Consider the following 72,089-nt stretch of genomic DNA (forward strand, 5'->3'; position numbering starts at 1 on the left):
AAAAGGCTATTTCGTCTAAGTTAAACTATGCCCTTAATATATGTTCGTGAAATTCTATAATTAAATTGTTAAATAAATAATATGTACCCACATCAAAATTTCCATATTTATATTTTATATTAAAATATTTTTAACTAAACATTTTTATAGGCATGTCTATTTAGTTTTCTAGAATTTTAATTTAATTGTCAGTAATTATTAGATGGATGGTGGAGGTTTAACCTCCATGGAATAAGGTGAGAGTAGTATACATATATCAAGGGTTAAAGATTTATCTCCAAGTATTTTTTTTTTGGTTTGTTAGGTAATGTGAGTCTCAAGATGACTGCCATGCTTAAGTTGTGGCTTGAGTAGCTGTGCTGTGGCTTGAGTAGCCCTGACCGAGGGGCATCTAAGCTATCGCACTCATCTTGGGCCACACTAGCCCTTAGCATGCCTGGATTTTTGCCCACGAGTGTCAAACTTGTGACCTTTTCACCACATAGTGCCTAAAAAGAACACCCTGTCACCATTGTACAAGATTTATCTCCATGTTAATTATGTTCTTTTAATTAATTTATCTTATTAATTAATTAAAAAATGTCATATCAACATATGTAAGATTGAGTGTGTGGTATTGGTAACCCATATTATTGTAACAAAAACTATTTATAAATTAAGAATGTCCATGATAAAGCCATATGAATTTCCGTGGTTAAAAGTGCAATTTAATTCATATATATATTTTTTTCATAATTAATAGTAATAATTTAAAATAAAATTATAATTTTATAATTTAGTTATTTTTTATAACGTTGGATTTTCACACTAACTTCATTGGAAATCGATTATGGACTAACCGCCACTCTGGGACCACTTTAAAAAGGTAATGATAAACCTCAACATGGTATCAGAGCCTTGGTCCACCTTCGATTCTCCAATTTGCCTTTGAGGGAGGTGTTGGATTTTCACACTCACTTCATTGGGATTCGATTCTCCAATTCGCGTTTAAGGCAGGTGTTGGATTTTCACACTCACTTCATTGGGAATCGATCACATAAACTAACCACCACTCTAAGATCCACCCCAAAACCACTTAAAAAAAATAATGATAATAATTTGTAAATTTACTAAGCCTCTCAATTTTAATGTAATAAAAAACCTCAACATTTTTAACCTAAAATATTTCTTAGACAAATATTTTAATGTTTATGATGCTTATCATTTATTTAATTTATACAACTAAACTAATTAAATACACCTTTTAAAATTAACCACATCCACAAACATATTTTGGATATTTGGGGTAGGTTAAATCACCCATCTTCCCTCCCATTGTAATTTGACAATCCAACAAGTCAGTTTTTCTACAATAGATTTTCCCAACACATGGACATTAGACTAAAGAGAGAAAACTCCTTGAGGCAATGGTTAAGCGACACTTAAAACTGCTTCATGGAACTCACACTACACGTGGCGCGACTAAACCCCTTCTTTGAACTTGAAATGAGTTTTTAGCACCAAAGCTGGCCTCTTACCAACACGCTTTCAAGTTAATTTTACACGTCGGAGTGACGTGTCATTTTCCTTATCCATTTTAAAGGCGGCATACATTCCTGCTCTCGACTAGCGAGCAAACTCTTCACGAGGCACTATAAATCGTCAACCCTCTCTTTACTGGCCACAGCGTTTGTCTGCAGTCGGCCATACATACTCTGTTACTAAAACTGATCTACAGACCTCGGTATACATTAAAAACCTCGATCGAACGCTAATTTTCTATTCTGTCGGGGATTAAAACCCTGATCGAAGGCTAATTTTCTGTTCTGTCCGGGAAATTAATTCATTAGGTTTGGCTTCAATGCAGAAAATTTGGTGGTTAATTGAATTTAGGGTTAATTTGAAGTGGATTTTTAATAACAATGATATTATTATGATGATGATCACAGATGCTAGCAACAATGAAAACTGCAAGGCTTCTGCTTCTGTTACTCTTCTTCTGCTTATGCTTATTACATGTAGCCGTTTCCGAGGTAATTCTCTTGTGGACCCTACAAATTTCTCAGGGCCAAACTATTTCTATGGATGGAGAATATGATGATCTCTGAAAATCTAATTTAATCCTTTTCTATTTAAGGCGATTTTCATGTTTGGTGCTGGTGGACGGAATTTGAACACATTTACTTAGTAGTCTCGATTTTGGAGCGTGCTATAAATTTTGAACACTATAGAGTTTATTATGTAATGGATTTTAAAATTTGTTTTCTGCATTGTTTCAATTTGGCTATGGTGGCGTTTTGTTTGTTTCTCCGATCGAGCAGGATGAGATTATAGCGGATAGGACTTGCCGCGCCGAGCCGGGGTTGGAGTCCGACTTTGGCATTCAGAAGGAATGGGAAGGGGAATTCTTTCCAGGAATTTCGAAGATAAAGTATGAGGTATGGCCTTTCTGTTTTCTCAATTAAAATAGTTCTCTCTCACTTTTTTCTAGCTTTCAGCATTATCTAGGAGTTGCTGGATCACTCCACTTTGTATTTACGCTGAATGTGTCTTTTAGTGAGATTGAACTACTTTTGTGGTTATCTTTTAAAGTGACATTCACTTTCTGTACATTCTTATCTTAATATCAAAATCTTGTCTAACTGCCAATTGGGCATAATCTCAAAATTTTGACTAACTCCCCAAAATCTTGTTTAATAGCCAACATCTTGTCTAACAGCCAATGGGGCATTTGGCATCAGTTTATTGGCGAGGATGATGGATGGAGGGTTAAGCTGTATACCAGGCTTTCATTGTCACTATGCTCTGCCTCATTGTCATTATGCTCTGCCCCATTTGTAGGGTATGAGCTTTAAAGGCATTAGGGATGAAGTTGGATGTAAGTCCTGGGCGATTTTGGTGTATTGGTCCCTTCACAGTAATCGTTAATTAAGATCGGGAGCCATCCATCCCCTTCCTCTCCCCTCTCTGTCTTGTGCCTCGGCGGGTATCGATTGCAACGTTGTATGCTTGACATGGTTTTAATCTCTTTGACCCTGTGGTTTTTGTGTCTGCTACATTTTGCATTTCTATTGATTAAATAGCAATTAGTAGCTCTCCCTCTTCTCTTATTAGAGTAGCGATAGGAGTTGATTTCACTCTACTGTTTGTTTACGTGTGGGAAGTATTTTTCTGTCCCATTTACCAACTTTGTGGTCACTTGTTGGACGTTAGTAAAATTATTTTATCTTAGTCCATATACTGTTTTCTTTTTCTGGTAATAGGCTGGTGCATAGCTGTTACCATTCACACTGTTTCTTGTTCTGTTCCCTTTCTGGTTTCTCGTTTCTAGTAACATACCTGGCACATTGTGGTTACTGTAAACTTAACTAAGAGACCTCCTTCTCGTTCCATTCACATTTCTATGCCAAGCTCAGCTTGACACTGCATTACCAATCAATTTTATATGCATAATACACTGGGAAGGGGTGTGTTTATGTTTCTTATTTGTAATGTCCTAGGGTATTTTTTTCTTGCCCTATGGATTATGTTTATCTAGGTTTTTTCCAATGATTTAACAACAGGACACATTTATTTATTCATGGTGGGCATCCATCAATTTAATGCACAATATAATGATCTTGAACAGTAGTATATTTCTTCAACCAAACTTCAATAAGCTATAGCATTTGTCTATACCACTGACAGTGACATAATTCTTCAGAAAAGTTACAGAAGATAGGGTTAACTGCCCACAATGGTTAATGTATCCAATCCAATCAATCTACCATTGTTTGCAATATCAGAACTTAGCAAATCAATGTTCAAATGTGACTATGCTATATTGTCCAATCTAGTTGTCTCTTACTACGGTGCTATCTACTGTACTGTTACTGTATCGTGTCCCAATTTGTCCTGGAAATACCAGGAGACCTGAACTGTAATAGCTGGCCTCAGGAAGGCCTCCTGGATTAGTGGCTGAAGCTGCAGTAGGGTCCGGTCACTCTGTTCAGGGTGAGTTGCTGTCTTAAAAGGGCGTACCAGACAGGAAACTTGGCCCTGTGGTCTCCAAACCTTGCTGCCCAGACGAATGTTGCTGCCAGAATCTCGCTGCTTGCTGAGGGATGCTTGTTGACCAGTCAATTAACCTTAGAGAGCTGCTTCCAGGATAGATCCGAGTTGTTCAAGATAAAAATGCTGTGCGAGAAGTTAGAACAATGTAAATCTTTAATTCTTAAACTGAACCAGACTGCTCCAATGACCTGTGCCGCCAGAACAAGGAAAAGAGTGTTTAGGTAGGATGGGATCAGCTCCACTGAAACTAGACAAAAGAGATTATATAGGGTGGGGTCACCTCCACCGAAGCTAATTAGAAAAAGGGGTCTTAAAACCAATGTGGAAAAGTCGAAGTTGGGATTAAATCGGCAAAGGTCCAAATATTGGAAAACTCGTTAAAGTAGGGAGTTTTTTGAAAAAGTCGGCAAAATTAAAAAAATACAAAAATATTCTCTATATATTAATTTTTTTTAGTATCTAAAGTATCATCAAATAAATGCATTTCCACATAAACATGTAAACAAAGCTAATATATAACAGTGTTGAAAATATCGGTATTGGCAAAATATCAACGAGGGTCCAGAAAACATCTTATCGACAATATCTGCTAAAATATCGGCAAGCATAAAAAATACATAATATATTCATTTTATTTTATTTTTTCAGATTTTTAAATATATAAAGCAATAACAACATGAAATAAACACATTGACACATAAATATGAAGAAAGCATTGATGTATATGACGTAAAATAAAAATGATTCATCAAAGGCAATACTGAATCTTACTGATCCCTGTTAATTGTCCAATCAAGGACTCAAATGTGGAGAACTAATACAAAATAACACCACATATATAAAAGTATCTCGTCATCATGAGTTATATGTAGCAAAACAAATAACACTAGCAGCCATCTATCTGAAACAGTGCCCTCTCTCCCTTTTACGGGAAAACATGATGGGTTGTTTGCCAGGCCTGCCCCTAGGAGTAGAAGGCCCTGCCCTTGCATCTAATGTCAAATAATGAGTGCTGGGTATGTAGCCATGCTCTCCTATATCTATAGCTAATGGTGTTGATGCTGATGCTCCCAAAGTCTCCTCCTTGTGCTCCTCCTCCCTTGAGTCCTCCTTTTGCTGCCCCTGTAATAATGGATTCGCTGGCTCTAACCATGAAGGTGACTCCTCCAAGATGGGCACCTTAGATTCCACTCTCCACTGAGACAATACATCAATATTGTTTAAGAAAATGATATCTGGATCCATTGGTGCTTTTATTTGCTTCACTTGAAGCCGGATATTGTAATGCACATACACTAAATCATTGAGGCGTGAGAATTCCAACTTGTAAGATTGTCAAAACAACTAATGAGTTTTGAGTATTGAGTCTTGACGCTTGAGGGTCATAAATTAAAAATAAAAAATTACAATAAATGTAATTCCTCAACTGAAGACTGAAGCTCAAAGTTATACTTTTGTGCTTTTTTGAGTGTATTTTCTTTGTGCTCACTCCTTGAAGAGCTACCTGTTTGACTCAGGATTCTTATGGCCAATTTCTGAAAATTTGGTGCCCTTGCACCATAGCTTTGCCACCAAATATATACAACAAAATAAAGAAATAAAAAAAGTCAAAAACTTAAAAACATAATTAAACTTTCAAATAAAAGTTACATAATTGAATTTTAAAAATCTAGAATTATAAACAAGTAAATTCTAAATTGAAAATTCTAACGAGTGATGACTTGTCACTTACGTGGCATGAAGAGGGTCCTTCGCCAATAGCATCATCGAAGACAAATAGGCCAACACAATCCCAAAAAAATTGTATCTCGCGATTGATTTTTCTACGAAGCTCAGGATCAGGTACCATCCTTTGAATACAGGAATGGAGCCCTTCCATCACCTTGCCATCAAAATCAAAAGTGCATTTCTATGAAAATGCGGGGTTGAGGAAGAGTGTTGCTGCATGAATGGGTTGATGAAGCATCCCTGTCCACCAACTATCAATCACATCCCACAACATCATATGTCTATCAAGCCCAACAGAACCTTTATCTGCATAATAAGAACAAATGACCTCCTTGGCCCTATCCATGGCCTCATACAAATATGCCATTGCAGGCTTGTCCCCATTTACCAATTTCAGAACTTTTACTATAGTTTCACTAACTGAGCACACTTCTTCTACTCCCTGCCAAAATGTGTCAGTGTACACCATTTTTGCAATGGCTTTCCTGTTTTGTCTCCTACTATATCTACAATCACGCCACTCTTAAAAAACAAACATTTGCTTCAACTCACACCAACATCAAAGCGAAGATTGAAGAGTAATAAAGTTGGTGGCAAAACGTGTGATTGGAGGACACCGCAACTCCTTGTTTCTAGTGTATCTTCTCACGAGGCTATAAACTTGGGGACGCTCCTAGCCATATCAATGACCTCCTTGATGAAGGAGAGTTCCCCATATCCTCAAGCAACAAATCGATACAATGTGCTACACACGAAGTCCAGAACAATGTGCGGTGCCTCTCCATAAGCATCCTGCCGGTAGGCCCATAATTAGCTACATTATTTGTTATGACTTGCACCACATTCTGCACACCAATCTCCTAGATGAACCCATCTAACAACTCACATATCATTGTTGCATCTTTTATATGTGCTGATGCATCCATTGATTTAATAAACATGGTATCTTTAGGACAATGTACCAAGAAATTTGGAAGGGTCCTACCCTTCCTATCTGTCCAACCATCAAACATCACTGTGCATGCAAACACTTCCCATGTCTGTTTCAACTCCGCCAATCTAGAGTTGATGTCCTGCTTTTCTGCTTGAAGTATTGGCCCTTGCAACTCCTCATATGTAGCACTTTTGTACCTTGGGCTCACAACAACAATAACATCACACATTGGTTGCCAAAATGGATTGGTTTTGGTGATGCTGAGAGGTAAGTCGCTCCATAAAAGACACCTCCACATAACTCTATCTGCTTCTTGCTTCTCCCTTTTTTTAACAATTGATTTTATGGAAGGTTGTGCTCCATGCCTTGTTCGTGGAACAAAAATTGATGACCTCCCACTTCCAGTAACATTAGCACTAGCGATAGCAGGTGACGCTGTGGAGCCCCTCCCATTACCCTTAGCCTCAAAATCAGAAGAAGATATCCTGAAAGATCTACCTGCACATTCAACCTTGTTTCTTTCTGCTTCTTCCTTCTTTCTGTCTTTTTCATCAATTGCTTTAAGAGATTTTTGTATAAGCTCGGCACTAGAAACTGTACAAAGCCCAACATCAAGTCTAGGGAGTCTGGCCAGATGGTATTTCAATTGTGTAACCCCTCTGTCATCCCTGTCCCACACAATTTGCATGATAGATATGCTTGATTTGTCCCACCATCAGGGTCCCCATACTCCTAATATGGGTCCAAGGCTTTTGGCATATTTTTAGTGAACTAATTCAAGCCTAGGGCACCAACAAAACAAAAAATTGGAATTAATGATTAAACACCCATACACAAAAAAAATCTGAGTAATAACCACCTCATTTTAAAAAATAAGTTTTTTACTACATTATTTGCAATGTGAATTCAATGAAAAATGGCCATAAGAGGGTGCATAAGAAAGTTAAAAAAAGAAATGAAGCTTGCTCTCCAAATATGGAGAAAACCCTTGCATTGGCTCATGGGCATGAAAATCATAGCAAATGGAAAAAATAAGCAAAATGTTGGTAAGCAAAGACACAAGCAAACATAACCCTAAATCTATGAAAAAAATCATTAACATAGGGGTTTTTAAGAACATACCTGTTAATGGAAGAAATGAAGTTCGTCTCATTGTTCTTCAATCTTTGATCCACAAAAAATTCTTAGTGGGTGGTGATAATGGTTGTTTGATCCCCAATCCCTCCTTGACAACCACCCAAAGCTCTTCCTCTTCCTTCTCCAAGACTCAGAAACCGAAATGAGCAATTTCCCTTTTCTAGCCGCAGCTCAGCTTGCACGACGATTTTTCCTATCGTCGCGCGATATTTTGTCGAGATATTGATGATTTCTCAGAAATATTGTGATATTTTTTGGCGATCTTTCGGCTCGCCGAAAATACCGCGATATTTCCGAAGATCGCTGATATCTCGACGATATTATCAACACTGATATATAATATGTATATGAAGTCTAGTGCTACATCACATATCAAAATAGTGAATCAACTCCTGAATCTTGAGTCCTATCTTAGTCTCAACTCTCAAGAGTCAAAATATCAACAAAAAATATAATAAATGTATATCATGAGTCATCTACATGTCATAAAGTAATTAGCCACTAAGATCCTCTGCCCCTTTTTACGGGAATAGGGAATGGCTTTGCCTTTTCTGCTAGAGGAAGAAGGTCCAGCTCCTGGGGATACAAATGGACTCAATTGTCCTCTAGAAGCCAATAAAAGAGGTGGCCCATGTCCTATGCTGCTACTGCCCATCCTAGATGGTGTCACCTCCTCCTCTTGCTCTGCCTCCTGCCCTGAGGCTGCTCCTCCTCCTCTACCTCTGGCTCTCCCTCCCCGACAACTACTATCTCCTCTGTCGCTAGTGCCCCTGGATCCACATCTAACCAATCAGGGATTGAGTCCATGGTCGGTCTCTCAGTCTCGACCCTCCATGCAGCAGTGGTATCAATATTGTCTAATGAGATGGCTTCCATATCAAGAGTTTTTTGAAGTTGTCTCACCCATAATCGAAGATTGTAGTAGATGTAGACCATGTCATTGAGGTGTTGGGACTCCAATCTGTATTAGGGTCACAGATTGTAAATTACTACTTAGAAAATTTAAATATTAAAAATAATCAAATGAATTCAAAAATTTAATTTGAATTTTTTTTAATTGTTGTGCTTTTTGGCCTTAAACTCCTCCAATCTAGAAGTGCAATCAGTGTTTTCATCTTGAAGAAGAGGCCCTCTCAATTCTGCAAACGTTAGGGGCATTGTACTTCGGGCCAACGATAACAACAACATCAAACATAGGTTGGTAGAATGGGTTTGTGTTAACTTTAGATAACAATGGTATGTTCTATGTATGCTTAAGAGCAATTTACTTCATTTTTTCTTATAAGCCCAATATCAATTTCCAGATTAGCAATCACATTAACAAGATAGTAAATGCAGATAGAACATATATAAAATGCAGAAGACAAGCCAAGACAAGAGGACATAATATTTGGCGGATGCCAGGAAAAAACCCCAATGTGGGGAAACCCTTTGGTCAATTCTTCTTATTATTCTTCAAAAGTTCAATAGAGAGAGAGAGTACAATATACAAAATTCACTTGCCCAATCACAGTCAATTTTATCCAGTCAAATTGCAGTCAACAGGATGCCCTAACCAGAAAGTCAATGCTGGTCAACTTAGCAGAAATCTTCCTCCAAATCAGCTCGGTCAAACCTAGTCAATTCGGCCTCCAAGGACAGTGCGAACAACCCAAAATAGTTCCGAAAATATCAGTGAAACTTGGTCAACGTAGAGTCAAACCTGTGGTCAACGCTAGTCAAACAACTCATAATGCCTCAATTTTTGTGCTCAGAAATGCGGCTTGTCCAAACAAAATTTCTCCAAGAAAAATCGCAATCAAACAAGGTCAAATGCTGCTTGGTCAACGCTGGTCTACCCTTCTGCAATTCGATCAACGCATAAAACAGAAAATCACAGACTTGTCCTTCGCACGTGTGGAGGAGAGAGGCTGCCCAGAAATTCGTACACCCAATCAGATGGGGAGAGAGAGATATGTGAGTGATGATGAGTGTCCAAATGAGGTAGATGCTCCTTCTATTTATATGCAACGTTGAGGGTGAAGAGACATGACTTTTGGGCTTCTGAGCCTACATTAGATTGCTGGCCGACCTTGACAATTTGTCCATAAAGAAATAAATTCATAATTCCATATGTACATGTCAGAATGAGATGATCTTTAGATCAATCCTACACCTCTCGGAAAGAGAAATCCAATAAAAACATCAGCTTCATCATATGAGCTGTCCAAGGTGAAGTTTGGCCCTAGTTGCCAAATTTAACAGTTTGTCTTGACAATCTTGAAAGGAACATCACTCCATAGAAGACACTTACTGACCAACTTGTCAACTTCTGCCTTTTCCTTTTTTTAAGTGCCGATTTGATGCCAGGTTGTGCACTAGGTGTGGTTCTAGGAACAAAAGAAGTTGAGAAAGCTAAGGGGTTGGGACATGTGGGTGTGGAAGGTGATGTTGAAGAACCACTCTCACGTCCCCCCACTCTTGAGGCCCCTACAAGTTAGGATTTTAGTGCTGCTCTGGTGTCTTTGCTCTCCTCTTTATCCATCAACGATTTAATGGCCTGCCGGATGATTTCTAGAGACGGATGATTTCTAGAGATGGATCTGGGCAAAGTTCTACATTTTGCCCCAAATGGAATTTTAATTTGTTGATATCCCCTGACATATGCTTGCCACACAACTTGCAAGTCAAATACATTCTATTGACCCCCCCAGATTTGGGTATAGAATTAGGTTCACCATATTCCCACATAGGGTCCAAAAGCCTTGGCATTTTGTTTGAAACTTTGAACTTGAATTTGAACCTGGGCACAATTTTTTTTTTGAAAAAAATTAAAAATTGCCCATCACATAAGAAGCAAACACAAATGTAATTGTTGATTTTAAATTTTAAATGCCTCTTCTCACTCACTTGAACACACTCAGATTCACTAAACAAGGGTTTGAATTTTTGTCATTTGATTCTTGAAAGTTGAAGTTTCACTTCAATCTAGATATTAAGCAATGTTTTGATTCAAAATTCTAAGCAAAAATAAGATAAAAACAAACTAATAAAATTACAGAAAGATTTAAGAAGCCATTTGTGTAACTAAGATTAAGAGAGAAATTAAAATACATACCTGGCCGCAACAAATCGACACTTTGAATCTCTCACGTTGAGCAGTGGACAAATCTCCAAATCCCCACCACAAAACTAGCAAATCTCCTCCTCTTGGGCAATCGCAAACAACTCCTCTCTCCACAGGGATGAATGGGAGCAAAAACAGCGAAAAATGATGGGTTTTTTCCACTTCTCCACCTCTTATCCGCGGCCTGGGATGTCTCGGCGACTTTTTGGGATTTAATCCCGATTTTTTCCGACTTTTTCCACACTACTTAAAACCCTCAGAGCCTCAGGCTCAAAGAGAAATAGAGACAAATTAATCAAATCCAATGATGATCAAATGATTCTAAGACAAATTAATCCAATCCAAGGATGATCAAATGATTCTAACTCTCTTGTATTTATAGATGTCTCCATGGGTTCCCAAATGTGAGGAGTTGTGGGTGCAACCCCCAATTTTGGCTTTTTTTTTTTGCCCCAGCCGCCCCAACTTTTGCACAATGTTGCCCCAACATTGGAAAAATTGGGTCTTTACCCCTTTATGAAGACTAACCTACAGGGCCGCATAGGCTATTTCGTCCTTCCATAGGCAATCAATTCATAGGGAACATTACATTATTCCTTGAAAGTTGAAACCCTCTAGCCCTGTTTCTTGTTTCTTTCCAATTCCTATATCTTGTTTCTGGGAACATATCTGGCACATCAGTCAAAGCAAGTCCACTTTTCACGGAATATTTCTTGAAGCACTCCTTGAAAACATCATCTTTTTCAACTGAAAGCAATAGCAATCAGATAAGCTCAAGATGATTTGATTTGATTAGGTCAATTATGTCCAGGTCATAGGAAACAACATAAGTGGCAAATTCACAATTGTCATGACTTGAGGGATCAGTTAGTGGGAGCAGGCTCTATTATCCTTATGACTGACACCCGAAGTGGCAGAGAAAAAAACAGAAGAAAAACTGTTTTTTTTTAAAGTAAAACTAAAAAATATAGAAGCAAGTAATGGTTACCAACACATAATCTGGATGGAGATTGCTGTGGAGTTGATATCCTGTAATTGGCAGGAGACCTTTCCTCCAGGAATGGTTAGATCTTACAGAACATGTAAGATTATTGGTCGAATTGAACTTCTGAGTACCTCAAGACAGTACCTGAACAAAACTTATTTGTTCCATTAGTTGGTGTCAGTGGTGAAATGTGTGTGTAACTTCTTTGTGGGCTTATCATAAATTTTGTATTTTGGGGTTTACAATGGCTAGCTATTTGATTCTAAGCATCTTTTGTCTTGAGGTTTTCCAGGGGCCATTGAGTAAGAACCCTCTGGCTTTCAAATGGTATAATGCAGAAGATGAGATTCTTGGAAAGAAAATGAAGGTATGAAGGTTTGTAGTTTTTTTTAATTGTTCGTTTCTTTTCTGCCACATATCTTGTGTATTTCAATTACATCATCAACTAGATGGATGTTAGCTAAGATACTGTAATGCAAATTTTCCATTGGTATGTTTACATAAACAGCTAAATTCATATTGATATGTTTACCAGAAACAATGATTTCACATTCTACATCTTTACAGGATTGGCTGAGATTTAGTGTTGCTTTCTGGCATACATTCCGTGGCAGTGGGGCTGATCCATTTGGGGCTCCAACCAAGAACTGGCCATGGGAAGATGGCACTAACTCATTAGCTATGGCTCTAAGAAGAAGTAAGATTCACTTTCTCTCTGTATTTACTGTTTAATGAAGCAAGCATAACTTTTCATGCAGTTATTATTGCAAGAAAAACCTCCATTAACCTGAACAGTTCAAATCACAGTAACATTATGTGAAATTTATCTAAAATTAGCTTTTCTATCCATCTCTTGGTTATGACTTTCCAATGTGATTGCTACTGCAGTGAAAGCGAATTTTGAGTTTCTAACTAAATTAGGAGTTGAGCTGTGGTGCTTTCATGACCGTGACATTGCTCCTGATGGGAAAACACTCATAGTAAGTCTGGCAATAAGGTTTTCATGCAGAAGACAATATTTAGTGTAATGAATACCTGAAGCAAGAAGCTGAGTTTTGAAGTGCACTACTATGTAACTTAATGAAAATTGCTTCCCTAGATTAGTAGCTCTCATGTTGAAGTAGATATAGGTATTTTATTTGAAATATATTCCGTTCCTTTCCAGGCAAACAAAGGCCATCTCATTCTGATCTATTTTTGTTCAAACATTTTCAAGAAATTTAATATTTAAAGTACTTAGTTGAGATCTTTTTAGTTAAGTATTCATAATTTCATGTTCTTTTAATTGGCATCTGGAAAATATCAATTAGAATGCTGTTTATGCTTTCATAAATTAAACAAAATAGCTAGGGCAAGCTATGCCTGGCATTGTCCAAAAAGTTATATGCTCAACGATATGCATAGAGTGCCCTACTTTTATGTTTTGAATCTCTATATAAATTGTATGTATGCGTGTGTGGCTGTCTGTTTCTACTTTTTAGGTGCCTGTTATTGTTATGTTGGAGCATAGAGAATAAGCGATCCTCATCTATATTGATGTATATGCTGAAAAAATTTCTTTTTATGTGATTAGGAGTCTAATGCCAATCTGGATGCAGTTGTGGCTCTTGCAAAGCAGCTTCAGGTAATGATTTTCCATTTGTTTTCTTCATAGTATTCTTATTTGTGAACTGTTTTTTAACGATGTACTATTTGGTGACCTCAAATGACTGGGCCTGACTGATCTGTGTTCAAAATTCAAGTAATGTCTCCAGAAAGTGTTAAGACTTTTTGAAAATGACCGAAGTCACTCCCAGCTATGGTTATTTACTAGTTGTCTTATCGAGGGTGATGTTTTGCTTTTTACCATTCACTCACTTTAATAGTATTTTGTATCAATTGCAGGAGGAAACTGGCATTCATACTTTGTGGGGAACTGCACAGTTGTTCATGCATCCTCGTTACATGCATGGAGCTGCTACGAGGTTCTAAGATTAAGATTCACACAACTGGTTATCATGATCATATAGATATTGTTCATACTATTGTATTTATTTAGTTGATATGGATGCATTTGAATCTTGATATCATGTTCAAGCTTGCTCATATAGCATTCATGGTTCTCGTTTTACTTACTTGTGGCTGATAATCTTTATTATCACTTTTTGTTTGATGATACAGTCCAGATGTACGTGTTTATGCATATGCTGCAGCTCAAGTAAAGAAAGCCATGGAGGTATGATCTGGGAAGTCAATTCTAGCCCTATGATAGTCTAGTTCTTTTATGAATTTTGTATATGAATTTGCAGCTCTGTAAGAGCTACACATGTATTATAAGTCATAGTTATAAAACTGTTATATTTTGTTGACAGCCATCTTGCTATATGATTCTAAGTGGTGAACATTTCAGGCTATAATTTTCAGTTTGAATCATGAGTCATGACAGTTACATTGTCTATCCTGGATGCAGTACTTATATCCTTGCCCATGGTTTCAGGTAACACATAAATTAGGAGGAGAAAACTTTGTCTTCTGGGGTGGAAGAGAAGGTTACCAAACTCTCTTGAATACTGATCTAAAGAAGGAGCTTGACCATATGGTATGTATGCATACAAACTTAAGTTGCTTAAAATTTGAAATAGGTATGGTATGGGAAGCACATATTCTGAAACTAAGTTGTAACTTTTAATAACAAACACAACCAGTAAAAAATAATGCAAAATACAGTAGACCAGTGGGTTATATAGAGTATTACATAATATCTGATTGTATCAATGGCCATTATTAAAATAACTAGTAGTCAAGTATGAAAGTCATGATAAATCATCTCATTATCAGACTTGTTTTTTTTTAATTGCTTCATGTATTGTTCTTGGAAATGCATAATTACATTACTATTCAAGGGTGGTTACAACATACAGACAACTGGGGTACCAGGAAAGTTCCGGTCTACAAAAAAGCTAAAAAACCCCCCAGGGTATTGAGCCCTATAGCTACCTGAGACATTGTCCTTATTGCAAAGAACTCAATTCTTGATATTGCTAGAAAGAGAGATTAGAGGGAGGAACTAAGGAATTGCATGAAAACTACAAGCTTCTCGAGGGTGAGGGAAACCTAATCCTTGGCCACACCTTCTTAGTGCATTATTATTATCAGATTATCGTTATACTCTAGATGCCTCATGATGATCATCTCATGAGAACCATTTATTTTTGTTTAATGCGATTTTGTATTAACTATTATCTTGTTAGAACTTATGATTAAGGACAAATATCATATTTCAGTATCTACTATCAACGATTGATGTACCACTTGACATCTTATTCATTTTATATTGTAGTTTTATTTTCATTTCTGTGTGTCAATGTGTTTGTTTGATGTTGATGTTGCTTTAAAAGAATAAAGATTTGAAAAAAATGATTATTTTTGTATTTTTTTCCAAGTTTCTTGATAATTTCCGATATTTTCCCTGATATTGCTGATAATTTGAATTTTGGACCCCCCGACGACAAATTGTTGATAACGATAAATGCAACATTGTTCTGTTGCTTAATGAAAGCAATAGCCATTGCCAACCTATATGTTTGAATAAAGCAAGAGCCTTTTAAGTGGTATGACACCTCCTCAACTATCATACACCTCCTCAACTATCATACCACTGGATATACAAACCCCCTCTTTTATCTAGGTGGGTACCAATCCTTCCAAATTGTGCTTCTCACTCCCTGTTGCCTCCAAACTAGGCCTTCCACATGCATTTGTAGTTTATGTAAACAACTCTTTGCATTTGTAGTTTAAATAAACAACTCTTTGGAATCATATGGCCCACATACACATGGATTGTTAAAATCATGTAAATGTATCCATCAAATTTAGAAAATCATTATTTATATTCTCTAAATCATGTAAATATATTCACCAAAATTAGAAAATCACTATTTATACTCCCTCCTATTATAAAAACTTTAGCATACAAAGGCTATTTGCAGACAAATGTCTTCGTGGTTTTCCCTAATGAATTCATTCACTTTGACTTACCTCTATGTTTAGAAAATTTAACATACAAAGGCCATTTGCAAACAAATGTTTTCGTGGTTTTCCCTAATGAATTCATTCACTTTGACTTACCTCTATGTTTAGAAACGCGAGTCGAAGTTACATATCTCTATTCACAACACATTGTCAAAGATATTTAGTTGTGAATTAGCAATTCATAGCGTTGTGGGTTTTGATCACTTGGGTGGGATGAGCAAGGGCTCTATGTTGATCGCTTGTGAACGCTAGGTTGATAAAATATTTTTCTAACGTATGGTTATTTGGTTTAGAATTTTGTAAAAACCATTGTTCCAGGAGGACGCGTCCCCTCGCATCCCTCGCACTCGGGACGGGGAGTTTCTTGGGGGTGCGTTTCCCCATGCACCCTTTTTGGGGAGTCTCGGGGAGATGCAAGGGGGTGCGTTTCCCCAGTGTGGGAGTCTAGATTCCCCAAAAAGGGCGCGTCTGGGCATCCCCCTTCAAAAAGGGTGCTTCTGGGCACCCCCTTTCAAAAAGGGTGCTTCTGGGCATCCCCCTTTAAATTTGTCTAATAAGACCCAAATTAAAAATTAAAAATAAAAAAATTAAAAATCAAAACAATTAAAAAAATTTAAAATTAAAACTAAATAGAACAAAAAAAAATTAAATAACTAAAAGTCTAAAAAAATTAAAAATCAAAACATTTAAAAAAATTTAAAATTAAAACTAAATAGAACAAAAAAATATTAAATAACTAAAAGTCTAAAACCTAGTTTGAATAAAATGAAAGTTAAAACTTAAATGGAACATCCATTTTCATTTCAACAGAACTTGCTCAAAATACACTGATTTTGAGCCCTGCCGCCCAGCCATCGAAAGGGACCGACAACATGATGGGATGTGGATCCTGAGGATAGTGCACAGATAGATGAGGAGGATGGACCAGATGTGCTGCGACATGGTTTGGTTTGAGTTTCGTTGGTTACTCAAGAGAGTGACTTTGACTCAGACACTGGCATTCCCATTGATGTGGTCCTGATGACTTCATGCAACATACGGATGTAGAGGACCAATCATTGAGATTGAGTCCTTGACGCTGATTTATCATTTTATTCTCAGTGCTCATTATCCATTTCTACTTTTCAGTTTTGTTGGAAATAATACTGAGAGGGGGGGTGAATCAGTATTATCAAGTCAAATATTCCCGTTTTCAAATCCAGATAATATACACTACTTCAGTTAATTAAACCCACGTATATACGCAACTATGTAGAAGGAAACCCGCGTATACAATGCAAACTTATAATTTACTTTATCTTTCAGATGTTGATTGTTAATTTGTGTATCAGAATCAAATAACCAGTAACCAGAAACAATAAAACAGAGCAGAAGACAATCACACACAAGAACACAAGATATAAGGTGGAAACCCAATGTGGGTGAAAACCACTTGCTGCAATTCGTCTCTATCTTTTTTTAAATAGAAACTTCTTTTTACAATGTACTGGTGCAGTCCTTTACCAGTACGCAGGCTACAACCTACAGAGAGCTACAATCCTCTCTCGTTCTCCAACTCCTCCTGGAAGGGAGCTACAACCCCCCTTGCTCTTGCACTAGCCAAGATACTAGTACGTAGGTGCTGGCTTACAGAAGGCTACAACCTTCTCTTTCTTCCAGGGACCACGTTTCATAAATTTTCAGATTGGATCCATGAACATCAATCAATCATCAAGAATTTCTGCATGAAACAATCTCCTTTTCACCAATTAGAACTGAATCAAGTAGATACTTCTCTGACAGCTGTACCCAAAACACAGTAACAGTAACCACACACCAAATTTTGAACCCAGAACACTGTAGCAATAAACAGAAGCAGCTAGATCACAACTCAAAAGATATACGCTACTTCAATAACCTGAAACCTGCGTGCATACGCTTCTGTGTTTGGAGAAACCTGCGTATACGCTGTTTTTATTCACTGAACCAGCGTGTATACGCGCCTTCACTTCACTGAACCTGCGTACAGATCTATAAAAGATAATTCACTCTTTCAAATATTTAGACACTAATTAACCCAGATTATCAGATTTATAGATCAAGCATGCGCCACATATAACAAATCAAAATCATGCAAAGATATTATCATTCAAGCCTAAAGATTATGACCCATCAATAGAACTTATCCTTCTCTTTGCGCTAAGGTTCCTCCTTCATTCAGATCCAGATCTGCACCATAACCCCAATCACCAATATTTCAGATCTAGCACTTATTAGATAGTCAATTAATTTAGATAATCCTTTGCGAAATGATCTCCTTCCTCTTTTATAGTCTTAGGCCTTTCACAATACCACGGCCCAAAACCATAATAAAACAATACCATGGACCCAATACTTGGGATCAACACTTCTGACGAGATACCATGGTCCAAAACCATAGGTTCAAATACCAAGGACTAACTACCACGGACCGAAAGTAAGTTCTCCAACATATACGCGCATTTCCTTGCGTGAAAGTGCGTGTATACGCATACGCTCCTTTGTAACGTCAAACTGCGTGTATACGCGCCTTCGTCTAGCTTAACCTGCGTATATATCTTTTTCCTTCATTTTGAGAGCCTGTACTGAGATCTGTCATCAAAGTGAGTTGCCATCAAGGACAACACCTGTGCCATAACTCTAAATCAGTGCCACAATGCCAACAATCTCCCCCTTTGGACTTGATGGCAACCCCAAGATCCTCAAAGTCAGTCTCCCCCTTTGTCATCAAGGGCAAAGGGTTGTGCTCCCCCTGAGTACATGCTGAAATTTCTGCCCTGCTGTGCTGACCATGCTCCCCCCGACTGTAGGCAAGATCTACAAAAAGATGTTCTTCAAGAAGAACCATGACTTATATATCATAAAAGACCTTCCTATCACCAAAAGACTCAATACATACATCCATCACCCAACCAAGTGGGGATACATCAGAAATTTACATATGACAACCAAGTACATTACATCTTCATCCCAGGCATAGTGGGGAAACCAAAATAGGCCGTTACATGACCTTGACACCATAAAAGAGATACATGACATAGAGACGAAATATCTAGAGCAAGACTTATGAAAGTCACCAATAAGTGATATCAGCAGCATCCGTCAATCACCATTCAGATCAGCAGCCAAGATTTCCTTCTGTTCTCCCTCTGCCTTTGTTCCACCTGAAACCAACAACAGTTGTGACCTTGAACCAAAAGCTCCTAAGATTATGCCAACAATGCATCATTAGAAGTTTATCTGCTCCCCCTGAACCTGTGCCGGATGGTCTTTGTCAGACCCATATTAGAATATCTTCAACCAGAGCCTGTCCCTACTGATATCCATCAAACCTCCATATACGCGACTGTCTCTGCACAAACCGGCGTATGTACGCGGATCCTCCTCAGGAAACTCGCGTACACTCATTTTTCTCTAAAACAGACAAGTTTTAGCAGCAAGATGATGCATCAACTACTCCCAGCTTCTGTCTGAGGTATTCAAAAGTTTCCCTGGGCAGCGGTTGGGTGAGAATATCAGCAACTTGTTCCTTAGAAGGAACATACTCCAATTTGACCTTTTGTTCCAACACTTGTTCCTGGAGAAAGTGATACTTGATCGGTATGTGTTTAGTCTTTGAATGCATGACTGGGTTTTTTGAAATGCTGATTGCACTTGTATTATCACATAAGATGGAGATAGGTGGAGTACAAGTGATTTGAAAATCCTGCAAAGTTTGCATCATCCAAAGGAGTTGAGTGCAGCAAGATGCAGCAGCCACATATTCCGCTTTGGCTGTAGATAAAGCAATCGAACTTTGTTTCTTGCTGAACCAAGATACTAATCTGGAATCCATGAAGAATGCACCACCACTAGTGCTTTTCCTGTCATCCACGCTTCCGGCCCAATCTGCATTTGTATAAGCATGAAGTGTGAGATCTGTATCTCTAGGATACCATAAGCCATAGTTTTGAGTTCCTTGAAGGTACTTGAAGATTCTCTTAACTGCCTGAAGATGAGTTTCCTTTGGATTTGCCTGAAATCTTCCAACTATTCCCACTGCATGCATGATGTCTGGTCGTGTACCTGTCAAATAAAGCAGACTTCCAATCATGGATCTATAGGTTGGTTGATGCACTGCTGCTGATTCATCATTTTCACTGAGGCTGCATCTTGTAACCATAGGGGTACATACTGGTTTTGCATCTTCCATGCCATATTTCTTCAAGATCTGCTTGAGATACTTGGTTTGAGACAAAAAGATACCGCCTTCATTTTGTTGGATTTGCAATCCAAGAAAATATGTCAGTTCTTCAAGCAAAGACATTTCGAATTCTTTCTGCATCACCAAGGCAAAGCTTTGACTCATAGCTTCTTCATTGCTGCCAAAGATAGTATCATCTTGTTGATGAAGATATTTGTCCAAACGGTAGTACCAAGCCCTTAGAGCCTGTTTAAGACCATAGAGAGCCTTTTTTAGTCTGCATACAAGATTTGGATCATTCCCAAGAATGAAACCATCTGTTTGCTCAATGTACACTTCTTCTTCTAAGTCTCCATTCAGAAAGGCTGATTTCACGTCCATTTGAAATACTTTGAACTTCTGAAAGCTAGAGAGAGCAAGGAACATTCTGATGGCCTCAAGTCTAGCAACGGGAGCAAAAGTTTCTTCAAAGTCTATTTCTTCTTGTTGAGCATACCCTTTACAGACAAGTCTGGCCTTGTTTCTAATTACTTCCCCATTTTTATTCAACTTGTTTTTGAAGATCCATTTTGTCCCTATGACATTCTTATCTTTTGGTCTAGGAACCAACTCCCAAGTGTTATTTTTTTCGATGTGCTCAAGTTCTTCATCCATTGCCTTGACCCAGCGTTCATCTTTGCATGCCTCTTTTACATTTTGTGGTTCAGTGGAGGAGAGCAAAGCCAAGTAGCTTGAGGCTTCTGCAATTGTTCTTCTTGTTTGTATACTTGCCTCTTTCTGCCCCAAAATTTGAGATTCTGGATGATTCTTCTGAATGTACCTGGATGGAGTCTTATCTTCTATCCTTATCTGTTCTTTTGGTGCCTCTTGAGCTTCTTCTTCATCATAGTTCTGATTTGATGTTGAAGGATAGTCCTCATCATCTTTGAGATCTTCGGAATTCACTTGCCTAGGAATGTTTCCTTCTTCATCAACCACGACATCAATGCTGTCAACAATTCTTCCAAGTCTTTTGTTGTAGCACTTGTATGCTTTCCCTTGGGGAGAATAACCAAGGAGAATGCCTTCATCTGCTCTAGGTTCAAACTTGCCAAGATTTTCATCATTATTTTTAATATAGCATTTGCTTCCAAAATTTTTATATTTTATCGAAGGAGTCTCACCATACCAGAGCTCATGAGGAGTTTGAGTGCTGTTCACCCAGACATTTGTCTTGTTGAGAATAACAACTGCAGCAAATGCGGTTTTACCCCAGAGAGTTGCAGGAGTTCCAGATTCATCAAGCATTGCACGAGCCATTTGTTGAACCGTTCTGTTCATCCTTTCCACTACTCCATTTTGTTGAGGAGTCCTAGCTGTAGAGAATTCCCTTCTTATTCCATGTTCTTCACAAAAATCGAAAAATTTATTCGAGGTAAATTCTCCTCCTCGATCAGACTTGAGGCATTTGATTCTAAGTTCTGATTCGTTCTTCACCAAGGCTTTGAATGATTTGAATTTTTCAAAGGCTTCGTCTTTGTGCTTCATAAGTCCTATCCAACACATCCTGGAATAGTCATCAATGAATAATATAAAGTATTCTTCTCCTCGAGGTGACCTTTTCCTAGTTGGTCCACATACATCAGTATGGACAAGTTCAAGCGGCCTGCTGGCCGATCCTTCATTCTCAGGGAAGTTAGTTCTGGTTTGCTTACCAAACTAACATGATTTGCATATTGTATTATCTGGGATTCTGATGTCTGGAAGACCACAAACTGCCTGGTATTTGCACGCTTTCCTTATCTGTGAGAAACTAAGATGCCCCAATCTTCTGTGCCATAGCCAGTGTTCATCATTCTTGCTTAGATAGCATTGATGTTGTCCTTCTTTGAATATGTATAAATTATTTGGAGTCCTTATGCCTTTGATCACTGTTTTTCCTGTATCAAGATCACGAACACTACATCCATTTGATCGAAATATTACCTCAGTTCCTTGATTACATATCTGGCTGACACTTAATAGATTATGCTTTAAGCCATCAACATACATGACATTTTCAGCTTTGACTCTTTCTTTCAACTGAACAAAACCTTTACCTTTTATGAGAGCAGGTGTGTCATTTCCAAAAGAAACCTTCTTCTCCTTCTCTAAGGCACTATATGACTGAAGTTTTTCTTTATCACTTGTCATATGTTTGGAACATCCACTGTTGATGTACCATTGATTTTCCTGCCCTTCCGCATATAAGGCTATACCACATCTTTCTGGTTGGGGTTCTTTTATTCTCCATGATTTGGCACTTGAGGCTTGCTCCTTTTGAGTTGTCTGCCAAAACTTGCTCCTGCATTCAGAATCTTCATGATCGAAATTGTTACAAATAGAACATTCTATTTCATTTTCAAGAGCAAAGAAGTTGTTGTAAGTCCTTTTCATGATCCCAGTCATACTCCTCTGTTTATGAGTTACTCTAGTCATGATTGTCTTATAGGCAACACATTGAGCTGCTTTGTGACCAAAGTTATGACAAGAAAAACATTGGCCATTGAAGAAACTCCTGTGATTATCAAATCTACCAGCCAAATGATTGTAGTTCCTATTGACATCCATTCTTGAGGCAAATTGAGAAGGTTTTACCTGTGGCTGGTTGTAGCTTCTGTTTGTCCTTAAAGTAGATTGCCCTCGATTTACTTGGTAGTCTTTGTTCATTCTTGAGGTAAATTGTCCCTGATTTACCTGGTGATTTCCATTGGGTCTTTGTTCACTTCTCCTTGCAACATCAAGATAACTCTTGGAGGTAGATGGTTTCTGCGCTTGAGTTGTTTCTTCATTATATCCCAGACCTGTCTTGATTAGTGGAGAGCGCTGCACTTTGATAATCTCATCTAATGTGTCAGATCTTTTAACAAATCTAAGATTAAGGGCTTTTGTTTTCTCAATCTCTTTTCTTAGTCCCACAATTTCACATTCTAACTTTTCATGAATTTTTTCCTTTTTAGCAAGTTGGAATTGTAGAGTATCTATGATCACATTCTTTTCTTCTAAACAAATTTTGAGTCTAGAAATCTCTTCATAAAGACTTTCTTCATCTATAGCATCCACAAAATCATCATCTTCAAAAGCCATTAAGAGTTTATGGTTGTTACCTTGTTCATCTTCGTCACTATTTGAAAGTCCATCACTATCTTCATGAGATGAGTGTAATAGCTTTTCTTATTTGCATTCTGTTTCTTGTTCCATCTAACAAGTTCTTTCCCCTTGTCAATCTTATCCTTATGAGGATATTTGGCAGCACAGTGACCCACTCTTCCACAAGCAAAGCATTTGAAAGGTAACTTACCTCGGAATCTTCCAGCACCCCGTTGAAGGTTCTTGATAAAATTTGATTCTTCTTCTTCTTCTGACACGTGTCCTGACTCATAGTAGTCTCCTTTGCCTGAAGCCTTGAAGGCAGCTTCTCTCCTGTCTGATGGTCCTCCTTTCCTCATTTCATAAGTAGTCAGAATTCCGTGCAGCTGTGACATGGTAAGGTTTCGTAGATTCTCTTTTTCTTCTATTGCAGAAACTTTGGATTCAAACCTAGGGGACAAAGATCTCAGAACCTTTTCAACCACAACAACCTCTTTTATTTCTTCACCCAAGTTTTTCATACAATTAACAATCTCATCTACACGAAGGAAATAGTTAGCGACACTTTCATCATTGTGCATTCTGAGATTTTCATACTGAATTCTGAGGGTTTGAAGTTTTGCTCCTTTTACCTGTTCATCTCCTTCATAGCTCAGAACAATATTGTCCCATATTTCTTTTGCGGATTTATACTGCATAACCTTGATGAATTCTGATTGAAATAGACATCCTAATAGAGTATTGACCGCCTTTGCATTTGTTTCATATTGCTTCTTACCAGCCGGATCTGTAGGAGTTGCTGAAGGAAAAGTGTACCCTGTATCTATGATATCCCAGACTTCTGTACCAAAAGATTGAAGATAGGCTGTAACTCTTACCTTCCAATAGACGAAGTTGGTCCCATAAAAAATTGGTGCCCTGATTGATGCTTCTCTCTTGTAGTTGCTCATGATGATGGATCTTCCTTCAAGCGATCAAGCTTCTTCAGAAGGACCTGCTTTGATACCAATTGTTGGAAATAATACTGAGAGGGGGGGGGGGGGGTGAATCAGTGTTATCAAGTCAAATATTCCCTTTTTCAAATCCAGATAATATACGCTACTTCAGTTAATTAAACCCGCGTATATACGCAACTATGTAGAAGGAAACCCGCGTATACAATGCAAACTTATAATTTACTTTATCTTTTAGATGTTGATTGTTAATTTGTGTATCAAAATCAAATAACCAGTAACCAGAAACAGTAAAACAGAGCAGAAGACAATCACACACAAGAACATAAGATTTAAGGTGGAAACCCAATGTGGGTGAAAACCACCTGCTGCAATTCGTCTCTATCTTCTTTTAATTAGAAACTTCTTTTTACAATGTACTGGTGCAGTGCTTTTCCAGTATGCAGGCTGCAACCTGCAGAGAACTACAACCCTCTCTCGTTCTTTAGCTCCTCTTGGAAGGGAGCTACAACCCCCCTTGCTCTTGCACTAGCCAAGATACTAGTACGTAGGTGCTGGCCTACAGAAGGCTACAATCTTTTCTTTCTTCCAGGGACCACGTTTCATAAATTTTCAGACTGGATCCATGAACATCAATCAATCATCAAGAATTTCTGCATGAAACAATCTCATTTTCACCAAATAGAATTGAATCAAGTAGATACTTTGACAACTGTATCCAAAACACAGTAACAGTAACCACGCACCAAATTTTGAACCCAGAACACTGCAACAATAAACAGAAGCAGCTAGATCACAACTCAAAAGATATACGCTACTTCAATAACCTGAAACCTGCATGCATATGCTTCTGTGTTTGGAGAAACCTGCGTATACGCTGTTTTTATTCACTGAACCAGCGTGTATACGCGCCTTCGCTTCACTGAACCTGCGTACAGATCTATAAAAGATAATTCACTCTTTCAAATATTTAGACACTAATTAACCCAGATTATCAGATTTATAGATCAAACATGTGCCACATATAACAAATCAAAATCATGCAAAGATATTATCATTCAAGCCTAAAGATTATGACCCATCAATAGAACTTATCCTTCTCTTTGCGCTAAGGTTCCTCCGTCATTCAGATCCAGATCTGCACCATAACCCCAATCATCAATATTTCAGATCTAGCACTTATTAGATATTCAATTAATTCAGATAATCCTTTGCGAAATGATCTCCTTCCTCTTTTATAGTCTTAGGCCTTTCACAATACCACGGTCCAAAACCATAATAAAACAATACCATGGACCCAATACTTGGGATCAACACTTCTGACGAGATACCATGGTCCAAAACCATAGGTTCAAATACCAAGGACTAATTACCATGGACCAAAAGTAAGTTCTCCAACATATACGCGCATTTCCTTGCGTGAAAGTGCGTGTATACGCATACGCTCCTTTGTAACGTTTAACCTGCGTGTATACGCGCCTTCGTCTAGGTTAACCTACGTATATATCTTTTTCCTTCGTTCTGAGAGCCTGTACTGAGATCTGTCATCAAAGTGAGTTGCCATCAAGGACAACACTTGTGCCATAGCTTTAAATCAGTGCCACAATGCCAACAACACTAGATATTGATGACTTGACTCTTGACTCTTAACTATTTTTGAGTTTGAAACTTTGAGTTATATAAATTTAGTATTCAAATTTTGAAAATATACTAGCATGTTTTGCTTTCAATTTAGATTCTAGAATGATGAATGAAGAATTTAATTTTTAGATCAATGTAGATTGTAGAATGATGAATGATATGGATCAATGTATTTGAATATTTCATTATTGATTTTATTTATTTTTATCGAATCTCATGGTATGTATGAATAATTCAATAATGAGACTTGAGTATATCATATGAATGATGTATGTATCAAAATGAATGATGAGGATGGATCAATGATTCAATTGTCTATTTAATATTTTTATGCTTTCATTATTGAATAGTGAACAATGAATATAAACATGAATTAGTTATATATATATATATATATATATATATACCTCGACGCCTACTCGCACCCATGAAATTTCCCTAAAATTTGAGGGTACTCCTACATGTCCCCCTGTCCGTCTTCCTGCACTGGAGTCTTGGTGGAACATTGATAAAAATAGAATGTGAATATTCAAATTATTGTTATTAATAAAAAAAATTATCTGGCTAGGATATGCTTTAATTATCAATTAATTTATACTCTTGACTTGAAAAATAAAAAATAAAATTCTAATATAAAATTTATATTAGGAAACAAAGAAGAAGAAGAAATGGCTAAAGGATAGCCTGTGGGACAGATTGCTTCTTCATTTGCTTGATGTATTCGGCCCTTTTTCTGTGAAGCTTCAAAATAAATGCTTCCAGCTTCTCGACAAACCCCTCGCTAAATAGATTATCCCAAGAGCTAGCTGCAAACATATTCCCCGTTGTCTTTGAAGGCCTTATATTCTAAAATGAAATGTTTTTCCATTTCCACTTTTCCGGAAGAACAAAAAATGTATACTTTTTCCTCCCACACTTCTTTTGGCTTTTCCAAGTGCTCTGTTTCACAATGGAGTTGATGAGAATTAGTGGTTAACTGAGCAATAAGAATTTTGGCTCTCCAAAAAATATTGGCTTCTATATATGCTTTTGGTTAATGTTTTATTTATTTACTTATTATGTTTCATTTATTTATTGGCTTCTATATATGCTTTTGATTAATGTTTTATTTTTATTTATTTACTTATTAAGTTTCATTTGTATCATGTGATCAATATAATATATAAAATCATAGAACATAATATTTTATTGTATGATCATTGCAATATATAAAATCATAGACCACAATATATTGATAAGTAGGAAGAAGCTGTGAGGCTACGGTGCAGTAATTGCAGATGGGATATGGGAGGTATTCGTAAGTTCGGCTCCCACTCCCAATGCATTGGCGCATTAAATAATATGCCTGTTCACAATTTTCTATATATGACGGGGGAAATGAGGAGACACAGATGCAACGAAATTAAAATAAAAAAGTGATGCCTAAACTTCAATTAAATAATTTAATATCAATCTTCCCTCGTCCAATAATAATTTAATTGAAATTATACGAATGTTTACGGGTCCTGGTAAGGGTATAATTTAGTAACGAGGGAAAAATCACTCTTCTTTTCCATAATTATTTTCATTATTTTATAGTTTAGATTAATGTTTTATTTAATTTTATTAATTTGATATTTTGTTATAGTTTTTTAGAGATAAATGTGAAAATATTTAAATTAAATATTATAATAAATTATTATGATTGAAATATTTATTTTCATAAATTATATATATATAATTTTAATTATTATTTATTTAAAATTTATATACAATTTTAATTATTATTATAAATATTAATGAAAAGTAAAATTTAAATGAAGTATAAATATAGGATTATTTTTATTTTATACGAAATTTGAATCTTTTTAGGGCTTTAATGCTTCACTCTCATCATTCTAACAAACCATTATTAAATACGACTTAATATTACTAAAGTTGTTATTTCTTGATTATGATATGGAGGTGTGTTATTTAACCCACATTATCAACCAGACTTAAAGAAAATGGCTTTTTAATAGTTTTTAGTATAGTTTTCAGTTTCACTGAAAGTTTTCTCATATTTGATTTATAGATCATAGAAGTCTTAATTTAGAAATTATAATATTTTTTAAGGTTGATAATTATGTTTATTTTCTTAATTCAGAAATTATAATATTTTTTAAAGTTGATAATTAAATTTATTTAAAATAAATAAAAATTGATTATTATAATGTTCAATTAAATTTAATTTTCATAAATATTATATTAAATATATTTCTCAGTTTTATTTATTTATTTAATATAATTAAATAATATAAATTTAATATAGTCTAGCGTGATTAAATAAATTACATAATAAAGTTCATTTCCATTCAAAGCATGGATGAGGTTTGTTGAGAAAATTATAATTTTCTATATAAATCTCTACAAATAATAGGTTAAAATGAACAAATGTGGTATTAAAGTTTATAAAAATTAAAAACTATCCATAAATAGAGTTCTTATTATTTTTGTCTAGCCAGATATAATGCAATCGTTAATTATCTTGTTATTTTAATTGTAATTTTTATAACTATAAAGTTGTATGTATTCTATTGTTTTTTACTCTAATTAAATTATATTTAAACTAAGTGAGAGTAGCTACACTATAGCCCTTTCGAAGTTCAATAATTAAACTAAGCGGTAGGGAACGCTAGCTATGCGGTCTTGTTCATTTTATATTGTAGTTTTATTTTCATATTTGTGTGTCAATGTGTTTGTTTGATGTTGTTGCTTTAAAAGAATAAAAATTTGAAAAAAATGATCATTTTTGTATTTTTTTTCTGAGTTTCTTGATAATTTCCGATATTTTCGCCGATATTGTTGATAATTTAAATTTTGGACCCCCTAACAATAAATTGCCGATAAGTGCAACATTGTTTTGTTGCTTAATAAAAGCAATAGCCACTTCCAACTTTTATGTTTGAATAAAGCAAGAGCCTTTCAAGTGGTCTGACACCTCCTCAACCATCACACCACTGGATATACAAACCCTCTCTTTTATCTAAGGTCGGTACCAAGGTCAGATGAGTGCTTGGCTAGCTCTCAAAGATATGTTTCACGGATATAAATAGGCTTCCCATTGCTCCAATCCTTCCAAATTGTGCTTCCCACTCTCCATTGCCTCCAAACTAGGCCTTCCACATGCATTTGTAGTTTATATAAACAATTCTTTGGAATCATAAGGAAAAGACCCTCTAAAACAACCTTGTTAGAACCAGTTAGCTTTATTTGAGAGTCCTTTAAGTGTGCCATTGTTGGGTGTTTTAATCTACAAGTCCCTTAAAAAATATGCAAGATTCCAAGCATCATGAGGCCCTTCTAATTGCTAGTTGAGAAACCAAAATTTGTCTGCCAAGTTGCCCATGCTCTTTTGAATGGAATTGAACCTTCACAAATGCCTTTGCATTATTGATAATGTCAAATCTAAAAATAACCTTTAATATATCTAGTATGCCAAGCTTGCCAAATTCAAAGACACATTAAGCCTTGCCAAGGAGAATTCCCTTCTAGTGCCCATATCACTTGTTTATTGGCAAGGGCCACCCCTTGGGTTTTTAAGTCCGAGAGGTCTGAGTCCCTTTGATCTCGAGGTAACTCCCATATCCATTTTATTGAAGATTATCCTTTAGGCAAACAAGACACCTCCAATGCTTCTAACTCTCAAAAACTGCACTATTGATAGTGAAACCATTGCCAACCTTTAAAGCAATCTGATGACTCTGAGGGGTGTCAAGTTAAAAACAAGAGGATGTAGAAAAAATGGCCTAAATAAATGCAACTCACATGTCGACATGAAGAAAAAAACGGGTCTAGAGGAAGAGAGGCCATAGCAGTGTGTCCCTTAGTGATCGAACCACCAGATCTCCAAGCTCCCTTTATTTAAGCAGGTCCAATGTCGGATGAGTGCCTAATTAGCTCATAAAGATCATTCATCTCATAGATGTAAATAGGCTTTTCATTCCTCCATCTCCAATGCCTCCACACTATGACTTCCCTACGCATTTGTATTTTTATATAAATAATGTTTTGGAATCATATGACAGATCCTCTAAGAAACAAACCTTTCATAGCCAACCCTATTCTTGGATAATTTGGCTGAGATTGGCCGCAATAGTGTGTCCCTTAGTGATTGAGCCACCAGATCTCCAAGCCCCCATTATTCAAGCAGGTCCAATATTGGATGAGTGCCTAATTAGCTCATAAAGATCGTTCATCTCATAGATGTAAATAACATTTTCATTCTTCTATCTCTAATGCCTCCACACTATGTCTTCCCTACACATTTGTATTTTAAATAAATAGTGTTTTGGAATCATATGACAGATCCTCTAAGAAACAAACCTTTCCTAGCCAACCCTATTGTTGGATAATTTGGTCGAGATTGGCTGGGATGATAGATCCCGGGGATAATGAGGTCCCATAGACTGCTAACTGAGAAAAATTGAGACCGTGTGTAAAGCCATTGTTAATTTTTTCCTGTAATATTCCTAATTAGCCACGGCTAATTGGAATATTTGATTTTGCTTATTTTTGCCTTCTATAGTTATTTATGAATAAAAAGGTGTGGGAAAGGGGACATGACTCACCTTTAGAATAAAAGTCACTTCCTTTAAAGGGGAGCCAAGGGGGCCAAAGGGGGACGCAGAGATAGAGCCCACACAGACACTTGGAGGGATTGCGCAGAAGGGAAGAAACATGTGGCAAGAGAGGAATTACGCTGGAGAAGGTGGGCCTTGGGATTAAGAGAGGCAAAAGCTATAAAAGGAAGAGGAGCTTCCTCATTTTGGTATTCGAATATGTGCATTTGAGCTAGTCACTTCGACTTAGAGCACGTTGGCTGTTTAGCTAGTCTGCAGCACTGTTTAGTGCATTGAGTGTCTCTGTTCGGAGATTTCACCCTTAGCCCCGGGGGACTTCGAGTGCCTGCTCGGGCAAGGTATTTCCATCAATATTTTTGTAGTAGTTTCATCAGCGTTTTGGCAAGAGGATTGAGCATTCTGGATGATTGCGCAGTGTTGAGAGGGATGATGCAGTTCTTTCTAGTAGGAGTTTTGGATTGAGATTTTGCAGAGGGATTTGCGCTGGGAGATTGAGCAGGGGATTAGCCCTTGCATATTGGAGGATTTTGGTTGAGTTTCAGGCAGAGTTTTGGTGGGTTTATTTCAGTGGCAGCGCAAAGCCTTGAGGGACAACGTAGAACCCCAAGGGGGTGATTTTCGGGGGTCGGCCATTTCAGAAAAGCTTTCTGGGTTTTTCCCGGTTTCTTGAGTAGAGTCCGATTCCAGAGTTTCAACTCATTCCGAGGAGGGGAACAACCCCAAATCCTCATTTGATTTCCAGCAGCAGCAGCAGCAGCAGCACGACAGTTCTAGAGCAGCTTGGACGCAGTTCAGAGAGGGGCCATTCCTTTGCTATTCTGAGTGTATTTCTTCACTTGCCTTGTGCAAGTCGAGGTGCCATCTTTCTGATCACCTCCTGTACTCATTCTATTATTCAGTATAATAAATTGACTTAGCATTTCTCACTGCATTTCTTGAGTATCTGCTTATATTTCATGTTTATATTATTATATGTTGCAAGACTGTTATCCTTATCATTTCTGAGCTTCCCGGTTATTATATCATTTGTACGGATTTGGTGGGAGTTTTGCTGGGGTTTGGGGAATATCTCTGAAACGGGATATTACAGTGGTATCAGAGCATAGATCTGGCTCAGCTTGTGGAGCTAGCAATCTATGACACTGGGGAAAAACCCTACATCTATTACAGAGGTAGGGGATACAGAGACACTGGGCGTAGGTTGGAGAATACCTACGGAGAGGGAGACTGTGTTTCGGTGGTGGACGCAGAACAGGAGGATCCTAGGGTGGACGTAGAGCAGGGGGATCTGATGGCAGATGAGGACGGGAAGAGATTTGCGGATATGCTCCTCAAATCAGTACAGGATTTGTCGAGGCAGATTGTGGTGATGGGGCAGAGATTGACGGCAGTAGAGGCTAGACAGCGTGAGAGCCCATGGGTTTTTCAGGTTGGTGAGGGATCGGGCGCATCCCACCATTTGCCAGAGCAGCGTGATACTGCGCAACAGGTGGCCTCACATTTCCCTACATGCTCTACCATGCCCACTTTCTTAGGAGCAGACACGGGGGCCGTAGCCCAGCACGAGGCAGAGCCCGGACATATGGGCGATTATTTTGCAGAGTACTAGGCGTATGGGCAGGAGTTCAGGGAAGCCCTCTCATTCAGAGACTTTGTTCAGCTCCAGTGGGATAGTAGACCCCGCGACCATCACAGAGGGTACCGGCATTACCATGATGGTGACACCCGCTGTGTAGCTAGTAGATTCCACTTGTCTACGTTTGATGGTTCATCAAACAGTGTGGCAAAGTCTTGGGTGGAGAAGCTGGACATTTATTTCTAGCTTAACCAGATGTCGGAGACAGAGGCCATCAAGGTGGCAACATTGCATTTGGATGGTGAGGCTCAGGATTGGTGGTTTTATGGGATGGTTACACTTGGACACTCCACAGTGACGACATATGCCGAGTTCACCAGGAGATTGATGGAGTGATTTGATCGGAGGGATCCAAAGCAGCATTTTGTTGAGCTGACGAGGCTCAAACAGACAGGGAGCCCAGAGACCTACATTGCAGATTTCTTGAGGGTCTCAATGATGATGCCAGATCTATCCACGACACGGAGGATATATATGTATATCGAGGGGTTAGCAGAGCCACTTCGGGGTTTAGCCTAATCTACTAGACCAGCCACACTCCAGGACGCTATTAGCAGGACCCGGGACTTACAGGATGTCTTGCCCAGGACCCGGACACCTTACCCCTAGAGATAGACTTTCCAGTCTAAGGGGAAGGATGTGAAGATTCCACCTCCAAAGGGGAATCCAGGACGAGTACAGGTTGATGATGATGCCAGGAGGGAGCTGAAGAAGAAGCGGTTGTGCTTCACCTGTTAGGAGCCGTGGGCACTAGGGCATAGATGTGCTGTTGGCAAAGCACATTTTATTGAGGTCTTCTTCGAGAGCAGTGGGGAAGAGGATGACGAGGATGATCTGGAGGCAGGAGATAGTCATGCCATGCAGGGACCTTTGCCGCCTCCACCGCCAGTAGCAGGTGGTGCATCTTTTGCACCTACCGGAGGGGCCCTTGCAGCGTTGCGAGGAGTTCCCAAGTATTTGACGCTATGCGTACGGGGGACAGTATGTGGCCAACGAGTATCAATTTTGGTTGATAACGGGGCAACCCACAACTTCATTGATGCACAGATGGTTGAGCGGAGAGGTATACAGACAGAGAGCTTCGATGGGTTTTCAGTCTTGGTCCCAGGAGATCAGACCATGATGTGTGCTCGTTATGTTCCAGAGCTATCAGTGACGATGGGTACCTACACATTGACTGACCACTTTTTCGTGGTCGATATTTCGAACACCAACATGATACTAGGTGTTCAGTGGCTCATCACTCTAGGGAAAGTCACGATGGATTGGAAGACCCTAGAGATGGAGTGGGATGATGAGAAGATAGGGAGGCATGAGAAGATACGGGGATAGCACACATATCTGCCTCAGACTGTTTCGGCTCATTGGATGGAGGCAGTCTTCCGGAAGGGAGATGTAGAGTGGGCAGTGGAGCTGTGTGCATTAGAGGCAGGGATTGCAGGGCAGATGGTGCATCCAGAGATACAGTCCATCCTTGACCGGTATGCCATAGTGTTTGGGGAGATTCCGCCGGGACAGCCACCGGATCGGGGATTTGAGCACACCATTGAGCTAGAGCAGGGTATACAGGCAGTGATTACTACCCCCTATGGGTATCCCAAGGCCTATCGGGATGAGATTGAGCGGGCCATTCAGGAGTTGCTGGCTCTTGGGCACATTCGGCCAAGCACGAGTCCTTTTGCTTCTTCCGTGGTGTTGGTGAAGAAGAAGGACGGTACATTGAGGATGTGCATTGACTACAAGGCCCTTAAGAAGAAGACACTGAAGAACAGGTACCCCATACCCAAGATCGACGAGTTGATGGATGAGTTGAGAGGAGCACGGTTCTTCTCAAAGATTGATTTGAGATTTGGGTACCATCAGATTCGCATGAGGGAGCAGGACATTCCCAAGACCGCCTTAGGTGTCACTATGGGCACTTTGAGTTTTTGGTGATGCCCTTTGGGCTAACCAACGCCCCCGCCACATTTTAGTCCTACATGAATCACATCTTTCGTAGTCACTTGAGGAAGTTTGTGTTGGTATTCTTTGATGACATTCTCATTTACAACAGGACATGGGAGGAGCATCTCCAGCACATTGAGACAGTGTTGCGTATCTTGCAGGAGTAGCAGTTCTATGCCAAACTCTCCAAGTGTGAGTTTGGGTTGACGGAGATGTTGTATTTGGGACACATCATAGGGGTGGACGGAGTGAGAGTCCATGAGGAGAAGATCAGGGCCATTAGAGGGTGGCGAGAGTCGAGGAACGTGACAGAACTCCAGGGATTCATTGGCATTTGTACTTACTACCGGAAGTTCGTCAAGAGTTTCTAACAGCTTGCTGCACCCTTGACAGATTTGACAAGGAAGGGGGCTTTCAGTTGGACGGATATAGCGCAGCGAGCCTTTGATAGGGTCAAGGAGGTTATGAGCAGCTGCCCAATACTTGCATTGCCAGATTTCATGCAACCATTTGTTTTGGAGTGTGACGCGCTGGGAGAGGGGATTGGCGCAATATTGATGCAGGGAGGTCACCCTATAGCCTATGAGAGCCAAAAGCTCCTTCCGCACGAGAGGTTGTATTCTATATACGACAAGGAGATGTTGGCCATCATGCATGCATTGGCCAAGTTCCGGCAATATTTGGTAGGTAACAGGTTTAGGGTGAGGACTGATCACAACAGCCTCAGATTCTTTTTGGAGCAGAAGCAGCTACAGGAGAGGCAGCGGAAGTGGATCAGCAAGATCCAAGCATATGACTTTGACATTGAGTATGTCAAGGGTAAGAACAACGTGGTAGCAGATGCTCTTTCACGTAGACTAGCCATGTTGTCTCTTATGAGCTTGGACACAGACCGGAGGGCTCAACTCTTAGTTGAGTACTCCAAGGACAGGTTTGCATGTGAGGTTTTGGACGGGTAGGTGGCGGATGATAGGTACAGGGTGGTCGATGAGATCATCTACTATAGGGATCAGATCTTCTTGACTGAGGGATCTCAGCTCAAGAAGAAGATACTCCAGGCATCACATGATTCACCATTGGCCGGCCATCAGGGGTTTACCAAAACCTATAGGGCCATCAGAGAGAGGTTCTCATGGAAGGGCCTCAAGGAGGACGTACTCCAACATGTCCGGGAGTGTGATGTTTGTCAGAGGAACAAGGGGGAGATGAGCCATCCCGCGGGTTTATTGCAGCCTCTTCCCATTTCGAAGGGGAAATGGGAGGGTATTTTGATGGACTTCATCACAGAGTTGCCCATGATGCAGGGCAAGGATTGTATCTTTGTCGTCGTTGACCGACTGACGAAGTATGCACATTTCTTTGCCATATCCGCACACTACACAGCAGCACAGGTGGCTGAGCCGTTCTTCAGAGAGGTTTTCAGGCTACATGGTCTTCCTAAGACCATCGTCAGTGACAGGGGCAGCCGTTTCATGGGCGGGTTTTGGCAGGAGCTTTTTCGGTTAGTGGGGACGGAGTTGACACTGAGTACCAGCTATCACCCATAGACAGACGGGCGGACAGAGATAGTTAACATGTGGCTGGAGGGCTACTTGCGTAACTATGTCAGTGGGCAACAAAGGGCATGGTTGAAGTGGCTGCATCTAGGGGAGTACTGCTACAACACTACACATCACATGTCCATTGGTATGTCACCATTCTATGCTTTGTATGGGTATCATCCTTTATCTTTTGTTGACATGATGTTTGGTGCTAACAAGGCTCTAAGAGCCAAGATTTGGATTCAAGAGAGTCAGGATATCCTCCGAGCTCTCAAGGATAACATGGCTACAGCGCAGAACCAGCAGAAGCTGTATGCTGATAGGGGTTGGGTGGAGAGACAGTTTGAGGTAGGGGACATGGTCTACCTACGATTACAGCCATACCGACAATCGTCACTGAAGCAGAAGGGGGCTGAGAAGCTCAAGCCCCGCTTTTATGGGCCATACAGGGTGATACGCAGGATTGGACAAGTTGCATATGAGTTGGAGCTGCCCCAAGGCAGCAAGATTCATAACATTTTTCATGTATCATGCCTGAAGAAGGCATTGGGTTAACAGGTGACAGTGACAGATGAGCTACCGCCCATGGATGATGAGGGGAATTTGGTGTTGTAGCCAGAGGCTATTATTGATACCAGGGAGAGGCAACTGCGGAGCAGGACGGTCCGGGAATTCTTGGTGAGGTGGAAGAATTTGTCGGATGAGGATGCCACTTGGGAGAGTGAGAAAATATTGCAGCATCCATCACTTCAGTTGCTTGAGGACAAGCAACATTTTGCCAGGGGAGACTGTAATATTCCTAATTAGCCATGGCTAATTGGAATATTCGATTTTGCTTATTTTTGCCTTCTATAGTTATTTATGAATAAAAAGGTGAGGGAAAGGGGACATGACTCACCTTTAGAATAAAAGTCACTTCCTAGTAGCACAACGTTGTGACTTAAAGGGGAGCCAAGGGGTCCAAAGGGGGATGCAAAGATGGAGCCCATGCAGACACTTGGAGGGACTGCGCAGAAGGGAAGAAACACGTGGCAAGAGAGGAATTACACTGAAGAAGGTGGGCCTTGGGATTAAGAGAGGCAAAGGCTATAAAGGGAAGAGGAGCTTCCTCATTTTGGCATTCGATTATGTGCATTTGAGCTAGTCACTTCGACTTAGAGCATGCTGGCTATTTAGCTAGTCTGCAGCACTGTTTAGTGCATTGAGTGTCTCCTTTCGGAGATCTCACCCTTAGCCCCGGGGGACTTCGAGTGCCTGCTCGGGAAAGGTATTTCCATCTGTATTTTTGCAATAGTTTCATCAGCGTTCTGGCAGGAGTATTGAGCATTCTGGATGACTGCGTAGTCTTGAGAGGGATGATGCAGTTCTTTCTAGTAGGAGTTTTGGATTGAGATTTTGCAGAGGGATTTGTGCTGGGAGATTGAGCAGGGGATCAGCCCTTGCATATTGGAGGATTTTTGCTGAGTTTCAGGCAGAGTTTTGGTGGGATTATTTCAGTGGCAGCGCAGAGCCTTGAGGGACAGCGTAGAACCCCAAGGGGGTGATTTTTGGGGGTCGGCCATTTCAGAAAAGCTTTCTGGGTTTTTTTGGGTTTCTTGAGTAGAGTCCGATTCCAGAGTTTCAGCTCATTCCGAGGAGGGGAACAACCCAAAATCCTCATTTGATTTACACCAGCAACAACAACACGACAGTTCTCTAGCAGCTTGGACGCAGTTCAGAGAGGGGCCATTCCTTTGCTATTCTGAGTGTATTTCTTCACTTGCCTTGTGCAAGTCGAGGTGCCATCTTTCTGATCACCTCCTATACGCATTCTATTACTCAGTATAATAAAATGACTTAGCATTTCTCGCTGCATTTCTTGAGTAGCTTATATTTCATGTTTATATTATTATATGTTGCACCACTATTATCCTTATCATTTTTGAGCTTCCCGGTTATTATATCATTTGTACGGATTTTGGAGGGAGTTTTGCTGGGGTTTGGGGAATATCTCTGAAACGGGATATTACATTTCCCTTGTCAAAGAAAAAGGATCAACATTGGAGGGGTCATGGGAGAATCCTAGAATTCTCTATTCCATTTTTATAGAGATGGTACTCCTCTTTTTGAGTTCTAGATTTTCTTTGTTAGCTAAAAAATGGGTGAGTGCAAAACAACAAACCCCAACATACTCTTCAACATGGAAATATTTTCATTTAAGCACAACGCCACTTAAGTAGGACTAGGCTGTCTCAAATACTTAAAGAAAAAAAACAAATATTGCAAAATATTATAACCCGCAACGCTGCCCACAACATAGTTTCCTTTCTTTCTAGAGTATAAGCACATAATCAACCATGACTTTACAAGATGAAAGAAATAAAAGAAGATGGGTAGGTCATCAAAGAACTTTAAAGGACCGTTGCGTTAATGATCAAACAAGATGAAAAAGAGCCATCTACTGGAGATTCCATTGATTTGACATGACATAGAATTCACAAAAGCTAAGGGCTGCTTATGTAGTTCTTTGTGGAGTTGAATTAAATAATAAAGCCCAAATATGATATTCAAGAGTGTCTAAATCAAGAGGGTTGAAAGAGCCTCAACACAATTTCAATGGAAAATAATTAAATAGAACGATTGCATTTTCTGCCAAAGGAGATGGGATGGGTCACTTGCGGATGTGAAATAATAAAGGCTTTGAACCCACCAGTCTTTGTGAAACAATTAACAATATCAGGGTCATGCAAGACGTTGTTTCAAAGAGAAGATTCCCTCCTAAGCCTTCCTTTCCCTATAAAGGTAAAGAAGCCAAATCTTTTCAAAGGGAGGGCACTAGGAAACGAAGGATGGATGATGAAACCCGAAAGGAGTTGGGAAAGAAGAAGCTCTATTTTAGTTGTTAGGAGCCTTGGGCACCAGGGAACAAATGTGTGCATGTAAGGACAAGGTGGTTACAACCCACTATATTGAGGTGTACTATGAGAGTGATAGTGATGATGGAGATGAGGAGCCAGTGCAAGAACATGTATAGGGATAGATACATCAAACAGTTGGGGGTGAGACTTCACATGTAGAGGGCAAAGCCCCTATTATTGCATCCATGTCAAGATTCCCCAAGTATCATACTTTTAGAGTTAGAGGGGTTTTGGCAGGACACAAGGTGACAATATTGATTGATAGTGGGGCCTCCCACAACTTCATAGATGCAACCATGGTTGAACGGAGAGGGATTCCTACGGAGGAGTTCGATGGCTTTGTGGTAGCCATACCTGGTGGCCATCAGATGGACTGCACTAGATACATCCCCAAGCTGCAGTTAACCATGGGGAATTACACAGTGACTAATGACTTCTTCGTGGTGGATGTGTTAGACACCAATGTGGTGTTAGGAGTTCAATGGCTCTACTACATCGGGAAGTATACTATGGATCAACAAAACATGGAGATGGAATTCAAAGATCTAGTGGATGGCAGAAAGGTAGTTTTGAGGGCCATGCATCAGTATCCACCGAAGATAGTATCATCCAATAACATGGAAGCAATATTGAGGCGAGGTGATATTGAGTGGGTGGTTGAGTGCTTTATTATAGACAACAGACAATCGAACCAACTGTGGCAACATCCCAACGACATTCAGGTATTGCTCCGTAAACACCAAAAGTTTTTTTTTGACATTCCTTCAGGTAGACCACCAGACAGAGGTTTTGAACATGTTATACAATTGGAGGAGGGTGTACAAGCGGTCATTATGAGCCCCCATCGACATCCCAAGGTTTACAAAGATGAAATTGAGAAGGCCATCAAGGAGTTGTTGAGGTTGGGTCACATTCGGCCTTAGTTCCAGTTCTTTCGCTTCTTCAATGGTCATGGCTAAGAAGGAGGATGGTACCTTGCAAATGTGTATTGACTATAGGGTTCTTAACAAACGAACAATAAAAACAGGTATCTTATCCCCAGGATAGACGAGTTAATAGATGAATTGAGGGGGGCCAAATACTTTTCGAAGATTGATCTTCATTCAAGCTACCATCAAATTCGGGGCCGGGTGCAGGACATGTTAAAGACAACTTTCAGGTGCCACTATGGGCATTATGAGTTCTTGGTTATGCCATTTGGGCTAACCAATGCCCCCTAACTTTCCAGTCATGCATGAACCATGTGTTCAATAAACAGTTGTGGAAGTACTTGCTGGTTTTCTTTGATGATATATTGGTCTACAACAAGACTTGGGAGGACCATCTGATGCACTTGGACGAGGTGTTGGGGATTTTGGAGGAGCAGGAACTATATGAAAAGGATTTCAAGCGTGAATTCAACATGACAAAGATGCTCTACTTAGGGAAAGTGATTGGGAATGATGGGGTTTAGGTCCATTAGGGGAAATCTAGGCAATCATCGAATGGCTTGTCTCAAAAGATATAACTGAACTGAAAAGCTTCCTTGGCCTTTGCATGTACTATAGAGAGTTTTAGTTTGTCAAGAGGTTCTCACACTTGATAGTGCCCCTTACAGACCTCACCAAAAAGGGTTCTTTCAGTTGGACAGAGAAGGCACATGTAACATTTGAGAAGATGAAGCATGTGATGAGTTCGTGCCCTATGCTTGCATTATCAGTTTTCACCTAGCTTTTCGTGCTGGAGTGTGACACTTTGGGGACTGGAATAGGAGCAATTTTGATGCAGGACCACCACCCCATAGTGTTTGAGAGCTACAAACTCATAGATTATGAGCGACATTACTCAATTTATGACAAGGAACTGTTGGCCATTGTGCATGCATTGGCGAAATTCTGACAGTATCTGGTGGGGAACAGGTTCAAAGTAAAAACATATCATAATAGCCTGAGATTTCTCATGGAGCAAAAGGCGCTGAATGAGAGACAACAAAAGTGGATTAGTAAATTATAGGCCTGTGACTTCGAGACCGAGCGTATCAAGGGAAAACACAATGCAGTAGTAGATGCCTTCTCGAGGATGCCATCCACTGTCTCACTCATGGAGATAACAGATGACTGGAAGATGCCATTGGTTGTAGAATATTCCAAAAACAAATTCGCATGTGAGATTCTAGAAGGGTTGATACATGATTAAAGATACCAGATTGTGGATGACATCATCTACTATAAGGATTGGATCTATCTTGTACTAGAATCACAATTGAAGGAGAAAATTATCCAGGTAGCTCATAGCTCACCTTTGGCAAGACACTTGGGTTACCTAGAAACATATCGACAAATCAGGGAGAGGTTCACTTGGAAGGGCCTCAAGATGGATGTGTTGAGGTTTGTAAAAGAATGTAGCATCTGCTAGTAGAACAAAGCTGAACATACTCACCCGGTGGGATTGCTACAACCACTCCCTATTCTTGAGTAGAAGTGGGAGAGTATCTCCATGGAATTTATTACTGGGATACCTCTGGTACAGGGAAAGGACTGCATATATGTAGTGGTGGGTCAAATCATAAAGTTCGCACACTTCTTTGCCATACCATCTAAATATTCAACATCACAAGTGGCCGAACTATTCTTCAAAGAGGTCTTCCGATTGCATGGGTTATCAAATACCATAGTGAGCAACAAAGATAGTAGACTTATGGGCGGCTTTTGGAAGTGACGTCGAACACTAGTTACCACCCATAGACTGATGGTTAGACCAAGATAGTCAACAAGTGGCTAGAGGGCTATCTCTGAAATTATGTATCTAGCCAACAAAAGGCATGGGTTAAGTGGTTGCATCTTGGGGAACATTGCTACAACACCACTTTCCACATGTCCATTGGTATGACGCCCTTTAAGGCACTATATAGATATGATGCCCCAATGTTTGTAGATCGGGTATTTGGGAATAGTCGTGCCCCTTTGGCTAAAGACTGGATTCAGGAGAGCCATGATATCTTATGAGTCCTTAAGGATAACTTGCAAATGGCTCAGAACCAACAAAAAATGTGTGCAGATAGGCATATGGTGGAGCGCAGTTTTGAGGTGGGGAATATGGTATACCTTCACCTTCAACCCCATTGACAGTCATCGCTCAAAACAAAGGGGTAGAAAAATTGAAACCCAGGTTCTAAGGGCCATGCGAAATCGTGAGGCGAGTTGGAGTAGTGGCCTATGAACTTGTGCTTCATGAAGGATGTAAAATTCATAATATCTTTCATGTATCATGCCTCAAGAAGGCCTTGGGGAAACAAGTAGTCACCTCCACTAAGCTCCCTCCATTAGATGAGGAAGGAGAGCTAATCCTGCTTCTGGAGGAGATCCCAGAAACAAGGGAGTGAAAGTTGAGGAATAGAACTATGAGAGTACATGGTTAAATGGAAGGATCTACTCGTTGAGGACACCACCTCGGAAGGTGAACATGTTCTCAAACATCTAGAGTTGAAGTTGCTTAAGGGCAAGCAAACTTAGGCGGGGAGGACTGTAATGTCACTAACCGTCTAGGAGAAATAAGACGGGTTCTAATAGCCTAAAAAATTCCCATAGGATAAGGTTGGGAAATTTGTTAATAAGGGAACATGATTCGTCTAAGAAAACTTTATAATTGCCTAAGGGGTGAAAAGAAAGACATATCTTAAGCTAATGAAAAGTCACCTTAATTTTATAAAGTGAAAGTCTTCTAAAGTGACTTAATAAAAAATTAAAAGGGTAAAATGACAGCAAAAGTGGCCACTCAATTATAAAAAGTGAAAAGTAAGGAGTTTCTCTTCATTTTATCATTTGCATTTGGAAAAAAAGAGCTCTTAGAGAGTTTTTGGAGAGAAGTTTAGGGTTATAGAAACCCTAGCTGCCAATGCTAGCTTCGATGTTGAAATTAGACACCCTAGTTGGTCTTGAGAGTGGGATCACACTAATTTCACTATTGAGATTCAATGCAGAAGATGATTTGCAAAAGATATTGAGGTAAAGAGGTTTTATTAGTTGATTTTATCTTTGGATGGTGTATTTTTCTATACTTTCTTCTCATAGGTAGAGGTCCAAGCCAAAGTTGGGGTCGGTTTTGCTAGAGAAGAAGATCCATACTCTGCCATGGATTTGATGGGTCGAAGTTGTTACTATGAGGCCGAGTTTTCTCAATAAATAAGGGTCTGGATATTCTAAGTAACATTGGGGTCAAAGTTCCAGTCGATAAGGGATGAGTTCCCTTTACCTAAGGGGCTGAGTCATCCTCTTTCCTCTTGGCCAAGTTATGGTTATTAAAGGGTCGAGTTTGTCACTGTATTGGGCTGCACTCCTTCTGTATATTGCTGGCTGAACACTTAAGTCACATGACACGGTGATACAGGATTCGACGGACACGGGGATTCGAGTGTTGGATACAGACACATTGATCCCCTACAAGACACATTCAACGTTATATATATATATATATATATATATATATATATATATATAGATATATATTAAAAATTAGATATTTCTTACACAAATTATCATTCATGACACAAATTCATACAATTGTGACATAAATGATAAATCATAATACATATTCAATCCATCAATGATCCAATAGGAGAAAGACAAGATAGTAAGATAAGGATATTGTAGTTTTCTCATTAAGTCATCAAAATCAAAATGTGTTACATAGATAGTGCAATGCCAATGGAAAATAAAAATAGCAAATACAAAACAACTACAAGTATATAGGCATCAAGGCAGTGGGTAACTCATGACTCATGAGCCATCAATCCTCATAGTCATCGTCAAAATTAGCATCACTGTACTCATCATCATGGTCACCACTTCTCTCATCCGTTGCATCCTCCTCCCCTGTATCCAAAGTCAACTCTTCATCTGCTGGCGTGGAGGATGACCACTCTATAGTATCACCATCATCAAATGTGACAAGCTCTAGCATTGGATCATTGAGATCCAAGTTGGCCAATGCCAACTCACCACTGCTTTCTAGACCCATATCATCAGGAAAGACATCCCACATTTTTGTCTTTCCCTTCAACCACTCATCCCTCTGCCTGTAAATAATACAAAGGTTGGTGTGCACATACACCATTGTCTCTGCCCTGGATTGCTTAAGCCTGCTCTTCTTGACACTATACAAATTCCCATATGTGCTCCAATTCCTCTCGCAACAAGAGGATGAAGTCACCTAAGGGAGGAGCTTCATGGCTAACTATTGTAGAGGAGGGTTTGTTGCCCCATGATTTGCCCACCAAGAATAGGGCTTCTTAGCCCCCTATCTCTAATCAGATCATATCTTGCAAATCGACCAATGTCAGCGGAAAAATCTGCAAAGGCATCCTCCACCTCATCAAGGGATGCTTTATCCTGAAAAACCCGCCTGAATGCATCTTTCCTCTCCTGTGAGATTTCACCATCCATGTGAGGAGGGAATCTGCAGGAAGGTCCACCATTATTTTGGGTTCAATGAGTGAGCCAAACAATGTAAAGGTGTGCAATTGTTGTCCCATCAGTTGACAAGAATATCCTGTATGGTGGTGAAGAAGGCCTCTGATGATGTCTCATACTCGGGGCACTCACTCTATAAAATAATTCTCCTCACAAACTCAATCATGGAATCCCATCCTTCATAAACCTCTCCTAGGATGGGTTGGTCTGTATTTACAAATTGAAGCAAAGAAATGATAGGGTCCATGATCTGAATAAGTAGATCTTCCCTCTCCCACCAAGCATCATCTAACACTGTGTCCTTCACTTTTTTAGAGGCTACTTGATTTGTCTTTCTCCAAAAAGACCAAAACTCTGAAATAACCATGGCCCGAAGAGCGGTTTTGACCTCCCTCAACCTCTTCAACATGATGAATGAAGAGGCAAACCGTGTATCCGAAATCTTCAACAATGATAGATTGGTGTACTCCTTGTAGATAGTGAGGGCATTTGTATGATTTTGTAGAAAGTTGCAGATATGTCGTGCATCCTCAATAATGCTACCAATCCAAAGCACATAAGAAGCAATAGATTTAAGTGGTAAGTTCAATGAATGGACAATACATGGTGTCCAAAACACTTGTGGATATTTAGCTTCCACAATCATGCCAACAACCTTGCAAACAGGTGCATTATCTGTAATGATTTGCACACAAGAATCAACACCTACATCTTCAATAACTTTAATAAACAACTCACCCATATATTGTGCATCCTTGTATTGTCCAAGTGCATCCACTGCTTTCAAGAAAACTGGACCATTCAAGGAAGACACCATGAAGTTGATGAGTGGGTGCCGTGCTGGATCTGTCTATCCATTAGAAACAATGCTAACCCCAGATGTTGGCCATGATGCTTTAATAGGCTCAAGCATTTTTTCCACCTCTTTTTTTGCCTTCGTCAACAATGTGGTTCTAAGCTTCTCTGACCCAAGAGGCACATACCCTGATGGAGCCCCTTGAGTTAGAGCTCGACACATCTCAATAAATAGAGGTGAGTGTGCAACATTAAAGGATATGAAGTTTTGATAGAAAGAAGGGCAATGGTGAGATCAAGCTCTTCTCGTTTCTCTTTTTGAAAAATCTTGTCCATTGGACCAAGTGAAATTGCCTTTTTTTTTGTTGATTGTCCCCCACCAGAACTCTTAAATGGGAATTTGTTGTTGCTTTTCTTCAAGAATGGAAGGAGGTCATCATTCTTGGCTTTTTTAGATTTTGCAGCCACATTTGCCATACCAACATTGGACTCTCTTTCCATTTCTTTTCTCTTTGGTAAATGCACCTTTGTACAAGCTGCAATTCCACAACCTGTTTAAAGCCAACAAATCACCTTTCACACAGAAATATGCGTTTGTGAAAGTAGTGTTGCAATAGCTGCATTTCCAACTCACATTCCCTCCTCCCTTCACCTTGCTGCTTGGCCCTTGTTCTCTTGTGACATATTTCCACAAGGGATATTTGTTATCTCGAGGAGGAAGTTTTCCCTCAACATTTGAAGTTGTTGTTGCAGTGCCACTTGCAATAGAGGGAACAATTGCAGTAGACCCTGATGAAATTGGGAGAGGAGGGGCATCTCCAATGGGGACATTCTTCCCCTTCCTTTGCCCTTCCCTGCTAGCCTTGATTGAGCCATGAATGCTGTAAAAAAAGAAAAAAAAAAAAGAAGAAAAAAAAAGCACAAATTTGTAAAAGAAATGCATATGCAAATTGCTATAATAAAAATGCAAAAAAAAGAGAGAAAATGCACTTACCTGTTGCTTGAATTTCCTTGAAAATGATCCCACACCCTTTGCTCTTTGCTCCCAACCACCAATAGCAAACCCACAACAAACAAAACAAGTCAATGTGAAAATAAAATGGAAAAAAACTGCCAAAATCGAGATTCGAATCTGAAAATCGGGACATGATCCGGATTCGATCGTATCCTGATTGAACACATTCGGAAGGACATGAATCCGATTGAATTGTGTCTGATTCGCCCGATTCGGGACACGACAGGCTTGGGGGACGAATTTGGTTTCATAGCTGAACACATTTCATAAGGGATTGAGTTTAAGAGCTTGTTTCACTGGGTTGGACGAGTCACTAGCACTGGAGGGCAACCAAACTCAAAGAATTCATGGGCTTAATCTTACTGGATGCAAAGGCTAAAACACCCATTTCCCGTGCGGTTTGCACATTTTCAAGGTACGTTGAGTTTCTTGGGCATCTTGTACGACTGCTACATCCTATGAAGATATGGCACTGATGGGGTCACTCTCCTGGAATGTTTACTACTAATATTATTCAAAGACAACTCATTCTGTAGTTTGCCTATTTGAGTCATTTATACCAGGTTCCATTGTGTTATTTTCCAAGTTGCAACGTCTTATATTTAATGAAAGGCTGAATATTATTGGACTTGCATTATATGAATCTGGGCTGATATTTAATAGAGGAAAATGATCTTATATGATGTCCCAAATATGAAATAGTGGTGCTGATCTTGCTTGAGTTATTTGCTCTCATTTATTATTGTTTGAGACCCTCATTTGGCAAGTATTTACCATTGTGCATCTCTGTTTGGGAATGGAAAAATGTTAAAATATACCAACAGCAGTAATGTTTGATAAGACATCTCATTGAAAAGGCTCATCAAAACTCGGAAAATTAGTGGCCATTTTGGGGCATTTCCTAGCAGTTATCTTACAATTCCGCTGCATGAAGAAACCCTAGCAAAGGAAGGAAAGGAAAGCAACATTCAAATGAAGAGTTTTATGGATGGATGATTTTTGCAAGATGGCAAGGCTCAAGTGGGAGCTGACAAATTCCCCTAAATCCTCAAAAGATAAGTAACTTATATCTCTTCCTTGATTATTATTGTTATTGTTTTCCAATTAGTTAGCCTCTTGTCTTTGTATCTTTGCTTGGTTATAATTGTTTTTCCATGGCCTCTTATTGAGGATTGCAGGTACATGGTAAAGGCTGTGAAGGATCTGGCAGCAGATGGAAGTGGTGGAAGAACGAAGCAAAGCTTGTGACAAGAGGACTCTCCTAAGATCGGTGCTTTGTGTTGAGATATTGTACTAGATGAGATTCGAGCTCAGAGGGAGCATGCATATCAACAAGTTTGAAGTATACCTTGATTATACCAAGGGAAAGTTAGTAGTGGCTTACAAATAGATCTACAAGATCTAGTGTGTAGTAGATGGCAAGTACAAAGCGAGATTTGAGACTGGAAGGTTCTCCTAGAAAAGAGGGAGAGAATCATGAAAAAACATTTGCTCTAGATGCCAAAAGCAGAAAGACTCGAGTGACAGAGGGAGCAATCAAGGTTTGTTTTAGCTTCAGAGGAAGTTGACCTCTGAGTTCGAGATGAAGGACCTAGATTTGATGCATTACCTTCTTGAAGCATTCTATTGAGATCCCTCAGAGATTTTTGGGATGATAGACTGTCAATGAGATTGTCAGGCTAGATAATTGATATGCTACAATGACTAGAGGCTGCAGTGGCAGAGGGAGTAGCCAGGATTACCACAATAGGATCTGTTTCAGAAAGAGAACCTAGTTAGGATAACCAGAAAATAGTTGATCAGCGTATGGTTGACCCAAGACATGTGACTAAACATATGTTAAAGTGCAAGCATGGTACAATTGCTTATGGCACAATGAGTTATGGTTTGAGATGACTCAAACAGGGAAGTACAACTTCAGGGATATGTAGATTCAGATTGGGCAGAGAGTGCAGAAGACAAAAAGAATTTATTAGGATATTTCTTCAGTTTGGGCTCTGTTATGATTTCATGGATGAGCAGGAAGCATATATCTGTCGCACTCAGTACTACAAAAGCAAAATATATTGTAGATTGGTTGGCAGTTTGAGAAGAAATATGGCTTCATAAACTACTAGTAGGATTGTTTGATCAAGCGTAGATGACGACCATGATGACATGTCAAAGAACAACGAGATCTAGTATTGAAACATGACACAGAACGAAGTAGTATGGCTCTAGTACTATTCTACAGTCAAGTAGATTGTTGACAAATTATCTATCCTAGGATGAATTCTGTATACTTCAAGGACAAGCTTGTAGTGATTGAGCATGTCTCTCTGAGCAAGAGGGAGTGATGAAATTGCAACATGAAGGACAATCATTCTCCCTAGTTTAGGTTGACCAGGATTAGGGAGAATGGTCCAGAGTGTTGATATGATAGCAGCGGGGATAAACATTCTCCCTTGGTCATGTAGGTTGACCAGGATTAGGGAAAATGGTCCGAAAGAGGACCATTCTTCCTGTGTCAAGTATGTTGACTAGAATTAGGAAGAATGGTCCTAGAGGCCTAGAATCACTTAGTTGAGTGGGTGCCTTTCAGCATCAGGCTCAGATTACTCTCTAGATAGGTTGAGTGAGCTCATTTAGCATCATGGCCTAAAGTGAGGCCTTTGGATTTGGGACCAGAGTACTCAAATGGATTGAGTGTGTCCCTAGGGTTTCACCACAAGTCAAAGAGATTGACCAGGATGATGGTGAACCACAACTAGTCAGTGTACCATGGTTCAAAGGTGCCAACCAAAATCATGGTGACTAGTTGATGCTAATGATGTACCATGTGTTAGGAGTACCGAGCAAGATTATGGTGATGATGCACCATAGGTCAGAGGTACCGACCAGAATTATGGTACCTAGTTGATGCTATAGATTTTGCCATAGGTCAAAGTTGTTGACAATGTTTATGATGATCAAATGATGCTGATGTTGATGATGAATTGTTATAACCTTTTCTTAGAGAAATTTGTTAACAAGAGAACATGTGGATAGTCATTATGAATACCACCCTAGCTAAGAGGGAGCATTGAATTTTGTAGCTATGGTCGGTCTTCATAATCAATAGCCCTTGAATTATAAGACATGTTCTTAACGTCTGCTGCAAAAGAAAGAATTTTTAATTTTTGAAATTTGAATTTTGGATCCAAAAGGATCAAGTCGGCCCAGCTTGAAGGACACACCCATTTGGCCCTTTTTAACATCTATATATTGGCATTCATTCTCTCCAATTTTGGCATCCAATTTCGGATCATTTGAGGCTTATTTCGGATCACAAGAAGGACGAAGTTTTGAGGCATTATCTGAGGAAAATACAAGGACAAAATCTGAGGCTAGATGGAAGGACGAAATCTAAGGAAGACCGAAATTTTTGAGGCACATGAAGATCAAATTGCTGAGGCTGTTAATGGCAGTTTGACCAGGGTTATGTTACTAGTCAGTTTGGCTTTATGTTTGACTTGAAGAATTAGATGTATCTCTGTTGAACATAATAATTTCTCTAAAGAGAAGGTTGCTGGGTTTTTCCCCCATATGGGTTTTCCCAGGGTAAAATTCTTGTGTCTCTTGTTTGGCTGTCTCTTTATGATCCTACTGGTATTTTGTTTCTACTGTTGAGATTTTCTGTGTAATTGCTTTATGATGAATGTGAATGGGTTTTCCCTGGGTAAAATTCTTGTGTCTCTTGTTTGGCTGTCTCTTTATGATCCTACTGGTATTTTGTTTCTACTGTTGAGATTTTCTGTGTAATTGCTTTATGATGAATGTGAATGCAAGAATGATTAATATAAAAAATTATAAGAAGTAATTATCCAATTAGAAGATCCTATGAAAAGTCAACAGATCTCAAGATCATAAAGTACCCATTTTATGTAATCAGTCTCCCATGCATGCTCCAAGCATTGTATGCATCGTGCATGCATGGGAATGCTGATTAAAATAGAACTGAATCTTGAACTGAAGCACTGAATGTGGCCCTTATGTGAGTGCCAATTTATGGAAGCAGAACACACTTGATCGTGAACACTAGAAGCAAAAGATGCTCTCAGAAATGTGCAAAAATTGGGAAATTCAATGCAGTGTTGTTAAAATCGCGATAAAATCGCGATTTAATGAAAAAATCGCGATTTTTTCATCTTGCCGATCAAATCGCGATTTTTATACGAAAAAAATCGCCTACTTTTTTTTTTGCCGATTTTTACTGAAAAAATAGCGATTTTTTCGAAAAAAGCGCGATTTTTAACGAAAAAATCGTGGGGGCTCAGGACAGCATAGTTTTATAACTTTTTTTGGGTTTTTTCATGCAATGTTTTTTGAAAGAAACAAATAATTTTTGAGTGGGGTAGCTTAATGATCAAGTCTAGGCCCTAGTATGGATATGCTATTCATGGTAATGTTAAATTCTTAAAGTAAAAGTGACATTCTCCTTAATCTTCATTTTCATCCTTTTACTTAAATTTTTAACATTACCATGAAATGACTCAGGATGTTTGAGAGTGGTTCCAGCCTCATTGGATTTCATATGGAGAAAGTAGAATTTTAGATTTCATTTAAAATCCAGCAGACTTATCAGTTTTTCAGGATTTCAGGATTGGGAGATTGTAATGTTTCCAGGTGACACCACCTGCCCGGGCTACCCCTGCCACCAGTAGAGGACGTGGTCTACCTCCTATAGCTCCTACTTCTAGTTCTTCAACGTCTAGAGCACATCAGACTCCACTGCCATTTCCACCTGCACGGGCACCAGCATCTACATCTAGAGGGAAAGGGAAAGCTGTGGCATTTTCTCGCAAGAGGGGCAGAGGAAATCAATAGGATTAGACTTTCATTTTATTGTATATGACATTATGACATGATGAGATACATTATCATATTTTTTGTTGATATTTTGAGGCTGAGTTGGGACTCAGGAGTCAGGACTTACTATTCAGGACATGATTCAATGTTATGTGTGATTTTAGCGCTAGAAATGATATTAAACATCTTATATGTTAGTTTTTTTATCATATTTATGTGTCAATGTATTTATTTTATGTTGTAGATGGTTTAGATATTAAAAAAATTGAAAAAAAATGAAAAAAAATGAATATTTTTGTGCCAAACGCTTTTTTCCCGCTTTTTTCCGCTTTTTCCCGCTTTTGCCGATTTTTTCCGCTTTTTTCCCGGCGCCGATTTAATCCCGATCGCGCTTTTAACAACATTGATTCAATGTTAACAAGACTCATAGGCACGGAAGTCCATTGGCCCTGCCATTTAACTGAGGGAGACACTGCTGTACATGAAGAAGAGCAACGATATCTTGCTAGATCTAGCACCTGAAAAGCAGAATGCAAATGACACTAAATTTTTAAAACTTTGCTTTCTTTCTTCTTACTGTTTTTAAACTTTAATTTTTCACTGTTTCTTTTGTTTGATAAGTATTCTGAGCCATTTTGGGATGCACTGCTTGAAATGGTTCTTTTTGAAACAGTTGTTTTTAAGTCTGAAAATGGTAACAAACTTTCAACTCCTGTCAATTGTCATGACATCTGCTTTTGTGAGCATTATGTTTCCTCTTTTCATCAAGACTTTGTATAGAAGTACTGTTGTAACTTGTAAGCCATTCTCTGGCAGCTTCATGTTCTTTCAAGACCTCTTTTTAAAACTGATGAGCTAATGTTTGGTGCATATGCACTTGCACACAAATACAGTAAGAGAAATTACTCTCAGATTTATGGATGTGGTCAGGATTGCTATACTTGAAAGTAGTTAAAGAAGTTTTGAATAAATGTGAATCTGCAGGCCAAATTTCTTCAAGCAGCGGTGAACTGGAAGAAAACCATTGGCTTCAATGGTGAGTTCATTTCTTAAATCGATATGCTTCTTCTGAATGAAGAAGACAAGTGCGACTTAAGATGGCAGAATCCATAGAAATGATTTTGATATGGTAGCAAATCCTAAACAGCATTTGACAATATAGGATGGAAATTGATGCTTTGATACTTAGTAGTAATAAGAGATGTTAGTGCAGTGGATAGTTAAAACTTAAAAAGTAGTTTGGATGAAGTCAGCATATAGGAAAGGCAAATGTTCAAAAATGTCGAAGTCACTTTGGTGTTAGGTTAATTGAACTCTTTCAATTTATTATTCCCTGTTTATCATAGCTAAATTTTTTCGTATTATGATTACAGGGACCCTTCTAATTGAGCCTAAGCCACAAGAACCTACAAAACACCAGTATATTTCAATCACTGAATGATTTTCTATGATTTTGTTCTTGCAACCCCATTCCCACTACCAAATAAACCCTTTCTGTATATAATTTTTGGTTATCCTATTTTTTCAGGTATGATTGGGATGCTGCAACAACTATGGGCTTCCTACAAAGATATGGGCTTGCAGGTGCATGGACCATTTATTTCTGAATTTATTATTTCTGTCCTGTTAGAGTTGTCTATGCTTCTGTACAGTTTTCCAATCTACTATTGTTATACAGGAGGATATTGGTATTTGCCTGAAGCAAGTTCTCCATTTCATAACTTCTTATTTATCTACATTATGTCCATTATAGTCTTTTTATCTCAGTGAGAACTCTTCCTTTCTGAATGTTAAATATTTCTATTTCCGACAACAGAAATCTACAATGTCTGATTACTGGTATGATGGATCTCTGAAACCTTTTTAGTGACATTAGATACAACACATCCTTTTTCTCCTGTAGTTGTAGCGCACAAAGCATGTCTACTCTTAAGCATCACAAATTGCAAATCTTTGGGAGATGTGTGCGTTTCTGCATTCTGGTGGTTAATGCTGTATAAAGTTAATTGAACAAACAATTCCATCCGGGATGCTCTGATAGCCTATCCATCTCATTTCTGATTGTTCTGAGATTTTTCATCTGGTGCAATTCAGTTTCTATATTCATCATCTCTTCATATTAATCCCACAGGGCAGAGATGCATCCTTTTATCCATGCTTGATGTATCTTATTGTCTCCAAGAAGCTGTATCTGCAAGAGTATGCAACTCTCCAGTTTCTACCTTCCTCATTATTTACATCATTTTCTTCACATTCAGTGGTTCTTCCAGAATCCGTCGTGTGAATATCTTCCACCACCGCCTCTGTAACTGCATCTTTCAACAACCTCAACTACATAAAAACAGCCTTAACAATTGTCTGAAACTGGAGCTTAAAGTTGTCTAGCTTTTCTTCAATTTCTTTTAGTCTCTTCCTATACTCCATTGTTTCTGCATGTATGTACTAGTAGAAAGGTGTCTTGAGATTTTTGACAACTTTTTTGTCAATCTCGATATGCCTTTGTTTTAGTCTTTCCTATACCCCATTGTTTCTCCATGTACAGACTAGTAGACAGGCGACTTGAGATTTTTACAACTTTTTTGTCAAATATTGACATGCCTTCTAGGCCACTAGATTGTATATGTTTTCCTTCTCATAGTCGTCCTTGGATCCCTTACTTGGAGGGATTCAGATTCGAGCAACCTATCAAACCTCTTCTATTCAACCACCTCATTGGTCAATAAGCTGGGTCTTCCTCTCCTTTAGCTTGGCTCCTTTTCCCCTTTTTGTCAGACTCTAAGCTCTTTTGGCATTGTGCGAGGAGCCTTCCTGTTGAGAGCCATTATTTCCTCCTCCCTGAGACCTCTTTCTCTATCAGCAGCCTCTGGTTCCCAATCTCCCTCAAACTTGCAAGCATTAAGTATATAGTTCACTTCTTGAGATTCTTTCAAGTGCAAACTATATTTTTTCTCTTTTCTTTTCGATAATGGCTCCTCAAAATGCACATGATTTTAGGAGGCCTTCTATCTTCTGTCCTTTTAATGCAGAGATGTTGTAGACTCCACAAACACATTTGAGTTGATCTTGTGGTTTGCAAAGTCTGAAAAAACCAAGGTTAGCTGTTTCTATATGTGCTGTTGCCTGATTGATTGAATTGCCCTCCGCACTTTGCATGATTTTGCAAGGATAACCTGCTTATTTGAAGGGTACAGGAAATTAATGAGCACATCCTTTTTCCGTGCAATTCACCGAGTTATTTAATTGCCCTCACCTCTTTGCATGATTTTGGAAGGATATCCTTTCTTATAATGAGCACATCCTTTTTTATTGCGATTGCCCTAGTTATTTTGGATTAATTTTACCAATTCGATTATTTTGTTTTTGTTTTCATTTATATACACGTCTTCCACCTTCCTTTATCTCCCTTTGGTGCATGATGCATCACAATCCATGACCATGTTGGCAAGGAAATCCACCTCCTTTATCCCCTGCATGAAGTCATTTAAAATTTTAGTCTATCCCTCTTGTGTAGGGGAATACTTCTCTTGTGGCTTTCTAATGACATTTTTTATCTGTGATTGCAAATGGTGAACATGATTTTGTGTGTCAACCATGGTTGTGGATGATTAAAGATTTCTAGAGGTTTCATTTATTGTCTGGCTTGGTGTCTAACATACTCAATTTCTTGTCTTGACATGGCTGGCTTCAATCCAGGAGAATTTAAATTAAATATTGAGTGCAATCATGCAACTCTGTCTGGGCACAGGTAAAAACTCTTCCCTTTAAATTAATTTTTTGAACAGAGATTATTGGATCCTATGTAAAGTCTCTCAAGGGCGGGCTAAATTTGCAAGCACGGTTTTTTTGTTATCATTTGTTCATCTTGATTGCGTTTTTTTCTTTAAAAGCCATGCAACAATGGCTGTCCCTTGTTATCATTTGGCCAGTCGTGAGTGCCATTGCACTAGTTAATGTTTGTTAAGTCACATACTTTATGACGAAGGAAAAAACATCTAGCGTCATGTTTTTGTTAGTTTTTCACGATCAGAGCAAGAGACCATTTATGCTTCTCTCCGGATAGTTGTGGCCAATTAAAAATATGAATCATATGTTTGATAATTAAGTTATTTAACTTGTTCTCAGTTGTCATCACGAGCTGGAAATAGCACGGATTTATGGGATGCTTGGAAACATCGATGCAAACACTGGAGATGCCCAAACAGGTACCTGGGTTTATATTCACTGTTGTTAATTTACTTGACAGGTCCAGCTGGCAGGTCCAGCTGTAAAATTGATGCTCAATTGAATGCGAATGTTTTCAGCTTGGTGGTTTTTTGGGGCTAATTTTCATGTGAAATCTCCTATGCAGGCTGGGATACTGATCAATTTCCTACGGATATTGGAGAAGCAACTTTAATCATGTTGACTGTTATAAAGAATGTGAGTCTCTACTAGATCATGGTTCTACTAGTGTTGTTTCTTCATAATTGTACTAATGTTCTGGAGAATCTTTGTTGGTTTCCATTTAACATCACCTTATATTTTTCCTCATCAATCAAGTCTGGTCTTCTGTGCAGGGTGGGCTTGCACCTGGTGGGTTCAACTTTGATGCAAAATTGTGGGTATTCTGTCGGTTTACTTTTCAATTTTTGTACTCGTCAAACTCAGCTTGTCTTACAAACTGCATCTACTTCCTAAGAAACAATCTGCGAATATTTATTAATTATTTTTCAGTTCACCCCAATTATTGAGCTTCAATTGCTTTAAATATAGATTAATTTGGATGAGGTTTTAATCTGTCTCTAATAAGTCACTTCCTCATGCTGGATGAATGATTGTATTGTGGCTGACCTCTCCACTCAACATTTTTTTGCTTGTAGAGATGGACCATCAAGACGTTGATTAAGAAGTAATCTAGTTGTGTATCTAACTAGTCGAACCAATTCATACAATTTGTTAAATTTGTTTTCAGTTTCTTAATCTGCCGACTTTGATGAGCCATTAGTGCTGGTATGTCAACATCTTTGACTTTTGAGAGCTAAGCTAAGTCGTCATTTTGCGAATTAAATGTGACAATGCCACCTGAAGATCCTTAATTTTCCTGGCAATTTGCCTTTAAACCCTATGGAAGTTAGAAATTTCACAGTGAATATAAAGATTGGAGTGATTGTTTTCATCCAGAATGCTCAATTCCCTGAAAGATGAGAGAAAAGAAAAGACAACAATCCTTGGAAGGACCTATGCGGAATCCTTATTTTCCAGAAACAACAGACCAGGACAAAGAATCAGAGTAAAGCAAAGAACCAACACTCGGTGCAAAACCCCTATCCTCTGAACATGGTAGACCAGAGCCAGATCCGAGTCCAATCTAGAAGAACAAGTTGAAGGAAGACTGTGAGACCAGGAACACCGAGGTTCATCAAAACCCATCCAAACTATCACCTTTGCAATCGCTCCACTCTATCAAAGAATAGGAACCGACCCTCCACCATATGCCATGGAGCATGTGAAATGTACAGGGGAGTAAGGTAAGATAAACGCTCATCTCATCGACCTTAATGCACACACTACTTGTCCATTTAAACACACTCATATTATAAAATTTGAATACCTGCAATTTATTAGATGAATGAAACAAAAATAATTCCTCCGAAATAACTCTCCCTATTAACATCGCCATTCAAAATAACTCCACCGTTTGCCTGCTCATCTGTTCGGAGATTGAATTTTGAAGTCCAAATTTTATGGACTCAATGCTCCTCACTACCCGTTTAGCTCTTTATGTCAATCTGGACATGTAACTATCCTGGGATAGATTGGATAGATTTTGATTAGAAGGATGAATTACAAGCACTGAATTTCCAATCACTATTAATTTCTGGATTCCCCTTGATATGATAATAAACCATCCTTGGAATTTCTAATCACTATTAATTTCTGGATTCCTCTTGATTTGATAACGAACAATTCTTGGAATAGAGTCAACCCTTCTGTTCGAGTGTCGATGGACTCTCCATGCAAAACATAGTTCAGTTTTTCCTTCGAGGTTGACGACAATCCCATCCTCTTGTACATTTTATTCATAAAATTGATTTTTTTTATCAATTTTATTTCTCACAATTGAACTGTTACCCAACTTTTTACAAATATATGTATGATATAGTTCATGTCTTAACTTATTTAATATTTGTTTTATTGGTTCCTATTCCTTCGCTTTTTACTTATCATAATTGTACTATCACCTAATTTCTTTTCAAATATGTATTATTTAATTAATTTCTTAGCTTATTAAATTTATTTGTTTTGTTGGTTCCTATTTAGCCTTATCATTGTAAATTCTCAACTCAAATGGACCTCAGTATCTTTCCCGGTCTTCTAAAAGTTCTCTTCAGAGATATCAATAACTTCTTCAAAAAGACGAAGCAAGGTTTTCTGAAAGCTGTTTTCAGAGGTTGTATCGAAATAAACGAAGCAACACACGATATTCTGTTCATTAACATTTAATTTTTCATGTCTGGGAAGCGGACAGCTTTATTTTTCCCATGCCATAGCATGTTTTTGTCGTTTTAGGCTTATTTTTATAAGATCTGCTGTGGAGCTCATCTACGTTTGCTATTGATTCTGCACAGGCGGAGAGAGAGTGTAGATGTGGAAGATCTATTCATTGCTCATATATCGGGCATGGACACTCTTGCACGGGGCTTGAGAAATGCGGCTAAGCTGTTACAGGTTGTCATTTTCTTCGTCCTTGTATAGTATGTTTCCGGTGTTCTGGTTCATATCTTTTTTATTGTGGCATTCATATAATTTATTTTTTAGCATCTTTGTGATCTCTACTTGTATGCCTCTTGCTCAGGATGGAAGAATGTCAGAGCTTGTTGCAAAACGTTATGAAACCTTCAATTCAAAACTAGGAGCTCTGATTGAGGTCCCTCACAATCCATTTCCACCATTGTAGTCTCTATTTTTAGTAATCCTTAAGCTGTTTCTGTTTCTGTTACTTTAATATGTAAATTACCATCGCATGAATCGATTTCTCTGGATATTCATCTGGTTTGAGTTTGTTTTTTTGTAGGATGGAGAGGTCAGTTTTGAGGAACTTGAAAAGAAAGCTCATGAATGGGGTGAACCTCCACTGTCATCAGGGAAGCAGGTGATCTTCGTACGGACCACCTTGTGAATTTGCATTTTCTAAGATGCATTCTGTTCAGTTTCTTGAATTCCAGGAAATTATCTTGCAACGTATTTACTCTTTTTCTCGGTTGCAGGAACTTGCGGAGATGATTTTCCAGTCATACTTGTAATTAGAAACTGTTAATCATACTTGTAATTAGAAACTGTTAATATGTCGAGAGCAAATGGGAAGCACAGGATCAGCAATCGTTACTTTCTTATAAGTGGTTTAAAAGAATAGGAAACATGTAACGCATAATGCTCTGCACCTAGTTAACGATACGCGAATTGTTAGTTTGTCTTCTTCTGTTAGTGAGGTGGCTCTCAACATGTAATAAATCCATTTTCGGAAGTAACACGCATGCGGCCATCTGTCAAGAGCAAATGGGAAGCACAGGATCAACAATGGTTACTTTCTTAGAAGTGGTTCAAAAGAATAGGAAACATTTAGCGCATACTCTGCGCATAGTTAACGATACGTCGAATTGTTAGTCTGTCTCCTTTCCAGTGGACTTGCTATGCAATTAAGAAAATCACACATTGCCTGGATTATTTGCATTGAATTTTACTGTCAAAAGGTCATCTGCCATACTCCATATTTCATTCTAGTGTTAAACTGAAGGTGGCTATTATGTGAAAGGTTAATTACTCTTGTTTTTAATCCCTCTGATAGGCGAGGTGCTCTAGGTCGGGTGAGGGAGATCTTACATGTATGGCTTGTAACACCAAAGAATTTAGTTTATATCTATAGGCACATAACACCAAAAAAATGATAAACGGAGTGGATGCAGTTACACATTTAGTAATTTAACCAGGACAACCACATTCCAGTTTACCGTGCTAGAAATTGGAAGGTTAACTAACAGAAGCTAAAGCATTAATATGTGATTAATGTGTATTTTTCAATGTACTATTTCTCTAGCAGTGAATTCAATCATAACTGTGGATTCTTTTTCAAATAGAAAACAAAACAACAATATTTTAATCTGATCTCTGTTTGAAACACAGAAGAATCTCATATTTTAGTATTGAGATAACCGCAACAACTTGGAGGATAATAACACCTGCACAGCTACAATTCACTCTTACATTGTAAACTAACGACTATGATAATCTAGAAGACTACAGTGGAACTATAATAATGCAGGTGTTATTCACAACTGCAATTCACTCTTGCATTGGAAACTAACAACTACTACAATTCACTCTTGCATTGGAAACTAACAACCATGATATTCTAGAAGACTATAGTGGAACTATAATAATCTAGAAGAATGTATTGGAATAATATATTTTTCCCATTATCTCCAACACTCCCCCTTAATGGAGAAATATATTCTTTACAACACCTAACTTGGTTTCCTTTGCAACACATGATCATCTTGATCAACAATGTTTATGTGTTTATGTTTGGTTCAATTTTATCATACTTTTGTAATTCTGATACTCGTATAAAGGAATAATTATTCATTGGAATGCATGAGTAAAATGCTGTTGCAACTGATAGTGTAATGGGATGTCTTTCATGTACATGTTTCATTCAAGCATTCTTCCATCACATGTCTTCATGCTTGCAGTTGTACTTCTAACACCCCTTGCATCATCATTATTTTGTGTTTTCTTTATTTTACTCGGAATCACACTTTGACATTACATCTTTGGGTCTTTTGTGAATGACCCTCAACCATCACACTTCAAGTGGTTTCTGTTTACCATAAACATCACATGAACATGAAGTGGTTTTGGATGACTACTATACCTTGCATTAATGGTTTCTACATGACTACAAACCTTCACATCAAGTGGTTTCTCATTGACCACAAACTATACACTGCATCAATGTGGTTTTTAGATTACCACAAATTTTATGGGAATACACTTGCCTAATCAAGCTCACATTTGATTCAGGTATATATAAAATTCTTATGCTTCATTGATAGATATGCTAGGTACATATTTAAACATGACACTAGACTTCTTTACAAATATAATGACACTATGGACTTCTTTATAAATATAATGTGAGACTCACAAGTCATAAACTTTCAACTTTGATTTACCATCATCATTTATTTTCCTGTGTTGCCATCTTCATTGTTGTTGCAATATCTTCACATGCAATGTCTACAATTTTTATTTTTGGCTGCATCCATAATCATATCAACGTCTTTGCTTGTGCTTTCTTTATAATTGAAATTTCTTGTGTCTTTTTTTGTATTCACATAAAATTAATTATTCCATGAACTTTTTGCTTCTCAGTGCAATCATTGATCATGATATCTATATAAAAAGAAATCATCTACTGAGATATATGAGTGCCATCCATTGTACTCCCGGTTTCCCCTACATGGTTCATCAACATGTTAAACTTGGTCCCATGTTACATGTTAAGATTACTCTATCTCACATTTCCTCTTTAATTCTATATCAAGTTTAGATACTAGTCTACTTGCCACCTTGCAATTATTCGAGTGATTGATTCAACAACTTGATGTCCCATCTTGTCTATACATAAAAGGTTACATAATACACAATTACATGTGTTATCATATAAGACTTGACTCAAAAGCGCTTACAAAACACTTGGGGAATTCAACTTGGACCGAAACTTTTAGGAACACTAGGGGAATTCAACTTGGACCAAAACTTTTAGGATGTCAAGTACAACCGATCATGCGTCCATTAAACAATTATATTATATAAGCTCATCTCATTTCCACAAATTTGATTCACTTGAATTGACCTTTACAAAATAGTTTTTGATTTACCATTGAACCAATATGACTTAAAGAAATGACAACTTATTACTAACTTTTGGGGGACCAAATGACTCATGAACCTTAGAAGATTTGACCTTATATATTTTTTTCAGCATAAAAGTAACTCTCTACCGTTCTTACTCTTCTATCCAACCACAATGTACTTGAATGTGGCGTTTTAATATTTTTCTATTTCAACACTTAGCTTGCACGTCTTTTTTTGCTAAAATGATTGCAATAATGTTTCTTCTTTTGCACTTGATTTGTTGCATTCGTACTTGTAGATGATTCACTTGTTATTTATATATTTGCTTTCATGAACTTGATAGCTTCATTAGTTCTTTGATCTTCATGACCAAGGCCTTCATTTCTTGCCTTACATATATTTGAATGGGTTTCTAGATATCTTGATTATTTATGCAATATTCCCATCAGAACCCATTTTGTACTTGGAACCAATTCCTTTTATGTGCTTTTCAAAACGCCCTATTTTGTCGTCTTCACTTAGATATTCATCTTTAAAAATATCACCATGATTATCATTCTATGCCCCACAACATGAGATGGACACGTCAACATTATCATCTTCAATCAAATGGCAAGTGTTGAGCTATCAATCTTTTGAAGAAAATCATGTGTATTATAAATTTTATTACACTTTACTTTCTCTTGTTTTAATTGTTTTAATTTATTTTCAATTGCTAACAACACATTTTCTTTTATCAATTTATCTTTTTTTGATCTTGAATTTTGAAAAGATTAACTACCCATTGATTCCTTGATTTCAACATTTCCTCTCATATGATGATGTGTTGTGTAATGAGAACAATAAATTCATGATAATGTTTACTATCTCGCAATCTTAGCTCTGGTACATTACCCATTATGGAATTATTTTGCCTTTGTAACCTCTATTTTTTGTTAAGTATCATCAAGATTTTGTTGTAGTAAGCCAATTTTATGATTAACATTTGAATCTTTTTCCTTCTTGCCCATTTTAAAAATATTATCGTTATTTAAGAATAAACATAATAAACAAAGTACTGAGATTCACTAAAAGTGCTCTTATCTTCTATCCTTTCTAGCACTAACTTCTAGTTTGGATCTGCATAACTGTTTATATCATTTTTTGGACCTACTGAAATCTTCCACACCTTGTCTTCTTTGCGAGATCTTCAAAGGCATTGAACATTGTGACACCTCATGCTCCGTTGATCATATCAATTCTGCTCAACATGTGGTTTTAATCTCTTTAGTGAATTGTGCCTTGAGGAATTCCTCTTTTGCAGATTTCAAGTTCGGCTCTTTGTGCCAGAAAATTATGTTTTCAAACTTTGCTGTTTATTCCAAGAAAAGTGCGTGCTCCAGAACATGTACATTACAAGTGCGATTTAATTTTTTTAGTAAGAATTGGCGCACTCAAGAAAATACCAATTGCAGCGCATTCTTCCAAATAAGCACATAGTTTGAAAAATCCACCATAGGATCCATGTTAAGTTTAGGTATGTTCTATGCTTAGAGCATTTTAATTCAATTTTCACAGTTAGCTCAATATCTTTTGCAAATTAGCAATCACATCAGCATTAAAGTAAATTGCAGATAAAACATAAACATAAATCGCAGAAGACAAGCCAAGACAAGGGGACATAAGATGTGGTGCTAGCCAGGGACAAACCCTAATGTGGGGAAACTCTTGATCAATTCTTCTTATATGTTCTTCAATATTTCAGCAGAGAGATAGAGAGAGAGAGAGTACATTTACAACAGAGGTCAACACTTTGACTTGTCTAGATAAGAGCATAGATCATCTCTAAGAAGATGATACATGAGATCAGTTGAAGACAAGTTGCTTCAACTGATTCTCCAAGGTGACTCCTGCACCTATCATTGCGTTGCATCTCATCATCACGTTACACCTCACCGTTCTGCACCATGCTGCACCTCATTGTGTTGCATTATTGTCCTAGTGTTTGGCACTGTTGTACCTTGTGCCAATGTTGCACCACGCTGTCACCCATGTTCTTGCTGCACCATTGCTGCTTTGTGTACTTGCTGCTCCAAGTACTATATTGCTGTCCCAATGTACTTGCAACACTATGCTTGCCGCCGTCCATGATTCACCATGCTGATGCTGTCCATGCTTCACCATGCTTGCCGCTGTCCCATGTGTCATCATGCTTGCAGCTGTCCTATTTGCTTGCTCCACCAAGCTTCATTGCTGTCCCATTGTCATCATGCTTGCAACTGTCCTATTTGCTTGCTCCACCAAGCTTCATTGCTGTCCCATTGTCATCATGCTTGCAGCTGTCCTATTTAGACACGCTGTACCTTGTTGTCCATGTATTGATCATGTACAACTATACCGCTGTCCCAATGTAACACCTACAACACACATTTCCATGCTGTCACCTACAACACACTTAGATTACTGCCGCAGATCTTGGCTATGCTTGACGACAGATTAGGACTTCCCTTTGATAACGTATAGGAGCTCCTCTTGACTATAGATTAGGTCTCCTCTCCTAGATGCGTATAGGTCTCCTCATTTGCTCTGGATTTCGCCTCTCTTTGCTGTCGATTTAGGTCTCCTTTAACTGCGGCCAGATCTCTCCCTTAACGGCTGCTAGAACTCTCCTTCATTTGCGGCTAAGTCTCCATTTATATCTGCGGCTAGGGCACATTTAAGTCAGTTGTAACCCTACCTTAGATCTGCGGCTAGGGCAGCGTATAAGGGCTCTTTTGGACAACGTATGAGCGCAGGTTAGGGCAGTGAATGGGAGCCTCCTTATTGCTGTTAGGGTATCCCTTTTGTTGCGTCTAAGGGCTGTCTCAAACCCTTCCAGAATAGCGTATAGATTAGGGCATAATAGGACTGCGTTAGGGTTCGCTGTTAGGCCTCCTTCACCATGCTAGATCTCCCTTTCCTCCTGCGTCTAGGGCTTCTTCATTAGGGCAGTGTAGAGCCTAGGGCACTCCCTCTAGATAGCATAGAACCTTTCTCCATTAGGGCAGCATAGAGCCTAGGGCACTCCCTCTAGTTAGCATAGAACCTTTTTCCATTAGGGCAGCGTTATACCTTAGGATCTCCCCTCTCACAAAAACCCAAAGACAAATAGAGAGGAAAAGATCCCAAGTTAGTGTGTCCAAATGACTTTCAAGACATCTCTATTTATACTAAAACATTGAGCACAAGTGGGGTTTATTTGGTCGTTGGCCGACCTTGACAAATTGTCCCATAACACAAATAAATTCATATCTCCATGAATACTTATCGGAATCGGATGATCTTTAGATCAATCCTACACCTCTCGATGAGAGGGATCCAAGAAAAATATCAGCTATCATTAATAAGATGACCCACATGGAGTTTGGCCCTAGTTTCCAATTTTAACAATCTAGAACACTTTTGGAGGTTAAAGTATATATGCTCCGCACCAACGTAATCTGACCATAATTTTCATAGAGATATATTAAGCTTCATGCCTAGATTTATTTTTCAATTTGCCGAGATATATCTTAAGCCTGTGCGGTTTTGATTTGCAATAGCTTAAACTTTGCCCAGATGTAGGGATTTATATATTATCCATAGTTCTTGATCGATGTGTTGGCAGGAGAAGCAAGCTGATGATGTTGAGATCTAGAATTTCATCCGCTCAATTTTCCATTGAACTACCCTTGCGGTTTGGTTTCTTTTCATTATTTGCCCTCAAAATGAAACTCAAAACATATAGGGTAAGAAATAAATTATTTTTAATATTTACGAGGTTAAATATAGTTCATAGGAAAGATTGTTTTTCATTTGATTTTGGTATTCAACTCTTTTATTGTAAAATCTCACAATAAACACTTTTTTTTTTGACCTTTTCCAACACCTTATTTCACAAACTCTCATTACTTCAACAAATGACTTGGCCTAAACCCGCTAGTAGCTCTCTTTAAATATGTGAAAGCTATTACGAATCTAAACAACATAGGAAACTAGAGAATTGGTCTTAAGTGCAATTGCTTGAATAGGATGGCATGGATCCTGGAATGAAAATTGTTCCACGAATCTAGTGCTATAGCTGATTATGACCATAGGTAGTGGCTGCAGACAATGTTAAGCAATCTGAATGTAGTTAATTGCCAAGCTGGCAGTGCCAAATCCTCCACATAGATACTAATTGAAGCAACAACTTCGATCTCTCTTTTATTAGGAGGTCCGATCTCCCTTCAATGCCAGTGGCCTCACGACTCTCAACTTGACTCAATTGCACTTGGATTCTACACTTTCTCTCCTGCAGAGTTCATAACAATGGATTAGTTGATCTCTGAATAAAACATACCACGCTAGTTTGGAGGCAGCGATGGTACTGGCCAAACCACGTCCTTTGTTAGGATGTCCTCTTGCAACAACGAATACTAGAGTATAGAAGCCACACCTTTGAACAGATGAGACCAATGGTTCTCTTACTCTTGACCAATCCCGATCCGAGTAAATTCTTCACTTATCACTCTTTATCTAGCTTGGATCACGTAAGATGAGAGATATCTTACTACTCGGATCTCCTCTAACAATCTATCTCTCATATTGGATCTATCACTCTTGAAGGCGTTGAGAATTCTGTGGTTGGAGGAACCAGCAAACAGAGGAGCCGTGGGTAGGAGCGTCGTTTGAAGTTGTTGGAGGAGATCTGTTCGAGCAGTGAAGGAGCCGTGGGTGGTTCTGCCGTTTGAGAAGATCCACAGAGAGCAACGTTGTTTGAAGTTGTTGGAGGAGATATGTCTGAGGAGATCTGTCCGAGCAATGAAGGAGCTGTGGGTGGTTCTGCCGTTGGAAAGAGCCCGTAGTGGAGGTGAAGGGCGAATGCTATCCGCTGCAGAGGAAGCGTGAAGGCAAGTTGTTCCGTGAAGGCAATCGTCGACTCAGTGGTCTCATTCTGTCGTGAGAAAGTTCGTTGCCTACGTGCTGCGAGGTGGAGTCTGTGGTGAATTGAAGGGGCTGATTGTGCTCGATGTGACTAAATAAGAGCGCCTGAGAGACTGCGTTCTATGGAAGAGTTGCGTGCTGAGCAAGATCGCTAATGGTGCGGTGAGCCAAATTTGAGGGCGTTCGTGTATGGTAACATGGTAACATTTTGGTCGCATACATTTAAAAAGGGAAGAGGTTTTTAAAAATGATTTTTTTGTTTTGTTTTTGTGTTGAAAATAAAATAAATAAAATAAAGGTTGGGGCATGTTTTTTTAATTTGAATCTCAAGTTTGTATTTTGAAATTGCTTTTCGGATCTGGGATAGATCGGGTTTTTTTGTTGTTGTTAGAGGTCATTTTTTTTGTCAAGATGAACAATCAAATGGTAGAGGCTTATTTGAATGAGAGAAATAAGCTCGACTATTCCAATTACTCCAATTGAAAATTTAAGTTGCAAACCCTGTTGGAGGGGAAACACGCATGAGCGATTGCAACCGTGATGAGTTGAAGCCGACCCTAGCCACAGGTGGAACAACAACAACAATCCAGGACTGGGAAAAGAGGGAGAATAAGGCAAAGGTGCTGCTCAAATTGTCTGTGAAAGATTGCATTATTCCTCATATTCGAGAATGTAAAGCTGCAACAGAGATTTGGACAACTCTCAAACACTTGTACGAGATTAAGAATACAAATGACCTACTGTTTCTAAAGAGCAAGATTCTTTCCATTAAAATGGAGGAGAATGAATCAATAGTAATGCTCATCTCTCGTATCAAGGAGCTTAAGAATAAGCTAGGTGACATTGACGAAACAATATCATACACTGATTTGGTCACGATTACCATGAACGGTATGACTGACGACTATTAGATGTTCATTGCTAGGTTGAATGCGAGAGAAAAAGCCCCCAAGTTTGAAGAATTGATATGGATCCTAATGCAGGAGGAGGAAAGGAAGATGACCCTGAAACCTAGAGCTCAGATTTTGCCTTAATGTTAAAAAAGAAGCCCTTCAGAGGAAAGACAAATGCAACACAGAAAAGTGGAGGAACCCCACAAAGAAAGCCACCTCCATCTCAAGGTATGTCTCCAAACAGAAGTAATTCTTGACCAAAATGTTTTTATTGCGGTAAATTTGGTCATATGGATAAACATTGCCGGAAGAAGAAGTTTGATGAATGTCAACAAAGACACAAGAAGCATGCAAGCCATCTGGTTGATGCAGATCAGAATTCGAATATCAGATTATTCGTATCTGATTCTGCGTTGTCAATTAAGGAGGATGAAGCAAAAATCTGGTTCATTGACTCAGGAGCCTCCTCCCATATGACAGGTAAGAGGCAATGGTTTAAATTTTTTAGAGAATCCATCATTGGTACGGAGGTATACCTTGGACACGATACATGGTATGAAATCAAGGGATATGGTGATGTCCCTGTCGTACTACCTGATGGAAACATTTGGCATATTCATGATGTTATGGATATCCTCGGGATAATAAAGACCCTGATTTCTATATCTAGAATAATAGATCAGGATCTTAAGGTAGAGTTCTTTAAATCTTATTGTGTAATTAAAGACATGTTGGATAAGGTGAAGTCCATTGCAACATGTGTACATCTAGGAGGATTGTATAGACTGGATGTCAGAAGTGCATCACATGAAGCGTTGGCATCATCAGCCATGTCTGTAGAGAACCTTTGGCATAAGAGATTTGGGCATATAAACTTCAGTGACCTACTATTTCTTCAGAAAAAAGGTATGGTGAATGGTCTTCCTATTTTGAAGACTATGCATGTTAACTGTGAAGCATAAGCCCTTGGTAAATTACATAGAGATGAATTTCCTGCTATTGTTGATAGGAAGCAGAGGGATATACTTGAACTTGTACACATTGATTTATGTGGGCCAATGTAGACAAGGTCGTTAGGAGGGGCCTACTATTTTCTTACTTTTTTTGATGAATGTACAAGGTTCACTCGAGTGTATTTTCTCAAGTAGCAAAGTCATGCTTTCAAATACTTCAATCAATTTAGAATTATGATTGAGAAGCAAACGCGAAAGTTCATCAAAATTTTTCGCTCAGACCAAGGTGGAGAATTCAAGAAGGGTGACTTCATCAAACACTACAAAGAACACAAAATACAACAACAATTCACAACACCTTACACTCCTCAGCAAAATGGCGTTGCGGAAAGGAAAATCAGAACCGTCGTGGAGTGTGCCCGCAGTATGTTGAAAGGTAATAATCTGACCAATGGTTTTTGGGCAGAGGCTGTGAACATTGCAGTGTATCTTAAGAATAAGAGTCCTACTAAGTGTTTGCGTTAGGCGTGGAATCCCCCAAAGGCATGTTTTGGGGCTTAAACCCCAAGTTTTAACTAAGTCCATTGTAAAGACTCTGCGATTTGTGGGCGCGGAGCACGAAGTCATAATAGAGTCATAGGGTTGTCCGCCCTTATTTTTGTAATATAATGTCGGTTTGAAAGATATACCCATGGTTTGTGGACCATGGGATTGTATAAATAGAGCGAGGATCTAAGTGTAGAAAGGAGAATCGAAGATGAAGAGAGACAATTGATGAAGCATTAAGTCAAGTGTAAATCTTGTCTTTGGGTCATAGAGTAGGGGAAGGTTTTGCAGCTGAGTGCATAGAGGCCTAGTACTCTGTGGCTGAGTGCGCGGACCCCTGCAACTGAGTGCGCAAGGTAGGTCGAGTCTGTAACCATTGAAAGAATTAATAAAGAGAAGTTTTACCATATTTCTGTGTATCTTTTCCTGTCTTATGTATTATTGAGTATGAATTGCAAGTTTACTATTTATTTACTGCGTGAACTCATATGAATGTGCTAAAACAAGTAAATATAACATAAGGCATCCAATTGCGTGAAGATAACTAATTGGTATAAGAAGTTAAGTAATATCTCGGGTGTGATTTAGGGGAATAGTGCAGACCACTTCTCCAGCAGCACGAAAGTCCCTCAGCCTCGGGTTAGGGTTGCGCGAAGGCGAATATATCAGGGCTAGAAGGCCAGGAAAGTGCGTGAAGTAACCTGCGCGAAGGGACTCACAGTTGGACCAAACCAAACCCTCAGACATCTCAAGGGTGCGGAAACCTGGTTCCAACACCACCCCATACTACTTTGGGTGAGACCTTAGTCCGCGCTCCGCGAACTGTTGCCGAAAGGGCCAGTGGTACAGGGATTTGTTTGGTTAATTAACTTCGAACCTGGGTCAGGCCCCAACAAGCCAACAAATGGTTCCATTGCTGAGATTGGGATCTGCATAGAGATTTCTGATGTCATATCACTGGAATCCAACTAAGAAAGGAATTGAAAATTGGTTGGATAGGAAGATTCACGAGTTTGCAGCGCAGGAGAACAAGAATCCGCGACTGTCAAAAGAAGAATGGTTGGATTGCTACCTGTACATAGAAATCCACGAAATTTTCTTCGCATCTTTTCTTATTGAGTTGTACGAGTGGATCGCAAAGCTAGCAGATAGCCAAGGAAGGTGCAAGCTCGACAGACCTATTGTGTGGACTCTAGAATTGATGCACAGATTGGAAGCATCGGAGGATAAGATCGCGCACGCTATTGATCACTGGCTCGATCGAATTATAGGAGGATTCATCACTGAGTTCGTGGTAGATACTTCAGTCATCTACAGTGAGGCAGAGCGACGCTTCCTCAAATGACCGCGAGTGGGAGAATTTATAGAAACGAAAGAAGTGGAAAGCTAGAAACTAGCCCCTTGATTTCACCTCCGTGAGGGGACGAGGAAGAGCTTGCGAAGGGGCTCACCAAGAAGTGCGATCAATTTGATAACGCAGAGGATTCCACGCATACCACCCCCACCCACACCCACACCACCACCAGTTTCATCGTTTTCACCCCCATCTTCGCCCATATCACCTTTGCCACCACCACGAGTCAATATGGCAAGCGCGATAAAGTTGCCAGTGTTCAAGGGAGTAGGGAATGAAGATTCGGACCAGTTTTGGTTCGTGATAAACGCTGTATGGGAAGTGCAGGGAGTTATAGATGACAATATAAAGAAAGCAACGTTGGTCAGCGCTCTGCAGGATCGCGCGCTGACCTGGTACATTAAGCATTCCAATGGCAATCTGAATGCGGGGATCGCGGATATCCAAACTATGTTAAACAAAGAATTTAGCAGGCCGAAGTCAGAGGCATAGTCAATAATTGGGTTCAAGGAGATCACAATGCTACCAGGCGAGACCCCTTGGGAGTTGGATCAGAGACTGAAGTGCACAATTCGCGAAGCTAACATGACTTTGATGGATGGACAACACCGCGAATGGTTTGTAGCATCGTTAACGTCGCATTTAAGGAACACACTGTCACAACAAAGGCTAACCACTCAGGCCGAGGCCTTGGAGATCGCGATGAGACTACATGAGACCCCGATACAAGATCCTAACCTGGGAGTTCAGCAGATCCACACGCAGTTGAAAAACTTGTGCCTTGAGATGCAGAGTCTGAAACAAGACAGGACAACTTGCCCAGAGGTGCGCGACGAGGTATGGTGTGTTAAATGTAAGGGTCCGGGTCATGACAAGGACCACTGCCCAGTGTTCGCGAATTACCTTGCGGGAGGAGGACCAATGTTGTTGAGACCAGAGGCACAAGCAGGACCTAGTGCGGCGCTTGCATTATGGTGTGCGATTTGTCAAATAGGAGGAAATCATGCTACAGACAACTGCCATTTATTGTAGAAATACACGTAGAATTCAAAATAGTTGTTTTGTAATTTCTATAGGTCAGTGGGACATGATGAGCGCACCTGTAGAAGTTATGAAATGATGATGGATAAGACTCCCACCTATAGGGTTCAGGCTGAAACGCGGCCCCTTGACCAAAACGCAGGAATGGCGCGAACTAGATTTCAGGGGCGCGGACGAGGCCGAGGTGTTGGAGGACCTAGAAGAGGTCGCGAACCACTGATATGTTACAATTGCGAAGGGCCAAAGCATTATGCCCGTGATTGTATGAATTTGATGTGTCCATCATGCTTTTATTGTACATTGTTTGATCATGAGACGGAGGATTGTCCCACAGTGATAGCACGGCTGCGCGACAAGGGAGCTCCAACCTCCCCCGACTCAGAACCTGCAAATGATGAGGTTTGAGTCGCGCGAGGAAGACCCTAATGTGAATATTGTGCTCCGAAGTTGAATTACGACAGGGGATGACAAAGGAAAGCAGCCTAAAGAGAGTACTTGGGTTCACAAGGCTTCGACGAAAGAACCAGAATTTGATTTGGAGTTCACTAAGGAAACCCTCATAGAAGCTAGGAAGAGCTTCGTTGATGCCTCCACTTCAGAAAGCAAAGACAGACCGGAGCCGAAAATGGACCCCTCGATGCTCACAATGTTCCTGGAAACATACATGAAGCTGCTACGCGACAGCAACGTTGTAAAGGGATTGCAGGAACTCATAAATAGATGCGCCGGGACCGCACCCGACGAACCGCGCGTAGTCAGGAAGGTTGGAAAGCATGCGATGAAGACAGGAAGAGAAATGAGATTGACCGCGCAGATTGGGGAATATGAGATGGACCAAGTGATTCTAGACCTAGGATCAGACACGAACGTTTTGCCGAAGCAGACATGGGAGCGCATGGGAAGGCCTACGCTGCAATGGTCTCCTATCTAATTGCGGATGGCGAACCAGCAAAAGATCCTACCTATGGGAAGATTGCAGGGGATCATAGTGGATATTGAAGGAGCGAGCACGTTGGCAGATTTTGAAGTGATAGAGATTGTTGATGACAACAATCCCTACCCCGTGCTATTAGGAATCGATTGGGCCACTGACATGAATGGGGTGATAAATTTGAAGAAGCGCAAGATGATTTTTGAGAAAAAGTCTCTGTGCGTAGTTATACCTTTGGACCCTGCAGAAGGATCACGCTACACGGAGCCAGTGCGCGACTATGAAAGCGACGATGACTTGGACTGCATCTACAAGATAACTGCGCGAGAGCAAGACTGGGTGAATCCCACCGCGGATGGACGAATCTCATGGGAGCACGAAAGCTCCTGTACATCGGATTCTGATGAGGAGATAGAGTGATGGCAGAACTGGTTACACGAGGTAACCACGCTGAACTGTAACATGATGACAAGATCGCTGCGCTATGTATCAACGGAGGTAAGGGATCTGCCTACGTATGATGGGTTAAGCAAGGTAGATGACTTCCTGAACAAATTTCAAAGAGGCGCTGGAACAACAACGTTTCGAAGCTTTGAAATGGGTACTACGCACTACGCCCGCGAGGTGGTGGGGTATGCACCAAGGAAGCTTTGGGGACTGGTGAGAATGCATGAGGATGATGTGCATGTGGTTTGGGAAGCCTCAGATGTGATTAACATACAAGATTGTTGGACGGAATGATCTGCGTGCGCACCTGTCCAGATGGATACAGACATATGTTTCAAAACCTGCATGGATGCACACAACCTTTGCATTAGGAGACATGGTCAGTAAGCATGTGTGGGCAAGGCAATTGCATGAACGACCCCTCCGGTTGGAACAATGGAGTATGGAGGGAATGAATGTGTAGAAAGTTATCCACGCAGAAGCCTTTAATGAAGTATGTGAAGCGCTGAATAAGGTACACAAGGCGCAGTGGATTGATTGGGACCTACGCGTACCAGCAGTTCTG

At 39.2% G+C, this 72,089-nt stretch overlaps 1 protein-coding gene across 2 annotated transcripts; it reads left to right on the forward strand.

Annotated features, from left to right (window-relative positions):
- The first annotated feature begins 1,567 nt into the window (after positions 1 to 1,567).
- LOC149138539 (xylose isomerase-like) lies at positions 1,568 to 58,254 on the forward strand. 2 transcript variants are annotated; one of them, XM_089453060.1, is made up of 21 exons: positions 1,568 to 1,723; positions 1,929 to 2,012; positions 2,301 to 2,417; positions 12,215 to 12,289; positions 12,490 to 12,619; positions 12,811 to 12,902; positions 13,496 to 13,546; positions 13,807 to 13,886; positions 14,083 to 14,137; positions 14,399 to 14,500; positions 51,524 to 51,575; positions 51,913 to 51,958; positions 52,068 to 52,123; positions 54,233 to 54,284; positions 54,662 to 54,741; positions 54,888 to 54,958; positions 55,096 to 55,136; positions 57,148 to 57,247; positions 57,375 to 57,446; positions 57,594 to 57,671; positions 57,787 to 58,254. In XM_089453060.1, the coding sequence occupies exons 2-21, from the start codon at positions 1,929 to 1,931 to the stop codon at positions 57,820 to 57,822; spliced, it is 1,470 nt and encodes a 489-aa protein (XP_089309186.1). In that variant the 5' UTR covers positions 1,568 to 1,723; the 3' UTR covers positions 57,823 to 58,254. The 2 variants fall into 2 exon arrangements, with proteins under 2 accessions (XP_089309186.1, XP_089309187.1); XM_089453061.1 differs by having other exon boundaries at positions 1,672 to 1,829.
- The last annotated feature ends 13,835 nt before the right edge of the window (positions 58,255 to 72,089 follow it).

Source organism: Pinus tabuliformis, chromosome X, assembly GCF_031772625.1.
Source record: "Pinus tabuliformis cultivar Carrire ecotype Pingquan chromosome X, CPIR1, whole genome shotgun sequence".
NCBI lineage: Eukaryota > Viridiplantae > Streptophyta > Pinopsida > Pinales > Pinaceae > Pinus > Pinus tabuliformis.

Excerpts from the sequence above, each read along its gene's own strand:
- LOC149138539 (XM_089453060.1), top strand. The coding sequence starts at position 1,929 with ATGCTAGCAACAATGAAAACTGCAAGGCTTCTGCTTCTGTTACTCTTC. Across the intron at positions 14,501-51,523 it reads AGAAGGAGCTTGACCATATG|GCCAAATTTCTTCAAGCAGC; the intron begins GTATGTATGCAT and ends GTGAATCTGCAG. Across the intron at positions 54,285-54,661 it reads GCAACTCTGTCTGGGCACAG|TTGTCATCACGAGCTGGAAA; the intron begins GTAAAAACTCTT and ends ACTTGTTCTCAG.